The following is a 72,089-nucleotide window of genomic DNA, read 5'->3' as shown; positions in this document are numbered from 1 at the left end:
GCATCTGGTCACCAGGGCCTTGGCCCCAGCCAACCTCAGTGCAGACTCTGGTTATCTGCCCAGTGCCCTGCAGGAGCCTCTGACCGGGTTGGCAGAGGGAGAGGATCCTGGATGCCAGCATAGAACCTGCGCACCAGATTATGTACCAAACAAAAATCTGTTGGACTTTTGGGGCTAACCATAATGGTGAGAGACTCATACAGCGGTACTGTTTAGATCATGGGTGGGCAACTAGCGGCCCGGGGACCACATGCGGCCCCCACCTTCACTTAATGTGGCTCTCTAGGTTAATGTCAGAATACTGATATAATATTGGTTTCAGCTGTTACAATTCCACAACATGCAAACATGACCCGCTTTAATTACTTCAGTCTAAATTATTAGCTCAATGCTCAACACACGTATAATTGAAATTAGATAAAAATGTAAATTTTCAGGATTCCAATTCAAAAATAGCAAAAATAGCCGATCTACAAACTCAAAACGCGCCGCGCTGCGACGCGTTTTGAGCTTGTAGATCGGCTATTTTTGCTTCGACAGTAATATTTGGCCCTAGGGAGTGAGTGTGGAAATATAGTGGCCCTCTCCATCGTCAAAGTTGCCCACCCCTGGTTTAGATACAGTAGGGGAACCAGGCATGCATATGCATGTTCTCCATACGCTCGAAGAAATCATGCAATAAAATCATTTGATGTAATTTCAGAACAGTATGGGTGCCCTGAATAGGACACATCATTCAACACAGTATTTAAAGTCTTTTTTTTATAAACAGCCCAAAGTTGAGAATTATGTCAGTGTTATTAGTGGAAAATCTCCAAAATGATATGGTGAAATACCGGGGTATAGTTTGAGACATTTATAAGAATTATATGTTGATTACTTGGATTTTCTGGATTGACAGTGAAACGCTGTTCTGGCATTTCTGACAGGGAAAGGCAAAATATAGTCTACACATAATGAGCTTTGGGTTGACTTTAACTTGCATTTTCGTACAAATGGGACAGTAACAAAGACTAGATCCAGAATGGAATTAGATGGGACTACTTGCGGTAGTGGAGGAGGGTCACCATGGATGCCATGTCTCTCCTTGGCCCACTCCTTTTCTCACTCTGTACCAAAATAGAATATAATCTCTTAGACAAAGGTAGCCAGTGAACCATTAGATTGGCTAAACTGAAAGGTCACATATTAGACTGAGCACCGAAGAGTAGACTGATGTAATTTATTTATACATCCTACCTGGTTCAGGTTTTTTATCCCCGTTCCGAATTCCCATAGACTGTTTTATATTGCGTAAAATAAGAATAAGAAATGTCTACATGACATGCTATAAGTCTGTTTCAAATGCTATATAAGTCTAAGAAGTGCTGTCTAAGGGGGGTAGGGTAAGTGCTATGGGCCATGATGGAGTCTGAAAAGGTGGGTTTTCAGACTACGGCGGAAGATCGGGAGTGATGCTGCAGTTCTGATTGCAACGGGAAGTGCATTCCACAGTTTTGGGGCCAGAAGGGAGAAGAGTTTGGGACGTGTGGAGCGTTGTCCCGGCGTTTTTAGTGAGGGTACTTCCAGCTTCCCTGCGTTGGCTGATCTGAGTGCGCGGGAGGGTTTGTAGGGTTCAATCATGCTGGCAAGATATGGGGGAGCCATACCTGCTTTACCATCAACAGAACAGACTGCATCAAACATGAGTGACTGACGATACAGTCACCTCCCTGGAAATATCGCCGGGACAGTTTGTTTATTTTTGGACCACTATATGAGACGATTCTAAGATGACTTAATGTTATTCTCCGCTTCCGCAAGCCAGGGGACGAACAAGTGATGCCAAGACTGCACTACTCTGTTATGTCATGCATAGAATAGGGATGCTAGGGTTCAAGCGGTTATTGCCATCACTTTAGTTCATAGGAATATACTGTGTAGCACATCTTTGACTGTCTTTGGTGGTTTGAAGGTGGTGTTGTGTTTCTTTTGCTGTTGCCAATTCAATTTCCCTCTCGATGGTAACTAAAGCAAACCTGAGCGGTGATTCAATTTAATGAACGGAGTTCACCCTCTGAGCACAGATTATGTTAAAGCACTGAGCCTATTGAATTGAATAAGATCATGAAGAGAAAAGAAAAGGTTTGGAATGGAAAGGTGATTTTATACACAGTCAAATATTCTTGAATGTATCCTTTTGTAAGAGTGCACACTGCACACATGTAACCAAAAGCACCATTTAAATGGCTGATTTCACTGTGTGCTTAGCATGTGTGAAAGAGATTAGAATTAGGCTAAACAGTAAAGCGGCACTATTCAACTTTCCTCTTCTACCCTGGATTTGAACCTGGTTTAGTGCTTATGTGCTGAAATGTTTTACCATTGTGCTAATCGAGCCGGCCTGCTTGCTCAGAGAATACATTTTATCTTGACCATCAGGTCAAAATGTGTGTCAGATCCTGTGTCCAGGTGAGACATGACCTTTGACACAATCTAAATTAAGTTATATTGTATTAACATGCTCTATACCATACAGACCGACTGTGTTTTGCTCGTGTCTGTTGTAATTCATAGGGTGGGACGGGAGATCAGAACAAGAGAGGTAAATTGAGAAACATGGTGAGAGAGAGATAAAGAAATGGCGACAAAGAGCGACTGGGGGACAGTGAGACACGAGATCGACGTGAGATAGCCATGTAGGGGGTTGAGCCCCGAGGCCATTCCTCTGAAAGCTGAAGACTTGTCCCACTTTAAACAGTTTCACCTGACAAATGAGTCACTCGTCCTGGTCAGAAAACAACTCATCACTTCCCGTGTTACCTCCAGGAAGACAAACAAAGACAAGAGGCAAACAAAGAGGCAAACAAAGACAAAAGCAAACAGAAGACAAAGGCACCATAGGGCCTCTCAGTGCGATTAACAAAAGCAACGGCCTCATTTGTCGGAGCACAAAAGCGCCGGGCGGCTTTAATTAAAACTTGTCCCAGGTGCACAATAAAACAGGATATTGCTCATAGTCGTCTTTTGTGGTGTACATTCAGAGGGGTCTCCCTGCCACGATGAGAGGCACGGTGTCAAATGAACTCCTCGCGGGAGTCGGCGTGTTGTTCACCTTACGGAAAATGACAAGGGCAACCTTATCAGCACCACTCATGCGTATGACTCAGCCGCACAGGTAAAAGAGACATAGAAGGCTTCAGGGAAGGGCACTGCGTGTGACAAATGGTATTGGACTGCTAATAAGATCCCAGCTCAATAATCAATAGGGTTTAGCTCCAATGAGTAATCCGTGCAGTGCGGTGAGTCGCAATATAGACTTTACAGTCAAGGACGTGCGACTCCAGTCCTGTAGTAGGCAACGTATAACATGCATGTTGTTCTGTCTCCTTTACTGTCGGATCATAGGATGATGATACAGCCTAGGACTTGTTTGATTTCATTAGATCTCTCACCGCAACCCCGTCGTGTCTCGTCTGTGCACGTGAGGTTTTCACCACTTAGTAGGGGGCGTGTGCGGTGCCTGACTAGGAATTCAATGTCCCTTTTCCTTTTTGTGATGGAATTTGGCAAGGCAAAACATTACCACATGTCTATCTCTCTTCTGAAATTGCTGCCGTAAAGTTCTCAGAGTCAGGCCACCCATGGGCTACATTTGGTCTTCCCTTCAGGCTGAGAATGAAACTACACCCGGGGTGACCATGACCAAAGTTATTGTTGTTTCTGCCAGCTCATTTTTGAGGTGTCGCATTAAGCCACAACCACAATGAGCCAAAGGTTAGAACTGAAACTATGAGCTGAGCCTGTGCTCATTGAACTGTTGGTTTCTTGCACATTCTTGGCACTTCATTTATTCTTTATTTCTCTCTCAAAACAGCAAAGGTGTATGTGGCCTGCAGCATTAGCTTATTACATGTGTCTGATTATTTTGTTTTTGTGGTTACACTAGTCACAACCATCACACATTTGGCAAAGTACATAATTACAAACCATAAATCATTGCCAACTACAGAGAAAGTGGTTAGCTACACAAAAACAAACCTCTGTCAATGAGGGTTAACAGTGAAAACGAGCTGTAGATTGAGAAACCCCAGACTATTTTAAACTGCACATAAAATATAGGCCATCTGAACATTTTATTTCCGATTTACATAATTTTTCAATGCAATATGAAATGAAATTAACACATCAAAATGGGTTAAAAACCTCAATACTGAAGGGTGTTCAGATGTGTGGGCTTAATTCTCATAAAAGTGTTACTTACACCAAAACTTAAACTGTTTGTGACAGGCAGTGGTTGCTGCCGTTCAATATTGCACAATTCTCCACTGACAGGTCGACTCTCCACTGACATATCCGACGAGCCTGGACCTGCCTGTTGTTTACGAGGGAAATGAACATCTAGTCTCACGCATGAACATGCTTCTAGTCTCACGCACATGCCGTGTTTGAGCAGACCCTGTGATTCATCTGTCAAAAGTAGCCCATATTGTCAGAAGCTTTAAGAATTTGTATCTGCAAATGTCAGCCAGGGTCACGTGTCAATTCACCTGTATATTTGCTCCCGGCTTTACATCTCATTGACATTTATTTACACACTTTGCTTTAAATGTCATGCAAGTCATGTTCAAACACAAACAGGACCATAAATGGTAGACCCATCCCGTCCCTGTTTCACTCACTCCACTCGTAAGGTATTTCTGTCTGATTTTCCCTCTCTCTCTCTCTCTCGTTCCTCTTGTTTACATTCTTAATCCAATAGGTAGGACCGTAAAGTACCTTCGTTGAACAAATAAGGAAAAGGGCAGCTATAGTAATGGTGGCAGGCTACCGTAAGAGATCAATGGGATTAATGAGCACTCAGAGAGGCTGCTGAGATTCAGCCTAGACTGCGGGGCACCCCGGTGACTCACCTGGTAAGAGTGTGTATCTTCGCTGGCGGGCAGAGACCTTGTATCTCCATACTTTCACTTTTTGTGTGTTTCCCCCTGCCCCCCAAAAGCTCCAATTTCATCCTACAACAGTAAAAGTAGCAGAAGTAGCAGATCAACAAGCTCAGAACACGTCACATTGTGATGCGTTGTGATATTGTAGATCCGCTATGTTTGAAACATGTTTAAAGTGAAAGCGGTTAAGTGTCTGTGGTGCATTTTATAAATATTGAACAAATGAAAAGTATATTGTGACTAAATAATGACTAGAATGGACACATTGTGTACGCATAATCCTTTCTGCAGCTGTCCCACGTTCGAATATGACGTGAATCTCTTTTCTTCATGTCATCGACTACTTACCTGTCTCCCTGTTCACTGCCACTATCAAAAGCATAATAATTCTAATCTTCGTGGATCCTGAACTATATTTATCGTGTCGCAAATGGTTTACAGACTTTCCGAGGTGTGTCGATTGGATCAGAGAGAGTAGTATTACTTTTGAATGAGCCTGGTGCACAGAGCAAGATTACATTTACTCAATTTAAGGCCTGCGAAGAACAATTTCAAGCATCCCTGCAGTGGATGCTGAGAATCTTATCTGACACCTCCCTGACTGAAGTACATAAACGATGCTGTGGGTAAGCCTTCACTTTGGGCCTGTACTGACACAAACAAACGCACACTGATGTGCCCACGCCCACCCGCGCACGCACGCACGCACGCACGCACGTGCTGTTATGGGTGTGTTTGAATAAAAGATTCCCCAAGTAGATGAGGAAAAACACACAGCCTTGTCCTTTGAATCTCATCAGCCGGTACCGCTCTTCTCCTATAGCTGCCATTGGCTGTGCAGTACCTCCATGAAGATGACTGATAGTGACATTGAAGACAGGAAGAGAGCAGTGCCACTGTGGGTGCGCTGTTCACAATACCATATACCACGGAGAGCAGGCTGACAAATGATTCTTAAAGGTCCTAAAAGGAAGACAGTGCTTCCTCAGTCATACATATAAGACAAGTCATTTGCCTCCCAGAGTGCAGGCGAGGACGTGACCTTTCTGCGGGGCAATATGAATAATAAGCAAGGCGGGTTCTAATGGCGCCGCGGCTTCCATGTGGATCTCTGATGTCATGTGCATCATGTCATAATTGATAACACCAGTCTTGCCCTTATGATCTGATGTTATGAACTCAAATACATTATGAAATACAAATATTCACGTCTGGCAGTGTGCGTGAGAAATGTCATCAGTCAGTCAAATTGATAACAACAGTCTTGTCCTTATATGATCTAATGTTATGAACTCAAAGACATTATGAAATACAAATATCCACAATGCCTGATAAGACAGACAGACAGACAGACAGACAGACAGACAGACAGACAGACAGGACCCCCTTCTCTCCTTCTAGCTGTGGTTTGCTCTGATGATATTTTTGCATATTGTGACTGTCATTATGAAAAATATGAAGCTTATTTGTTCAGGAAAGGTTGTGACAGAACACATAAGTGTAAATAATAAGTTGAATAAGTGTCAACATTGCGGGAAAAAATACAAAATAAATATACTTAATAATAAAACATTGCAGAAGAAAGTCGAGTTGATCGTATACTAAATCACAAACAATTATGAATAAAAACACATAAAATTGTCAGTTTCACAAGAAAATATTAGGTAATTAAAGCACATTTCCTTTGCTGATAATATATTCTATTTTATGGTCATTGGTATTAGAAGCAGGAGGTGCTGCACACACTCGCATAATAATTCTATTTCAAATTAAAAAAAGGCTCTCAGTTAGGTCAGCTCCAACCTAATTAATTTCTTCCAGTGCTGTCCTGTCCTGCTGCTGGAACGTCTCCATGGTCCCTTCGGCTCAAACAGCTCCTTGTTATTACTTCATCATTGGAGTGGAGACTCAGGCATGGTGTTTGTCTCGTTGAAATAGCCCAGTGGTTCTCAAAACCTTTTTCATGTCAAGGACCCTGAAATTTATGTATGTATTTGGCCGCAGACCCCCACTTGAAAACAGTTTGTGCCAGGGACCCCCCCCCCATAAGAGAAGGTAGATGGTATCAAGATTTCTCAAAAGAATTATAAAATGTGCTTAAATTATGTTTTTGTGTCCTACTGTTTACACTTGGTCAAATATGTATGGTTGTTTGATTGGACTGGATTATTTTTGTTCTTGTTATTGTTGTTTTTGTATGTCTGTACTCAATTATTGTTTTTTTTAATATATTGTTTTAATTGTTTTAATAATGACGATAACTGTGGGGGGAGGGATGGGGTGAGGGAGAAAATGGGAAAAAAATGGTATGTTCAAACTAAACTTAAATTGTTGAAACCCGCTACCAATAAACATATATTTAAAAAAAAAGAAAGAATTATAAAATAATTAGCCAAAACGTAAAATAGGAACTGGAACCTTCTGAAGGACCCCTGGGGTCCCCAGACCCCACTTTGAGAACCAGTGAAATACCCCCACAAGGTCACCTTTAAAGATAGACATAGCACACGTGGTACCTCATTAATAACGGTTCTGCAGTAGGTTGTTTTATTTAGGTGCCCAATATATTTCATATTCCTATGTATACAGTTCAGAGACGAATATAACAAAAGAATAAATAAACATATGGTGGATTTGTTGGAACAGTTGAACGGGGGTTCTCCTTTGTGAGTATCACTCTTGCTTTTTGCACATCAGTTTTCCCTGCATTAACATCGCTGTGCGGCGGTACACAATACAATTATGTTGGGCCCAGATGCTTGACTCAGTCACACATGGCTGGACAGAACATTCATCTTCTATACTACATAATATGGACTATGGGGGCACACTGTAAACTCTTGAGTGTTAATGAGTGTTAATTTTTACTGCTTCATTTAACTGTGAGTCCTGGCCCTGGTTACACCCAACCAGACATTTTGGCCTGAGGTTAGTGCTAGAATAACGGTCATAGGGTCACTCACTCAATTAGTTAGGATTCATCTTCCAGAGCGCATGAATGAACAGTAGGTTTAACTCATTGACTGCCAGAATTAATACCGGTCTGTCCAGTCACTGCATTCAAGGGGCAAAAATACCCCGGGTCTTGAACCGGAAGTTGACGAAAAGCTAAGGGATTCTCTTTAGAAGACATTTTGATTTTATTGGCGGCAGGAAAGAAGGCTATCACAAGGAAATGGGGACAGAAGGAGCCTCCAACACAGGGACAATGGGAGGAGTTGATTCAGGAGATACAGCTCATGGAGAAACTGACACATCGCCTGAGACTGCAGGAGGAACAAATGGAGGACAAATGGTCCAAATGGACAATATTCAATGACCTGATCATGAACAATGAGGGCATGGGGGAATGAGGAACACCAGAATATGTCTAGGAATATGTGATGTAATGGGCAAGGTTTGATACGCATTGTCGACTTTATTGTATTTTTATTTTTTTGTTTTTCATGTTTGTTTGTGCTGTGTTTGTCCTTTGCTATTGTGTGTTTGTTCAAAAAATAAATAAAAATCTAAGTGATAAAAAAAGAAGACATTTTGAAGCTCTTGCTACTGAGATGATCGATTATTTCTATGGAAAAATCCCACCCTTTAACATGTTTATAAATGGGTGAGAAGCGCAGCTTGCCAGACCTTTGTCTGACAGAGTGTAGTGGGTGGGGCTTAGTGAAGGGTCCATTGAATCTGCTGGAACCTTCTGATTTCCAGGTGGGCTCTAGGACCATTCAGCTTCACTCGAACTACACGGAGCCTATCCATCCAGACATTATTTGTTGAAATATGTTGTTTGGGGCCAAGGTCGTGGACGGGTGAATGGTCCTGCCACTAGCATGGCTAAAATGAGTAGGTTCAGTGAGTGGCCAGCACATGATGACTGGTGGATGACTGTGTTCACTAACTTCAGCTTCGCACACGCGTGCAATCAAGTATGAACAAGTAAGCCTGACACAAAGGTCACATGAAGTTTTTCAGAAGATTACTCACACTATAGCGTCCCTATTCTGGGGTGTACCGTCGGCGAGGTGAAGAGATTTGGTCTAAACAGAGCTTGTATATCTCCCATTTTTGGAAAGATCTTTCAATATTTAACTCAACTCTTTGCCTTATGGAGGTGCCTGGAACAAAATATTTTGAGATGGGGCCCCACGGACAAATACGTAATCATTTTGGGGGTCCTTGACATGAAATCGTTTGAGTTTGTCAGAAAACTGTTAGGATTTAGAAGACATAATAGTGTAAAATCGGTCTCAGGTCTTAATGGTTTAAGTGGTTAAAACGATCCCTAGCTAATAAGACAAATATGCCTTATACATTTTAACTAGATCCAAAAATATAAACACCTTAAATATTCTATTTATTTTATGAATCGATAATCTTTCACTCCATAGCATAGGGACTGCTTCTGTCGCAGGTTGATGATGTCATATGCCCATGTGTGGTCTAGCTCTATATGTATGGAATGCATATAAAAAACAACTTAATACTTCCTAAGGATAATATGATATTTTAAATACTTTTTATTAGCACATTTTGTCCACTATGGTGTAAGGAACCTTAATTCATATTTTAAGCTTTGGACTGGAGCTTATTTCAGTGTGCGTTTAGTTAGTGGATGTGCATCCTAAGGATAATATGAGCATCAAAGCGATATATTAAATACTTTTTATTAGCACATTTTGTCCACTATGGTGTAAGGAACCTTAATTCATATTTTAAGCTTTGGACTGGAGCTTATTTCAGTGTGCGTTTAGTTAGTGGATGTGCATTCTGTATTGTATCTTTCTGCATATTTGTCTTATTAGCCAGGGATCCTTTTAACCCATTTTGGGGGCGGGAACCCCTTTTGGTGTTAGCATTATGTTATGCTTTAGCTATTGAAAAATAGCAGATCTACAAGCTCATAGCGCGCCACCGAGTGGCGCGCTACGAGCTTGTAGGTCTGCTATTTTTGAAAGATCGAAGAACGACTGACATAGCTTTTTCAGAAAACTGTCAGGATGTAGAAGACATTTTTAGAATCTGATCTCAGGTCAGAATGGGTTAAACCATGATGTTAGAAAGCCAACAGCACACAATACTTTTATTTTTTTTACTGCAGGGATATTATTATTGATAGGCGTGTCATTTTTACTGCTTCATTATTTATCTGTATCTGTATACGAGGTGAATATTACTCATCTCTAGCTCGCAGCAGCACGTTAGTTCCATTCAGAGAGAGAGCACAACAACAAACAGGAGTGGGAATTTAATTTCATGCTGTTGATCTGCGTTTACAACTCGAGCATCTGACTGACTTTGGGGAAATAATTTGATTGCAAAAAAAAGCGGTGTCTGTCCTGCATGCATGCACATCACAGACACAGAAATACTGTAAACAATCCACAAATCATAACTGTAAACTATTGCAGCAAGAGAAGGGTCTCGAGGACTTCATTATTGACTGTTACAGCACTTGGCAGCCACACCAAGGCAACCTCCTAAATGGTAAATGGTGCATTTATATAGCGCCTTTATCCAAGGCGCTTTACAGAGATTGTGCATTACATTCACCCATTCTCACACACATTCATACACCGATGGCGGCGGAAACCATGCAAGGCACCAACCAGCACATCGGGAGCAATTAGAGGTTCAGTGTCTCGCTCAAGGACACTTCGACACTAACTCTGGGGGAGCCCGGGTTCGAACTATGGCAACCTTGCTACTGTTTTTGCTCGACATCTTTCAACCCGACATCCCTATTTTTGGCACATCATTACAGGTGAAAACGTTCAAAATGCAAATAGCAAAAAAATTGCCCATCTACAAGCTACAAATGAGTTGCAGTGCACTGTGAGCTTTTTGTTCAGCTATTTTTGTTTAGCACGGTGACAAGGTATAAAATAGTGCTTCAGTAGTTACGTTAAAACAAAGTGAATGCAATCATTTGCTAAACAAAACACAATCCATCTTATTGTTTCACTTCTTCTATGCATTATGTCTGCTCAAACTTATATAGTTACATTATAGTCTTAATCCTAGAAACGCAGTAGGCCTAACTATACAGTATTCTGTACTGTCTTTAATAAAAACGTTGATAGGCTATACATGCCAATTGCATCATTCTTTTTTTTGTATGGCTTTCGCCTCTATTTTATATTTTCTATGGAGGGACAGACAGTAGGCTGACAGGAAATGGGGAGAGAGATGGGGGTAAGACATGCAGTAAAGGCCGTCGGGATCTGGAGTCGAGCCCGCGGCACACTGCCAGACTGGATCACCAGCCAAGGCGCCCGGACCGCTGAGCCACGGCCCAGGCCGCCAATTGCATAATTCTGAGTTGAATATTAACTCTGGATCATCCATTGACGGGAAATAGGCATTCCAGCTAAATAAAGACTATACATGGATGGACTTCATCTTCATTTCCGCAGTTGAAAAGCCACTGAGAGCTGCTAAACTGTCACTTTCATTGACGTCAGTGTGTCCAGTGTGATTATAGTACAACTTACATCAACAGCTGTGATGTGTACGGCCTCTAGTCTCTCAAGACATGAACGAACGACAACGTCCAACTCTCTGACAGACCCACTTAACCTGCAGGAGGCTGGTTGCGCCTGCATGGGAGAGAGAAAGAGAGATGGCATTCCAAGTCCATCTGATAGTGATCAGCCGTGCAGCTGAGGGAGAACTATAGCCACAAGGCAGAGTTGAAAGCCAGCTGGTTATCCCAAGATCATGTTCTTGGTTATTTCAAACACGTTTACTCCTTTTGGCAGCTCAACAATGGATACGACTTTGAAACCACATCTGCGACGTCGGCATAAAAAGCAGCTCTAACCTATATCACATTATTTCAACTGCTCTGTCAACAACTGTTTAGGGATTCATATTAGCATTCATTTTAATTGCCAGAATGAAAATGAATGACGGATGTGTTGTGCAGTGGTGTAAAGTAACTAAGTACATTTACTGTACTTAAGTAATTTATTTTAGGTATTTTTACTGGAGTATTTCCAATTATAAATAGGCTATTTTTCCTTCTAGCCCACTACATCTCAGAGCAGGCAAATATTGTACTTTTACTCCACTGCACATTTGAAAGCTTTAGTTTCTAGTTACTTTGCAGATATAAATTATTATTATGAAACATAGCCTACATTAACCAAAATTCAGCCCTATTTTATACATAGATTATTTGAAAATAGCAGATCTACAAGCTCACAACGACGTGATGTGAGCTTGTAGATCTTCAAACATTTTAGTACTTTTACTTTTGGTACTTTAAGTATATTTCGATGCCAATATTTTGTACGTTTACTCAAGTAGCATTTTGGACACATGCCAGGCCTTTTACTTGTAACAGAGTATTTAATGTATATTGTGGTATTGCTAGTTTTGCTTAAGTAAAATATCTGAGTAGGCCTACTTCTTTCACCACTGCATTTTCTTTCGTGGGGTCTATGTTGTTCTACCTGCAGACTCTCCCACCCCAGAACACTTGTATGTTCGCCCCTGACTGAGCTTGGCGCAGTAGCCAGCCCTATTTAAAGCCCATCAATGCATGTATTTGTTCCCTTCTTCCCAGAGCTTCCAATGGGAGGAGCTCTATACACTATGCAACTGCATGCGAAGCTTCCCCGAGTCCACCTCTAGAGCATGCAAATGACAGAGGAACTCCACTCCAATATATCACGGTTTGGAATCACTACACGGAGCGCACCGCACCGCACGGGCACAGCACACGATATGCGCTCCTCTCATATGGCAGGACTGCGAAAGATGACAGAAGTCAGTACCGGCTTTCCCCCCCACTCTTGTGTTCGATCTCGTGGCGTGACCCTGTTAATTAATTAAGTACACAGTGGAGGAAAGACAGAGGAGAATAATGAAGAACGTCCCAGGACCCGAATGAACAGCAAAATCAACGTGAGCGCTACTTTTTTTGAAAAATGGAATAACCGCGGCTCGAACATTCATTGTACAGATTGAAACGAGAGGAGGAAGAAACTGCGGATCGGAGTGAGGCAGAAGGGAGTAATAAGACTGCGCGTAAAGTTTCTGTGATCATCATTCCATCTTTTAAGGAGCACATATCGGACTCGAGAGAAAGTGTTGGCGAGGTTCAATGCGTCGCAGCCCCGCGCCTCCCGATGGAGCCAACACTGTAACATTTGGAGTACCAGGAGTAGCCACTCTTTTTCCTTTTAATCAATTGAGCCGGTAAGCCAAAGACGACTGTATTTGTATTGTCCCATTATTGTGTTTTGTATCTTATATTGTTCCCCTTTTATATTAATATTATGGACTAGCCTGCATATTAGGTAGACGATGTTTAATAGCTTTCAGGGTACCCAGGTGTCCACAAATGGACACGTTCCAACACGATGTTGTAACTACAAGTCGTTAATATTGCTCTCAGTTTAGGCTGTCATCATAATAAGTCGGTATTTACAAGTGCGCCGTGTCAGCATGAAGCATTTACGATGATGCATTAACATTTCTGAAGTGATTTGCTACTATACACCTCCATGACATATTCTATTTAAGCCTGCACCGAAGAGTTAGGCTGCTGTTTCACTCTCTCCTTGTTTAAATCAAGAAACGAAAAGTAATTTGAAAGTTGTGTATAGCCTATAATATATGTCACAGTAATAGTATCATGACAACTAGGCAGGCTATAGCTCCCACCTCTCTAGATCGATCGATAGATAGATAGATAGATAGATAGATAGATAGATAGATAGATAGATAGATAGATAGATAGATAGAGGTGGGAGCTATAGTCTAGTTGTCATGATACTGTAACATAACAAATCTTACAGATACAAAATAGAGGAGAAAAGAGAGAGACTTCATAGGGCTACTGTAACTCACCGTGCAGGACTCAGGAGGCTACTGTCCTATGGCGCTGCGCTGGCTGGCTGCATGCGCAGCGCTGATCTGCATAGTGCAGATTTACTGGCTCTGTTGCCTTTCATCTTTAAGCTTATTAGCAGTGGGCATGTAGGACATCTGCACACCGAACACAGCATTCTTTGGCCGCTCCGTCTTGTTCTCTCAAACATCTGCGGGTGATTTGGTTATGTTATCTTTTGGTCAATTAATTGCATTTCTTTGCTCGTGCTGTAGATGAAAACTGATATGGGCTAAAGCTTGTTTTGGGCATATTCTTTCCACCTCCCCTCCTTTGGTCTACTTTTTTCTTTCTTGTGGAGGCTAGCCTCTGCCATTTGGCACTTCAGGACAGGTCCAGGAGGGTGTGCAGAATGTGCACATTCGGCAAGCACAAGTGCACCTTGCTCAAGAAAAACAGTGTCTCCATTAGCTTCTTATTGTGTTTTCTTTAATTGGATTTGGATGCCAATTTTGGGGTTGACTGCTCCATTGTTTTAATAGCTTGTGTGCCTTTGTACCCACGTCATGCATCTGTTCACCCCAAATTGTGTATTTTAATGAAGAAATATTTAAACTGTTTATTTTATTTACAAGGCCTTACAATTAAGGCTATTGGATATATTCCAAACCAAGATGCACTTCAATATGTTTGAGTACAGTAAGAAGAGTCTCTTCTCTGCCTCTATACTGTAACTGCCAGCTCAAATTAATGGGCCAGCTTCAAAGATCAGTCAGCCACAGAACAATTGGGAAAATAATGGACTATAGTATAAACTCCCCAGAGGCAGGCTGGTGTGTTTTCTTGTGGTCATCAAGAAGCAGTTGGATTACCATGACGTGAAATTAAATGCTCAAACTGGCAATGAGGGAAAACATTTACTACCCTGCCTGCATAGGCTACTGTACATCCCACTACATCACATAATGTGGGTTTAGTCTCCTCGGCATTGCAGGTGGGCATGTAGTGCTGCGATTTTGTGAAATATCCCATGCAAATTGGGTTTATCATGCGCAAGCTGAACAGTCACAGGGGCCATTAGTGGGCGAGAATAAACCATATAAGGACAGGGGGGGGGGGGGGGGGGGTATAGATATAGTCGAACTCTGTTCAGCCGCAGTGTACTCTGAGACAGGAAAACCCTTCAGATAAATACAGCGAGGCTATTTCTCAAAAGACGCACAGAAAATAGGCTCCGCACACCCACGGAATATTGGATCAGCCGAGAAAAGACGAAACGAGGGGCAGGGGAGTTGAACTCTCTCTCTGGCGCCTCTTCAGTGGGCGGAAGTCACAATTATCATTCCCTGGGATTGCAGTGGAGAGCTGCGGGCCGCTAGTAGGCTCGATGCGGATGCAGTACGTGGGTGCAGGGTCGTGTCAAACCTGCAGGGCAAGCCACATCACTGCTAATACAGTGGGGGAAAAAAAGGACAAGTGCCACCATAATTGAGGACGGAAAACAAACAAACACACACGCGCACACACACACACACACACACACACACACACACACACACACACACACACACACACACACACACACACACACACACAGGTCATGCACATGCTCTATTAGTGCACGCACATACGCAGAGGTAATGGGAGCACCAGGGGCTCTAATCTTCCCTTCCGTGTCAAGCTGAAATGAAACTGGGCCTCGCTTGATGCAACAAGTCTCTCATTCTCAGCCCCCACAAACAGCCTCCAAGTCAGAACCAGAACACCTAGCACTTTAAAAAGAAGAAGAGGTGGGGGTGGTGATCTACTTTTCTTCTACTGCTCAACGTGACTGTATATTTATTGTCAATGCTAGTTTAAATGGGAGCGAGTTGGGTAAGGCCGGTATGGATGAAAGTCTTTTCTATAGCATGCAGCATCAGAATAGGTATTATTGAAGAATAGCTGCATGTGGCCTGCTGGGTGTATGCCACTCATTGCTGTGTTGCTGTTGCACGGGTCTTTTGTCACCAACACTGACAACAAAGTTGCCTTTTGTCACGAACACTGACAAGTCGCCTTGTGTAACTACTACAGTATAAACCCCTTTTTTATGACAAAGCCCTCTATCAGACATGGGGGAGTTCAGGTGAAGGCCAGTGGTTTCCAAAGTGAGTGCAGGTACAGAGTCCAATGAATCCTTGAGGATATTCTCCAGAAGATAAAGAGCATATTATGAAGTTTGTTTTCATTCACCTTTAAGAGAAAATATGTCTGTGCCTATATATCTATGTCTAAGCAAAGGTCCCTGTGGTTGGTTATGGAATGGAAAGCCAGTGTTATGACGAAATGTCCTGTGGACCAAGGCCATGCAGTGCAGTGCACTCAATTCACAGCCTTTGTATAAAGTCCAGCCTTTCTGTGTTGATGCCTGCTGACCACGCAGTTCTAGAGTTCAAGATTAACCCATTTTGACCTGAGATCAGATTCTAAAAAATGTCTTCTACATCCTGACAGTTTTCTGAAAAAGCTATGTTTCTATGTCAGTCGTTCTTTGATTTTTCAAAAATAGCAGACCTACAAGCTCGTAGCGCGCCACTTGGTGGCGCGCTACGAGCTTGTAGATCTGCTATTTTTCAATAGCTAAAGCATAACATCCTACATCCTGAGAGTTTTCTGAAAAAGCTATGTTTCTAATGTCAGTCGTTCTTCGATTTTTCAAAAATAGCAGACCTACAAGCTCGTAGCGCGCCACTCGGTGGCGCGCTATGAGCTTGTAGATCTGCTATTTTTCAATAGCTAAAAGCATAACATAATGCTAACACCAAAAGGGGTTCCCGCCCAAAATGAGTTAAAAACACGTGATTCTTGTTGTCTGTAAATGCATTCATCTAAATCCTCTATTATGAATTGATATATTATGATATCTGACACTGGCTCATAGGACAAAAATGAAAGAACCTTGCAGGCCATGTTGAAAGCGGTAAAGTGGCAGCAACATGATGGGGTGATGGGGTCGTGCTTTCAGAAATGTTTTTGGCCTTTTTCAACTGTACTCTCTGCAGTATTCACTTTTAATTGGTCTTGAAAAACCTCGTCCAAGTAACGCCAGGAAGGTCATCACAAGGCTCAGCTGCTTAGGCCATTAAGCATACAATTAACGTACTTGCCTGAAAACATTCATTTTTTTTATAGCTTTGAAAGAAGAGCTACTGATGCTAATCAGGCAGATTCTTGTAATCTGACTAATTCTGATTACATCATTTACTTTCCTAATTTTCCCAGGCCATGCACTTGGCAAAGAGGTCCATATAATACCATCCTATGTGAGATTACCCTCTAGAGCTGTATGATGGCCATTGGCAGAACCACTGTATACAGTTCTGTGCACAGTGGACAAGTCCAGGTACAGAAAAGCACTATACTGTTGCATTATGGTGCTAAATGACCCATTAAAGCTTAACCTTACATTGCAACAAACAAGCACAGGCCAGCATCCGCAGGGCTTCCAAGCCTTTGCTCTAAACATTGGATTCCAAACATCACAAAACATATAGGCCATTTAGATAAGAGAATGTTTAATTTGATGTACTTTGAATAGTTAAAATGGACAAACACACACAGGGAAAATAAATAACACTACAATGCATGCCTGCCTGCACAGCCCCTAAATCGTGCACAACAGCACCCACATGCACGCAGACTAAGAGTTCAGCACCACGGACAGCGATCCTGTCATTTTGGAACCCACTTCAACTAAAGCAAATGATGTTGGACGTGTATTTCCTATGATGGGCCCGCTCGACATTCCACCCCTGGGGCACTACATTCCTAATGCTTAACATACAGTAAAGTTGGATGTGATGGGCCTTCGGGGGGCGTCCTGGGCCCGAGGACAGCCGTACTTTCCCCCTGAATTTCTGTCCCAGGGATGATCATAGCTATAATAAGAACAAAGTGACAAAGGCTACATTGTTGAGAACAGCCCATAAAGTATGTGATTTGCAATAGCTTGGCTTTGGCCATGTGTGCTTTAGACAGATTAAAAAACAAGAACACATTTGACGTGTGCAAGTTTTTCTCTCTTTTTTTTTTGTACGGCCATTGTTGCATCGTGCTTACCTTGTCACGTAGCTTCCAGCTGGAATGCAATGCCTCTATGGCATCTCTCCAAGCCTCAAACAGAAATCATGTTCATCAATCTGGTGTTCTAAGTGACAAAGGCTACTTTGTGTGCATAGCCCATAAAGTATATATGACATGGCTGCAGCTGTGTCTGCATATGACAGATTAGAAAAATAAAAAATAAAACATATTTGACTTACCCCATTTTTGAAGAGGAAGGCCATTGTTGCCTCGTGCTTACCTACGTTGTCATGTAGCTTCCTGCCGGAATTTACAAGTATCCGTGGCAGGTCTCCAAGCCTAAACAGAAATCTTGATAGTCAAAAGCATTCATCATTGGTGTTCCATTTCCCCAAAAGAACAGTTTGTTTTTAGATGCTCTGTTCCCTGGCAGGGTGACCAAATAGCCCACCCAGTTGTAGCCTCACAGAGTAATATTAAATTGCTAGGTCCACTCTTACTTTGCAAGCTTTATGCCGTACACACTTCTCCAAGTCTTGTGTGAGTCTCCAAACTGCTTATTTTTAGTGTGTTGCTGTTGATTACTATTAATGTGTAATTGCAATCTAGGAACAAAACAAAATAGGAACACAAGTTCCCCAATGTGTTCCCCACATGGATTTCCCCTGACCCATAAAAACACAGTACCTGGAATGCTGTAGTACACGCATGCACGTGTCTGTGTGTGCGTGCACACACACGGAACCAAGTGGCCATATGGGTCCATTTGGTTCCATTTGTGCACTCTCAGAGTTCTTGAAAATGCTTGAAATAAAATGTAAAAGTTTGAGAACCACTGGTCTAAGGGCTGTGGTTAACATGATCATAAGAGAGCTTCACATTTTGTTCTACGGCATAACTTACACCTATTAATATCTCAACTGTGAATTTTGAAGCTGTCGTGTGCATTTCCAAACTGAAATGTGTGTGGTTCGTAAAAGGTGAAATGTGTTGATTTGGATTGTTAGCTAGATTATTAGCAGCTAACACAGGATGATGGGGTTGTGCTTTTCAAAGAGACATTTGCAATGTTGTTGTTTGCCTATTTTAACTGTCCTGAGTGTCCTCTGCAGTATTCACTTTTAATTGGTCTTGAAACACCTCCTCCAATGAGACCAGGAGGGTCAGCACAAGTCTCAGCTGTTTAGGTCATCAGGCACTTAATTAGCGTACCTGCCCTGGAAAACAAAGCTGTTAGCTTTGAAAGAAAAAAGACCAGCTAATCAAACAGATCGTTGTACTCTGACACATTCTTATGACTTCATTTACTTTCCTAATCTGCCCAGGTCGTGCACTAAGAAGAAGAGGTTTACACAATGCATTATGCTAGATTATGCTTTAGTGCTGGATAGCCATCTGCTGTGACACAAGTTACAAAGGCGACAGCCCATAAAGTACAGTGCAATAGCTTGGCTGTGTGTGTGTGTGTGTGTGTGTGTGTGTGTGTGTGTGTGTGTGTGTGTGTGTGTGTGTGTGTGTGTGTGTGTGTGTGTGTGTGTGTGTGTGTGTGTGTGTGTGTGTGTGTGTGTGTGTGTGTGTGTGTGTGTGTGTGTGTGTGTGTGTTGTTTCAAATACACACACAGACACAGCCAAGCTATTGCACTGTACTTGTGTGTGTGTGTTTCAAATACACACACGCACACGCACACACACACACACACACACACACACACACACACACACACACATACACAGGAAAAACACTGACTTTCATCGTTTGTAGAGGAAGGCCATTAAATGTCTTTCGCTTGCGTATGACAGATTGAAAAAAATAAAATAAAAACATTCCTTACCACATTTGAAAAGGAAGGCCTTTGTTGCCTTGTGCTTACCTTGTCATGCAGCTTCCAGCTGGCATTCAGGCTCCATGGCAAGTCTCCAAGCCTAAACGGAAATCATGTTCTTCAATCTAGTGGTACACCTTCCCAAAAGAACAGCCTATCTTCATATTTCCCATGCCCTCTGTGTTTCCTGAACAGGGTGACGATGAGTAATGAGTAATGAAGGAACAGATGTCTTGATCAAATTGTAATTTACTAGATTTTCATTCTTTATTTGCCTCTGGGGTCGGTCTCCCAACTTTATTTTAGACTGTTGACTAATATTGATTCGTAATTCGTTCTCCGAATAATAATAATAATACAATAACACAAAAAAACCCACAATGCACTCGTACATGCAGGCTTTCCTGTAACTCGTGAAAACCACAGTACCCTGCAGACTTCTCTAGTAACCTTTAAGGACCACAAAGCTATATTATTAAATGTCTGGAGAGGGCACAGAGTTGTTCACCCATGCAGCTCATATTCCCCTAGGGACACCCCCCCTTCCGTGTATTCGGAAGGTGAGTGTCACAGCTTGAAATAACAGGAATGGCCGACCTTGGATGCATGCGTATCGATGGTGACGGTCCATTGTGTCGATCTACTAAGTACTCTATAGGTGTCTGAAGTATATTCTATAGAGTTGGATAACAGTGACTGATGGATCCATGAACCAATTCAATTACAGAGGTGAGGTTTGCAAGGTAAATGCATAATTATCCCATTTTGACCTGAGATCAGATTCTAAAAATGTCTTCTATATCCTGACAGTTTTCTGAAAAAGCTATGTTTCTATGTCAGTCGTTCTTCGATTTTACAAAAATAGCAGACCTACAAGCTCGTAGCGCGCCACTCGGTGGCGCGCTATGAGCTTGTAGATCTGCTATTTTTCAATAGCTAAAGCATAACATAATGCTAACACCAAAAGGGGTTCCCACCCAAAATGGGTTATGACAACATGAACGTTTCCCCATTATGCAAGTAAATAGAATACAATTTGATTTACAGAATGTTTTGGGTTAATAAATAGTCATAAAGAGGTTATGTCAATTAGTGATCGCTCGCGACTCAAGCACGTGCACGCTACATAGCCCCACTAGTTAAAAAATTCCACACATCCCTGCGTGTGTGCATGGCATGCATGTGTGCGTGCGTGCGTGCATGTGTGCATGCATGTGCACCAGCAATATATTGGTAGGCCTTTGTTTTGTTTCTATCTAATGTTTGTGGTTCATTTTGAAGCCGTCATGTGCATTTCGAAACTGAAATGTGTGTGTGTGGTCTGAAATGTGTGTGTGTGTGGTCCTTAGGGAGACGTGTTAACGTCACATAATGCCATCCTATGCTAGATTGCCCTCTAGTGCTGGATGGTCATAGCTCCAGTACCGTATGAAGAGTGACAAAGGCTACTTTGTGAGCACAGGCACAGCCCATAAAGTATCTGAAATAGTTTGGCCATGGCTGCGCCTATGACAGATTAAAACAGCAACAGACTTTACATTTGACTTTCCCTTTGTCACGTACCTTGTCACGTACACACAGCAGGAATTTAGGCTTCCAAGCCTAAACAAAAATCATGTTTATCGAAATTCCATCTTAGCAAAAAGTGACAATAGTTACTTTGTGAGCACGGCCTATAAAGTATCTGATATGCTTGACTGGCTGTGTGTGTATGACAAAATTAAAATAGAAACTAAAACACATGACGTATGGTGTAATCTTCATGTCATGTTCATCCTTCAAGATGGAACGTAGGTCTCCATGGCAGGTCTCCAAGCCTTAGGGCACACTCACACATCTGCGTCAGAAGTGTTGTAGTCAACGCATGCCGACGCCTCCTCCCATATTGTCTTGGGCAGTACTCTTAGTTTGACTTACGTTGGGAGTGGTTGGCTTATACTGAAAGATAACTGTGTGCGTTTATCGGCCAACAGATTTATTTTCTGTTGGCCGATAAACGTTCACCAGTGTTGAACACTACAGTTCATAGGAGTTGTGGTGCATCAAAGCACCACAACTGGATGGTTCACCCCTTGTATGTGTGACTGTGTGACTGATGGGGCCCGTATAGTTCATCTAGAAGAGGGCCTGTATACTGTATGTGTGGTAGTATTTTCATTAATTTACTTATTTTCATTTTGAGTGACGCTAGCGCCTCCAATGCATGGCTTTTGAAGATCATGATCATACGGCAGCCTATAAGTCTATGGGATTCTTTATGTTTGCTTAGAGCACTTTGACGTAAATCGTTTTCCAGCCAAGTCTATGCACTTTAACCCATTTTGGGCGGGAACCCCTTTTGGTGTTAGCATTATGTTATGCTTTTCTATGACTGACATAGAAACATAGCTTTTTCAGAAAACTGTCAGGATGTAGAAGACATTTCGTAGAATCGAGCTCAGGCCTAAATGGGTTAAGGACATTACAATGTTTGTTTAGAGCACTTATGACGTAGTCTTGTAGATTAGCTAGTTGTGGTGAGATATAGTCAGGCCTGAGGACCACCAGGGGGTTTGAATGGACCCTTATGGGTCTGTAAATCTGAGAGTTTATGTACTGTATGAGTGTATGATGTCAGTATCATGGTCATTATCATGTCAGTATCATGGTCAGTATCATATCAATATCATGGTCAGTATCATGATCAATGAGAGAAAGGAGGTCCCGCACACTGTCTTCACTTATATACCAGTAGTTTATTAGGCTACTGAGCGTTACAACGTCTCTGTCTCCTTCATCAGGTCAAGGACTATTTTCTACAACGTATCATGATCAGTATCATGTCAGTATAGTGTCAGTATCATAGTATCATGGTCAGTATCATGGATTCATGGTTAGTGTCAAGTCAATATCATGGATATAGTGTCATGTCAGTATCATGTCAGTATCATGGTTATAGTGTCATGTCAGTATCATGGTCAGTATCATGCCAGTATTGTGTCAGTATCATGGTCAGTATCATGCCAGTATAGTGTCAGTATCATGGTCAGTATAGTGTCAGTATCATGGTTAGTGTCATGTCAGTATTAGTCAGTTTCATGGTCAGTATCATGTCAGTATAGTGTCAGTATCACGGTCAGTATCATGTCAGTATCATGGTCAGTATCATGCCAGTATAGTGTCAGTATCATGGTTAGTGTCATGTCAGTATTAGTCAGTTTCATGGTCAGTATCATGTCAGTATAGTGTCAGTATCATGGTCAGTATCATGGTCAGTATCATGTCAGTATCATGTCATAACCTGTCAGTACCATTTGTGCACTCTCAGTGTTAAATTAACACAGAGGATTTTACAGTGTAGATTAAGGTCCCAATGTAAAAAAATAAATAGCAAAAGACCCCTGTGGGACCACAGTGAATAGTTAATAATGCCTCACGGTGCCCATGCAGCCCACAAGCTTACAAGGCACGTTATTTAGAGCACATTCAGAAAACAGGTGCGTCCATTACCGATATCAATGGCACGTCAGAGCTCATACAAACGATAAAACACAAACAAAAACAAACAAGCCATCAAATCATACAACTAAGCCTTGAAATAAACTGAATTAAGAACTCCTCATCCACTTTCTGTGCTTCACCTCTAAGGTTTGTCAACATAAAAGATTCCTGTCTAAGTAGCCATTCTACCATGTCTATAACCTTTAAACCATTTTTTCAAAAAGACTGCATGTCATATAAGTCGGAGCTATGAGAAAGATTCTGACAGTTGGAGGTCCATTCACATCGACTTTTCCATACCCTGAAGTTGGACATTTCTCATTTCCCCACTTGGTATGAACACCCAAAGTCCTCGAAGCTTATAGAATTGAGGACTGCTCTGTGGGATTTGGAGCAGACTAGATAACATCAAATTGCCACTAGTGGGGGCCCTCCTTTACCTATAGCCGGGGGCATGATTACTATGTTATTTTTAATTAGCGGGTCTACAAGCTAGTCTGTGAAGTTGTAGATATGCCATTTTTCTCTTTTTTTGCGTGACGCTGCCATATAGTTTTCTACCCGACAACCTGGCGGTGACGTTATCCCTTGGCTTACATGGTGACACAGGAGGCGGTACTTAAACATGCAAGGCAGATCTGACAGAGCATTATAAAATGACAGCGTCATTAATCATTTACAAGTGAGATATCGAAGCCAAGGAGAAACAATGATATCGGTAGTCACGTCATGCTTGCTGTTGTATATTATGCGGTGTATTTTATTGTATTCACTCATTCATTTCCGATTGTTACTCCCCTATTTAGGGCTAAACTTTATTTTCTGTATTTGCAATATTGAATGATGTATGCTTTAGTTCAAGTATAAATATATGCTTGAATGCCACATCAGTGTCCTCAAACCATTTCTTTCCCATGCCTTTACACAGTAAAAATGTATCCATGTGTGCAAATGGAACCAAATGGACCCTTACGGGTCCATTTGGTTCCATTTGCACACTCACAGAGTTAAGTTAACACCGAGGATTTTACTGCGTACCCCCCGTCACTGCTGGCATATGAGACCCGTTGTGTTGCAGCCAGGTTATTTTTGCGATCGATCCACCTCCACTTAAACCCAGCTAGCGGGGTTAATCTGGCATCTTTGCCTGTTGAGACGGCTGTTAACCCATTTTGGGCGGGGACCCCTTTCGGTGTTAGCATTATGTTATGCTTTAGCTATTGAAAATAGCAGATCTACAAGCTCATAGCGCGCCACCGAGTGGCGCGCTACGAGCTTGTAGGTCTGCTATTTTTGAAAAATCGAAGAACGACTGACATAGAAACATAGCTTTTTCAGAAAACTGTCATTTTCAAACAGACATTTTTAGAATCTGATCTCAGGTCAAAATGGGTTAAATGGTGTACAGACTCCACACCACAGGTGCAGGCTCGGCACGTTAACGCAGCACACCCAATTATGTAACGCCCGAGGCTTCTTCTACCTGTTGGATGCGTTTCGCAACGAACCACCACCGTCTAAAATATTGATTACAAGAGGAGCCTGTTTTATTCTCCTTTCTGTGTTTGATTTGCTCATTTATTACAGTTTGTTTATTGTTAAAAAGTAACTTCCAATGGATACTTCACAGAAGAGAACTTCTGATTTAGAAGGCCTCAGGTCTTAATGGGTTAAAATAATACTCCTAAAATAATACTCCTAAATGGTAAATGGTGCATTTATATAGCGCCTTTATCCAAGGCGCTATATAAATGCACCATTTACCATTCACCCATTCACACACACATTCATACACCGATTGCGGCGGAAGCCATGCAAGGTACCAACCAGCACATCGGGAGCAATTTGGGGTTCAGTGTCTTGCCCAAGGACACTTCGACATGTAGCCAGGAGGAACCGGGATTCGAACCGCCGACCCATGGATCATTGGACGACCTGCTCTACCTCTTGAGCCACAGTCGCCCTACATTAATTAATGATAGGCCTACAGTATACAAAGGCCTTATATACTTATATACTGTAGCTGTAGCATGACCTGTGGTTTTGCGTGTGTGCATGGGTCACAGTATACACTGACACAACGGCGCGTAATCAGCGTCTCAAACTGTGACTCCGCCCACAACCGGGGGAAGTTGTGATTTGCGCTCGTTCACTGCAATGCAATTTGCGGCATTTTCAAAACAATATTGAGCAGAGTAGCGATTATCAAACGTATTTGCAATGCCATACGTTGAAAGATATGTTGCCCGTGGACAAGGCACGCTACCTCCGCAAGTTAGATAGCATCGGCATAGATGTTTGTCCGTATGTGATTAAGGATTGGACCAAGTTGCATTGGCAGCCATAGAAAATTCTTAACCCAGGCTAAAACCGGATGTGACGTTTTTGGGCGTTCCTGTCTAGCGTGGTGTCAGTGTATACTGTCACTTCCATACCAGTGGCTCTCAAACATTTTTGGCTCAGGTCACCCCTGTAAATAACTTTTTTTTCCAACTTTTTTACGTAAATCTTTCCCCCAAAGATACAGCATGTCACGAGGAAAACTGGAGAGAATCTTTGTTTCCATTAGGACTGAAAATATCTTTTATACTTGGCGTTTAACCAACTCCTTTTTTGGTGAAGAGACTTGTTGTATAGAGAGGGTGCAAGTGGTTAAACTGAAGTGATATGGATGATATTGATGAATTCCAAATATTAGTATTCTTAGGCACCCCTAGTTTGAGAAGCTATGCTCTACCCACCGCCTGCAAAGCCACCCCTTTACACAAAAGTCTGTGAATATCTAGGGAAGCTTCAACTATATCTGATTTTTATTTAGGTATGCTGATTGGATGTGTGAGAGAGTATACATCATCACTGTTGGGCAGACACCTTGTATCTGTTTAAACAAATTAATGACCAATTTTATATGCGACAGTCACGCAAAAGTGTGGGAAAAAATCACACCTGTGTGAAGTGAGGGGCGCTAATATATTAAAGTCACCTAATCAACTTGATTAGGTGATGTAATGGTGATGTAAAACAAACGGTGTCAAAACAAACATTAAATTCTCTTTATTGTTAATGGCATTTAATGTTTGTGTCAGGGACAAGATGACGTACATTCTCCCTTCATTGTCAATGGCATTTTTAAAACAAACATTGAACTAAAGACAACCATTCAACCTGTATAGCGCCCCTCAAAAATAGCCAATCTACAAGCTCACAGAACATCACAATGTGACATGTTTTGAGCTTGTAGATCTGCTCTTTTGTTAAAACAAACAAACAAACACAAAAAACAACAGGTTGCAAATACTGTTTAAGGAAGCAGATGTACACCTATTCTTAGTCAATTATGAGGCTGCCATTACCCATTATCCTGTGAGCACCGTGGAATAGTCTAATCATTATATGGATAGAGGCTGAGCGAGCCATTGAAAAAGGAGCAGAGAGTAAGAATGCACTCAAGGCAGCCCGGGGAGAATCAGGTGGGAGATCTTCCTCCTGCCTTCACCTGCCATTCATAAGGGATCATGGAATAATGGCTCGTGGAGTATTTCTAAAGCTTTCATTCGATGTGTGCGCTCAACTTCTCAACCACACTCATTATCGCACTTTTTTTTTGACTAGTTATTCGCAGCGAGTAGTACATCTGTGGGATTCCGCACATCTAGTTATTATTCTCCAACAGAATCTGCATCGCTGCATGCCGCTGCCCCGGAGTCTGGACAGTGCTGCACTGGAATTCTTTCGCACGTCGGAATAGCTTCCTGAGAAGAATCTCCTTACATTTGAATAACTTCCTGAGAAGAATCTCCTTACATTTGAATAACTTCCTGAGAAAAAAAATGTCTCATTTAGAAAGAGGGTGTCACCTATGTGAATGTACCCAAAACTATTTCAGCCGTGGAAATGTAACTTTTTCTCTAATTTGAATGAGAACTGTGATCGGCGCATAGTAAGACACCCGCCCACTAGTCTTTGCTTCGTCGCCTGCAACCTCGCTGATAGAGTAGTTATAGGAGCTGGCAAGATTAGGCGAGATGACATCCAACCTCTACGAGAGTCTGCATTGTGTAAGGATGCCAGGGATGCAGCAGACTTACATTTTCACCCGGAGATGAAAAGTTCCATCTGCATAAAGTCAATGTAACAATGCTCCACTTCAAGCTGATTAATCTTACAGTGTCCTCGGTGCGACAGCCCGAGGTTTACGTGACAGTTTGCCTAACCAGTGAGGTAGTGCAATAGACAAGCTAAATGATATAACAAATTGTCATGGAAAGCCTAGGCCAAAATCACCCACCTCCCACACACACACACCGCGCCCCGCCAAGTGGAAATTGGTTTCACATTACTTATAGCTATAAAAAGTAAACTGTTTCCTTTTTTCGCTACATCCAGAGCACATTAATTTACAATTCATCCACTGTACAACAATGTCCCTGTTTAATGGAAGGAATAAGCATCCTATAAATACAATAAACCATTCTACACTGGAAAAATATTAATCATAGGTGCAGATGTCTTCTCCCTGAAATATACCGTCTTAATCTGCCCACCGATTTCCAGAGAACTAATTACTACACATTAGTTAAACAGACCATTCAAAGTGCAAGCCTGCTAAATCACGCTTGCCAAGGGAGCTGAGTGCCCCCCCATGCAGTACACCCCCCCCGCATGCCCACACACACACACACGTGCCCACACACGCACGCACGCACGCACGCACGCACGCACGCACACGCACGCACACACACACATACATGCACGCTCACACACACACACGGTACATCTATAATTAGTTGTATCATGCTTTTGCTTTTTATCTAACGGCAGGGCCCACTGGCTCAGAACAGCAGTGTGTCTGCATGGTTTACGAGGAGGATTATGCGCTGTTGTTAGGTGCAATGATGCAGTGTGTGTGTGTGTGTGTGTTGTGTGTTGTGTGTTGTGTGTTGTGTGTGTGTGAGAGAGAGAGAGAGAGACAAATAGACAGACAGACAGAGAGAGAGAAACTGTACGTTATGTGACAGACTGTGTGTGTGTGTGTGTGTGTGTGTGTGTGTGTGTGTGTGTGTGTGTGTGTGTGTGTGTGTGCGCGTGCGTGTGTGAGAGAGAGAGAGAGACAAATAGACAGACAGACAGAGAGAGAGAAACTGTACGTTATGTGACAGACTGTGTGTGTGTGTGTGTGTGTGTGTGTGTGTGTGTGTGTGTGTGTGTGTGTGTGTGTGTGTGTGTGTGTGTGTGTGTGTGTGTGTGTGTGTGTGTGTGTGTGTGTGTGTGTGTGTGTGTGTGTGTGTGTGTGTCTGCATGGTGAAGACACCTCCCTGTGTGTTCAGCTGCTGGCTGGCTGCTTTGAGAAGGAGTCTGTTCACTGAGGATCTCACCTCTGGCTGCAGGCCAGGCACAGTCTTTGATTCCACAGCACCCCGACAGGTGAACCCTGGTCACCCCACCGGTGGGCTTACATGGTTCTGCTTTTTCTCGTCGCTCATATATCTCTCTGTATCTCTGTATCTTTCTCTTTTTGTAAAACTATAGGGTTCGGATTGGTTGAGCGGAGTACCTCAGGGCTCTATGCTAGTGTTTTCTGTTATTGTGGGGAAGGTTTTTGCTGAAGATGGTTGCGTCGCGTAGTGAGCTTGTCGGATCTGCTATTTTCAGCGAAAGCTTTCCCCACAATACGGATGCTCATGGTTAAGCGATATATACTTGCGTACGACAAAAAACTAAAATTGCCGATCTACAAGCTCTTATGTCACTTTGGCACATTTGCACAATATAGGAACAGTATGTTTAATGTGCTTAACATAGTTTATTTGTAATAGTTCACTAGATTGTTCATTTTGTGATATTGTCAAATGCAATGCATTTTGTAATTAATGTATTTATAATCATAATTGCGACCGAAGGTCGCAGACTCACAGTTAACTATGGAGTCATTTCCCGTCAGTTGGTGTGTCGGGCACCATATATGGTGCCTATGCAGGTCTCGTGACATCATGTGACATCATCAGGGATATGGATGTGGAGACCCTGATGTCATAGTAAAGTCCATATATGGAGATACCTGATGTCATCCCTTAGATCTCCATTTATGGATATATGTCAGAACCGGTTCTGACATTCCATATGTTGATCCTTCCCCGTCCATCCTTCCTCTTTGATATCTCCATTTTGACGTATACCTGTCCATTCAAATTTCAAACTCTAGACGGGCCTGCCCCAAAGTTATTAGTACAACCACGCCCGGCAGCCGGCGAAAACTAGAGTTTTCAACAGGCCCGAAGATTAAGGTCCAGCCCTACCTAGGCCCTCATCAAACCCCAAGAGAATGTCCCCTCTATCTCCATATACTGTATGGAGCTGACCTGTTCTGACATTCCATATGTTGATCTGACCTCATCAAACCCTGTACACTCAAGACATGCTCCTTATATGGCCAGTACAGAATTCATTCCATGTTGATCAATTTACAATTTAGGCATTTAGCAGACGCTCTTAATCCAGAGCGTGATCTGACCCCCCCATGCCAAAGCGCCAGCGCTCACCCAGCATGCCGTTGCTTTTGAATATTTTTGAAAAATCTTAAAAGAGCTCCTGGTTTAGAAAGCAATTGTAGAATTGGCCTCAGTTCTTATTGGGTTAAAGGGGGAGTCTTGTAAGTAAAAAAAATACATGTATACTGTAGGAAAGACTGACCGGGGGGGACACACAGTCACACACCATTCCAGAACTTCCACACTGGGCCTGCTAGGCATTCCGAAAGCATCACAGCCACCCACGTGGACGGCCCGGAGAAGCCCCCGCCTGCCACGGCTTGCTAACCGACATGCACCCACCCTGTGGCTCACTGTATCTCGGCAGAAGCGGCCGAGTTTATTTTGCAGCCAAGTCCCTTCAGTGACTCTGGAAGCAGCAGCAACCATTTCCTTCCTGCTGGCTCACACTGTATCAAAGAATTACACTTGGCAAATGAGGGCCTGTGGCATACTGGCTGCAGATGTTTTAGACAGTTTGGCTGACTTATACCCAGCCAAATGCGGAGTGCTCAAATAAAGACGCAGTGCCACGATTTTGGTACTTGATTCTGTTCATTTGGAGGAGTCTGCATTAGTCCTAATTGTGTCGCTCGCACCCAATGCATCTCAACAACCACTAATGGAGAGAATGTGGAACATCTTGATAATCTATGTAATCCATGCATGTTCTTTTTTTTCTTTTTCTCAGTCTTAGTTGTACTGCAGTATTATTGTTGTGAAACTTTTTTTCCCCTTCTTCTTTGGTGCTAATAGAAGTGTTTTAAAAGATTGCAATTTCCATTTGGCAAAGGATGCGCAGACAAGATGGGAGAGAAGTGGGTGGTGACGAAGTCAGACTGAGCCATGTTTTGTTTTATAATTAATGAGCTGTTGGATGTGTCCACACAGAAAAACTGTTTTTGGACAGACAGAGAGAGAGAGAGAGAGAGAGAGAGAGAGAGAGAGATCCAGAGTCACAATTACCCAATGAACATTATCTACATTATCTTCTACATTATCTACCCGGGCCACTAGAAGTTAAAGGCTTAATTTGTGCAAAGAGCAATGTTCTGAGTGATGGCTGAGAGGGAGGAAGACACATTACTGTAATGCAGTAGAGTTGTCTCTTGACTGAAGAGACACGATGGTTTCACCAGTTTGGAGGGGAGAACAGGTGTTGTTGTACGTATAGTGGCCTCATGCAGGTACAAGAGCAGGAATGGGCCTTCTATTCATAACCCATTAAGACTGGGGCCGATTCCACAAAATAATGTCAGTTTTCCCGAAAATCGTATCAGTGGTTCAACGTTTTCAAATTGTATGTGGCCGCCGACCCCACCGCAAAATAGTTTGTTCCAGAGACCTCCGGAAGCAAAGATTTGAGTTAAGAACTTTCGCTTTAAAAAATATACACAAATATTTGCACACGTTTTCAAGATAAAAAAAAAGCTCTACCAGCGCAGTGACGTGCTGTGAGCTATTTTTAAATAGCCAAAGTGTGGATAAAGTGGTTAACATTTTAAACGACACAGATGCCTTCCCGGTTTTAATGGGTTATGGGCTATTCGTGACTCTTATACTTGTAAGCTTTACTTAGTGTGACAGTGACGGGGATAGAACGTGACTAGGGATGTTGCCCTCCCTGTTATATAAAAGAGAGAGGCTCTCGCCCAACTGGTGTATATACACGACACTTATGCCACGGGCTGGCACAAGCGAGCTGGCACAAGCCCAAAGTTAACATTACGCTGTTGCATCTAGATCTCGCGAATAACTGAATCTGACAATCTGCTCGTTGCCCTACAACACCTTTTGTACAATGTTGAATGTCATTGATGCTTCAGTAGACAATACAGGGATGCTAGACACGGATTGCTGCTCAACATAAGTCCGGGTGGGATTTGCGTCCATGTTATTATCGCAGTCAGGTCTGTGACTGTGTGTGTATTAGGAGGAGAGATTAATTGAATGTTACAAAGCCAGAACTTGTTTCAAATTGTGGCTAATGTCGCATGCTGTTCAACGCTGTTAATAGCATTTTGGCTCATTACAAGCAGTCTGGTGACTAATTCCCATTAAAAAGGCCACTGGTGATCCCTGGTGTTTAGTTAATCTAAAGTATTTAACTAAATTGATTGGATAAAATAGGTCAGCCTTAAACTGGTATTTAATCTCCATGAGGAGCGTGAACAGTCTACTCACTTTAGAGTAGTCTTTTTTTACGACAAGACAGTGATAGAGAGAGAGAGCAGTCTCTCACTCTGTGCTGTAGAATTATATATATATATATATATATATATATATATATATATATATATTTTTTTTTTCATCCCTTTTCTGAGCAGCATAATAGATCAGCTGGTATGTTACTGCAAGGAGGTGTGATTGTTGTGAAGGAAAAAAAGGTTTATAGGTTTCCGGTGGTTAAATAAATTGCTGGCTGTGGTACATACAGCACCACTATGCCACGCACACATGGTGTAAAGCAGAGTTATATCTTGGACTATTCGTGTACATGTGACACATCTATGTTCATTTGCATCAGAGCATTGTAAAGCCTGAGGGAATCGACTTGGCAGTTGCATGCTATATCACCCTCAGGTATATGGCAGGGGAGTGTTGGATGAAAACAATTCTTTTGGATCTACTGCACTGGCGCGCAGACACAGTGATTGACGTCAGGGGCTGCTGGCTCGTGTTGGCTGCACGTTTTGTTTGTGGAATTGACTAATATCGGCACCATCTGTTTCTCTCGGGGTGCGTGGGGGGTGTCGCGCGCATCACTCAAGGCAAATCTGATCAATTTGTGCAGGCAAAACAGTTTAGAACGTGCCGTGCTGCACCGCCGGATTTGGCACGAGATCATTCCAAGCTTGATTAAATATCTGTGTGGCAACTGGAGGGCGTGCGTGCGTGTGCGTGTGTGTACGCGCTAGTGCATGTGTATCTTATAATGATGTGGTTCTCAAAGTGGGGTTCGGGGACCCCAAGCGGTCCTTCAGGGGGTTACTAGGGGGTTCCCCAGCGAAATTATTGATAGGAACCAAATGGACCGTTACAGTCTGGAACTCAGAGGGTGTACAAAAGGAACCCGCAAGGGTCCATTTGGAACACCCACCGAGTTTTTGACCTTTGGCATTTGTACACCCGCCGAGTCCATGGCCTAATGCGTAGCAAACCGGGGGTCCTTGAAATTAACACGTTTTAGAACAGCACTCAGGTCTGTGGCTGGTGTGCGTATCAGCACTACATGCAGAGTACAAGCATGAGATACACGCATGGGCGCGTTAGAAGAAATGCCATCCAGCTTTAACATGGTACTGTAGTCTGTGATGAATAAGCAATCCGGCGTGGGAGAGGTACTCCCTTTGATCCTGTGCATCGCCGCTACACCCCGGCACGACGCTATAGATAGCTGTTCCGAATCATCGGCGGCCTATTTGTGGGCCAGTAAATAGGGAAGGCCTATTGTGTGCATCATCGTGACACCTCAAGTGGGAGTCGCACGAGTGATACATAATTAATCTCCAGATGAGTTTCTTCTTATTGTCTTTCTTTCTTTCTTTCTTTCTTTCTTTCTTTCTTTCTTTCTTTAATTCTTTCTTTCTTTAATTATTTCTTTCTTTCTTTCTTTCTTTGACTTATTTATCACCAGACTTCAATTTCATTTCATTCCATTTCACATTTTCTTAACAACACATTTCCTGCTGGCATGTTCTTTGGCACCTCTGTAAACCTTGCCACGCGAAAACAAAAAAAACCTACATATTCAGGACCACGTGACGCGGCTGTTGAACCGGAAGTATTAGCCGATGCTATACAGCGGGTCGCTCTACCATGGAACTAGCATGGAGGACGCTAATCTGCTAACTGGAGCAACGTGCAAGGTTTTTATTGACATCCTAAGATCATACTAAAGATCACGGCCATTATGGGACTCTATGGGATGATCGTTATACAACCTTTTTTGTTTTCTCTTGTCCGTTCCAAGATGGATGCCGTTTCAGGCGATACACGCTGTATCCAAGAGGCCGTATATTTACGACATTGGCACAAAAGTGAAAAGGTTTGTAAACCGTATATAGACGGTTATGGCGCGAAATGTGTTAACTTAAGCCCTATATAATTCTTCATAAGACAAATAGTGAAAAGTCAAAAGCATCGGGATGGACTCACATCCTCACCATGCTTGCTGATGCGTTGCTCTCACTGCCATTGCACGAGGAGAGATCATCGACAGAGCTTCACTTGATGTGGTGTCTGGACGTGCACATGAACAGAGAGAGAGAGAGAGAGAGAGAGAGAGAGAGAGGGAGTTCTGTCTATGCAGTGTTGGGAGACATACAGTGCATGAACATTACATGAAATATATTGATTAAACTTTCTCTTTTCGAAGTACTGTATATCTTGTATATACTACTGCTGAGGAAGTATGAATATAATACAAAATAAAAGAGGAAATGTATCTATGTATGTATCTAATCTAAGGAAAGGCCTTGGTATACAAATACGTCTTCAGGAGTGATTTAAACGATTAGACTGATTTAGCTAGCCTTACGAGGCGAGTCTTGGGAACTTCCAAGTAGTAGAACCTTACCTGAGGATCTAAGGCTGTGCACCGGCTTATGCGGTTCCAGCATAATCAGAGATATACCCTAGCTGGGAGTCAGGCCTCGCAAGGCTTTAAAAGTCATCAGTAATATCTTAAAATCATCCCTGGAACTCACCGGCAGCCAGTGAAGGGCAGCTATCTAGCTTCAGAATTTTACACCAGTTGAGGACAGGACACTAGAGAACCTTTTTGCTTTTAAAGCCTAAAGTATAAGGACTTTCTAAAGTCTAGGCGGGATGAGATGGAGGCTGTGAGAATGGTGTTGGTTTCATTGTGTTGGATAAGCTTCAGAATATGAAGTGGGTGGGTGGCCAAGTATCTGGTTACCAAAGGCTACTTACTGTAGAGCAATAAAAAAAAGGGGGGAAAAAGAAAAGTAAAACATAATAAGAATGCTCAACTTTTCAGAGGCCTGTTTTTGTAGCATTTTTGCAAACCCTGGCCTGTCACCGTTGCACTGTCACCGAGCAATGTGGGGAGTTTGTTTGGCAATATTCCCTTACAAGTAGGCGTACACATGTAAAATATGTGACCAGGTCTAGCAAAATGGTCCTCATCTCGCCTATAATGAAAAGGCAGAAAATCTAAAATAAACTTGATTTTCTTTTTTTGTGATTTTCGTTTTTTTTCATATTAACACAGCTTGAATGTTGAAGAAGGTTTTCATTCCAACAGATTATTGATTTGGGCAAATTAAATGTATACATTTATAAGTCAAAGTAGGCTAGCCTGCTCTAGGTGTTGAAATGTTGTGAACATTCAAAGGGGATTTTCTCAGCTTTGGGTAAAACGGCACAATCATTTTAAAATGGTCATATCTCCTTCAAATATTTTCCAATTTCATTGAATGATACATCATATGAAAGCTTACATTCTGTACTTTAATAATCTGTAAAAAACTGAAAAATTACTCTGGTCGAGATGAGGGCCTATTTGCCAGACCCGGTCACATATATGACATTTGTAAGTGTCTCAACAACTCATGCTATACCAGTATACCAGTTCCATATTATGATTCAAAATGAATAATCCCTCAGTCATACTATTTTCACAGAGGTCTACATAACTAACATTGCAAACTGTGAGATAGGCGAGGCAGTAAAGCAGAAGAAGATTTGCCTCGTCGTCTCCCAGCCCTGGCTGGGAGTCTTTGAAATTGATTTATGTTGGGGAAAGGGCTTGAGCAAGACATTATTCTATTATCAATATGCAAAGTAGCCCATCTGACATCGTTCACTGTTGTGGGAAAGCAGTACAACAGTGAGATATGTATTTGCATTAGCTGGGGGTGGGGCGAGCCATTGTAATATAGAATTGCTCTTGGGTCCAAGGGGGTCTTAATCCATTGAGACCTGGAACGCATCCATGTCACGTTAGCGTTTAACCACATTAACCATTAACCCATTTTGGGGCGGGAACCCCTTTTGGTGTTTTAAACATTGTTATAATTTAGCTATTGAAAAATAGCAGATCTACAAGCTCATAGCGCGCCACCGAGTGGCACGCTATGAACTTGTAGTCTGCCGTTAAAATGTGCCTCAAATCTTTCCGAAAATTGTCATGATTTAGAAAACTTTTTTTTTTAAATTTCGACGTCAGGCCTGAATGGGTTAATTTAGGTCTGTTATTAGAATTCTCAAGCTGATCGGAAAACAGTACAACAGTGAGATATGTATTTGCATTAGCTGGGGGTGGGGCGAGCCATTGTAATATAGAATTGCTCTTGGGTCCAAGGGGGTCTTAATTTAGGTCTGTTATTAGAATTCTCAAGCTGATCGGAAATTTCCAAGCTGAGTGCAGTGCATAGCCCCCCTGCTGCTCTTCATACTGCTGTCTTGGCCCCATGGGGTGCTGTCACGAAGGCACTTATTTTCTCCCCATTAGATGCTAAAAAATAACAGCAATGAAATGAAAAGTCTGCGTTCCAAATCTGTAACAAACTAATACGGGGGAATTATCATGGGAATACGTCTTGCTTTCTCATCTTCATTTTGTGTATTCACGGTGCCAGGCCTACACTTTGTCCTCATTCTTGTGTGCGTCAAGTCATGTTTTCAATAAATTTCCCACCAATTCCATGAGAATAATAAAAATGCCAAACAAGTCTTCCGGAGTCTGTCTGTGATGTAGCGTGGCTCGCCATAATCTAAATCACATTGCGGTGTTTCCGCTGTGCCTTCAAATACCCAGCATCCGTCTTGTTGTCTCCACATCTTGCATTTGCTTCATAACAGTCTGGCTGCGGCCTCGTTTGGACTACCATACTGTACATTCTCCACGTGCCAATGATTGCATGCTCTTGGAGAGACCTTGGCATTACGCTTCGGAAGAAAACTTTCAAAAACAATAGGCTGAACTAGAGGGGAATCAATGACGGAGGAGGGTTTTCAGATAGTGTATATGGGGTTTGTGCTGAATCTGATTAACGAATTTGGCCTTTTGCTTGTGGTCAGCCTACTGCCATTTGAGTCAAGTGTGTAAATGTTAATTGAAGGAAGAAGAAAAACACTTCTGAAGCAAGTATGGTCATTTAAAACCTTTATCAATATTGCCTTTTGCTGAAAACGTATCTTAAGTGGTTTTCTGAAATTGACAGAATTGACTACTAGTCTGTGGCATGACTCACTCTGACCGGGGTGGTGTGTGTGTGTGTGTGTGTGTGTGTGTGTGTGTGTGTGTGTGTGTGTGTGTGTGTGTGTGTGTGTGTGTGTGTGTGTGTGTGTGCGTGTGCGTGTGCGTGGGGGGGGGGGTTAGAACAACTTGGCTCAAATGAGCAATCTGCATAATAAGGCAGCGAATCCAGTGGAGCAAGAAATAAAAGGGCTCTCCCTGAATTGACCCGATCCCTGCTGTGAGTCACCAGAACAGGAAGAGGCGATGCAAGTAGGCATTCACTGCAGCATATAAATAGCAACACACATCCTGACTTCTCCTGTTGTATGGATGCCTTTCACCCATTTTGACCTGGGAACGATTCTACAAATCCTGACAGTTTTCTGAAAAATGTTCTCAAACATTTTCATTGTCAAGGACCCCCAAGATTATATGTAATTGGCCGCCGACCCCCATCTGACAATATGTTGTTCCAGGGACCTCACAGAAGCCAAGATTTGAGTTAAAAACTTTTGCTCTGAAAGAATATATATATTCAAAGATTTGCGGACCTACAAGCTCGTAGCGCGGTGCCGCGCGATGAGCTTGTAGATCTGCTATTTTTCAATAGCTAAAGTAAAACAATGCTTAAAACACCAAAAGGGGAGGGAGGGACAGGGAGGGGCGTCAGCTGCAGTGCCCATGTCCCAGATTCACAGGAGACACCGGTCAGAGTGGCACATGATGACAGATCATTGAGATTACTGAGACGAGACAGAATAATGAATAATGATGGATCATCATTAGGGATGTTGTCCGATGGCTGATCCGATACCATTTAGAGTCACAAATACTCTATACTAGTATGTGCTGACTACAAGAATAAGTTTGGTCAATCCAAAATCAGTAAAGCCCCGGAAGTGGCCATTGACAGAAGAAAAATAAAGTTGTGGCCTCAAATTAGTATTTTGTGGCCACTAAATACTAATTCGAGGCCACAAAATAGGACAGCGTCACACAAGTTATAATTATTTTCTGTCAATGGCCACTCCGCGGCTCCGTAGTAAGTCACCAATCCAAGGTAGAAAAAAAGGACAAAACATTCTCTACTGCCCCCTCCAGCATTGCATTCTTTACTCAGCTTTGTCATTAGCCTTTAGTATAAAAATGAATATTCCTCCATTACACTATTGTGTCAGCTATAGTCAATTACAGCATGCCTGCATGTGCCTTCGGGCCACAGCAGCATCTACACTGCGTGTGTGTAAATTATCACAATTCAGTGTGCGATCACAGCTTCAACATCGTGCAAACATCTAAACTACAAATGTTGTCTGTGATCCCGCTAATTGCTGACAGCTTTACCACGCAAGTGTCCACAATAACGCCGCAAGGCATCTCTGCAAATGACGTTGACGACGGCAGATACTGCAATGCTATACTTGGCTTCTTTGAATGTTGCGGCTCATTGCGATAATTTCATAGATGCATAGATGCATGGATTGAATATAAAGCATAATGATACTGATCTTGGGTATTGTCTTCTGGCATCCCTGGCCTCCATAATAAAATCAGATTTATTTACAGTAACTACTTTCAACCTGTCATTGCAGGTGGAATCGTCCAATGACTTCCGGTAATTTGCCTATTAGTCTAAAATCTACAATTTTGCAATGCATCGTAACACTTTATTTGCTTGTAGATCTACTAAGTATTTATAAAATAGGGCTGTAAAAACACAATGGTTATTGTTATATAATTTCACAGATATAGTTTGGATGTCGTGCAAACACTTTTCCTTTCCCTGAGGTCGTACAGTAAATGTTGTATGTTGTATCACTACAATATGAATGACATGCATAGTGTATGATGCAGTTATGATTGTCATTTCACGCCTTATTCAGTTCATGTGGGGTAGCATGTGAAACTTGCACGCAGTCAAGAGGTGGGTTCAAAGTTGATTCAAGGTTCAAAGTTCAAGGTTGTACTTTATTGTTACATCTTGTGTACAGGTACATAAGAGTAAAACTAATTTTTGTTTGGCGTCCCTCAGACAATGCAGCAGCATAGATAAGTCAAGATCAGTCAAAGCAAGCGCAGCAAACAAAGGGATAAAAAGTACAAGAAAGAGCAAACAACGTGTAAAAAAAGAAAGAGTACATGTGCATGTTTTTCGAAATTCAAGGCTATGTTCCATATACAACACATTTAGTTTAGAAAGGTGCAGTCCGAGCATAATAGTGCGAGAGGAGTGTGTGTGTGTGTGTGTGTGTGTGTGTGTGTGTGTGTGTGTGTGTGTGTGTGTGTGTGTGTGTGTGTGTGTGTGTGTGTGTGTGTGTGTGTGTGTGTGTGTGTGTGTGTGTGTGTGTGTGTGTGTGTGTGTGTGTGTGTGTGTGTGTGTGCGTGCGTGCGTGCGTGCGTGCGTGCGTGCGTGCGTGCGTGCGTGCGTGCGTGCGTGCGTGCGTGCGTGCGTGCGTGCGGTTGGGGGTGGGCTAGCGTTTTCCTTTGCCCTGTTTCGCTCTGGTTCTTATGAGTTTGTTCATGTATCTTTATTGTTTCATCGTGTGTACGGGTACATAAGTATAATTATTTTGTTCTGGTTCCTTGAGACACTAAATAAATTCAGGATCCTACACACTTACATTGGATGAATCACTGTCCGAAGCCACGCCTGTGTGTTAGGCAAATGAGGATTAAAAAAATAGGACAAAAGTCATCACTAATGCAAGCCTCCCTCTGTTGTTGCCTGCTGTGTTTTATGATTACTGCTCTGAAAGTCCTTCCACTGTATAATGAATTTACACTTAACCCCCCTCCCCTTCTTTTTATCTCCTTCTCCCCCTCCCCGCCTCTCCCTCTCTGTCCTTCCTCCCCAGATCCCTCTGACAGAAATGCTGCCGTCCATCGTTTTCCTGGGCTTGTTTCTCACTGCGGCCGGGTCCCAAGACACCCATCCCTTGGAGGCAGCATCCCCGATCACCCAGTCCTGTGACTCCTTGTGCACCTGCGAAGAAAAGGACGGCGTCCTCCACATCAACTGCGAGCAGAGGAACATCAGCAAAATCTCCCAGGTCAACGTCCCGACAGGCGTGCCCTTCCACCTGAACCTCTACAAGAATGACCTGGCGGAGCTCCGCCCCGAGGAAATGGAGGGCCTTAAGAACGCCCTTTCACTTCACCTTGGGGCTAACAGCATACAAGAGCTCGAACCGGGAGTGTTTAGTGCCCTCGGCTCTTTGAAGAAACTCCACATAAATAGCAATTTCCTGGTAACTCTGAAAGAAGACACTTTCCAAGGCCTGGTGAATTTAGAGTTTCTCCAAGCCGACACCAATTTTATCCAGTTGGTCGAGCCGGGAGCCTTCAACAAACTGATCCGCCTTAAGGTCCTGATTCTCAATGATAATGCCATTGAGTTTTTGCCTGGCAATATCTTCCGTTTTTTGCCCCTCACCCACTTGGACTTGCGTGGTAACAAGCTCCAGACGCTGCCTTATGTTGGGTTCTTGGAGCACATTGGACGGATCATGGAACTTCTCTTGGAAGACAACAACTGGCATTGTAACTGTGATATCTTACATCTAAAGATTTGGATGGAGAACATGAGGGCCCAGTCGGCTATCGGCGAGGTGGTCTGTAGCGAACCGCCCCAACTAAAAGGCACAATCCTGGCCAAAGTGAAGCGGGACGTGCTTTGTAAATCACATGCCGACATCAACCTGGAGGAGCCTTCCAAGTCACTCGATATGGTTGTTACTCCATCATCCAAAGCTGCTCAGATTCCCAGGCTGATGGATGCAAAAGATGACGGCAGAATTCCGACGCCGTCTCACGTTCCTGGGAGCCCGTGTGTGGAGCACTGCTCTTGTCACAATCACCCCGTGGCAGGCTTTTTGATGCATTGTCAGGACCGAGGGATTCAAAGGGTCTCGGATATCGGAATACTGGAGCAGAGCCCCACCAAGCTGGTCATGACAGGGAATATGATCCAGAGACTTTTGAAGTACGATTTCGTCACGTATGATAGTCTCGAGTTGCTGAACCTGGCGAACAACAGAATCGATTACATCGACAATGAAACATTCCTCAGCCTGAGCAGCTTGAGAAAACTTTACCTGAACGGCAACCGGATCGAAAAGCTTGTCTCCACGATGTTCGTGGGCCTGCACAACCTGGAGTACCTATACTTGGAATACAACCTCATTAAAGACATTGCTCCGGGCACATTTAATCCTTTGCCAAACCTCAAGCTGCTGTCGCTGAATAACAACCAGCTCACCTCTCTTCCCGCTCAGATATTTCGCAACGTGCCCCTCACCAAATTAAACCTGAGGAAAAATCTACTCATGCACCTGCCAGTGAGCAACGTGCTTGATCAGCTCGACGCACTCGAGCAGATTTATTTAGAGGAGAACCCGTGGGACTGCAGCTGTGATTTGCTCAGCCTCAAACAATGGGTAGAGAAACTGAGGAAGGACACTGTGGTGGGCTCCATTCTGTGCCACACGCCAAAGAAAGTCGTACAAACCGACCTGCGGAGCCTTCGCCACGACGCGCTGTGTCCCGGTTTGGTGACCTTTCACTCTCTGTCCCCGGCAGACGAGGAGAGTGTCACAGCCACGCTGGGGCCTGAAAGCCTCGGCGGGGGTTTCCTGAGCTCGCTCACCGACACCATCCCGCTCTCCGTGCTCATCCTCAGCCTCCTCGTCATCTTCCTCATGCTCATATTCTGCTCCGCGGGGGCCGTGGTGTTCGTGGTGCACCGGCGGCGGCGGCGGGCGAAGAGGAAGATCGCTGAGGAGCAGGGCCCGCGAGAGGGCAGCACGGGCAGCCCCATTCACCTGCACTACAGCATGTACGGTCAGAAGACCACGCACCACACGCTCACCCAGCGGGCCGGCTCGCCCACGCTGTACGAGGAGCGCTCGCACAGCCCCATAGTGCAGATCTGCCGCAACCCCACCTACTGCGCCCAGCACAAGGAGCACGAGTCCGCCGACATCGACTACGGCTTGGAGGGCACCCTCGGCGGCAAGCAACACGTCTGCCGGAGCATCATGGAGAAGGAGAACATCTCGCCGCTCACGGGACACCTCAAGTTCAGGTCCGTGAGCGGCGAGTGCCCCCCAGAGTTCCTGTCCCTCGGGGACCCCAGCGCCCTGTACAGAAACATTCTGGAGAAGGAGAAAGAGCTGCAGCAGCTCGGAATAACGGAGTACCTGAGGAAAAACATGCCCCAGCTCCAGTCGGCCGTGGAGATGCAGGTCCCGGGGCACCAGGAGGAACTCAAGCTCATGGAGACGCTCATGTACACGAGGCCGCGCAAGGTGATGCTCGAGCAAACTAAGAACGAGTACTTCGAACTGAAGGCTAATTTGCACACCGAGCCGGACTATTTGGAGGTGCTGGAACATCAAACTGCGTTTAACTGAGTTTAGCCGGGGAAAACACACAGCACTCAAACATGTTCTCCTCTGTCCTCGAAACAAGTGCCTTGTACGACCTGCCCTCTTGTACTTTTCACACTGAAATATATACCGTGGACACATTAAGTAGCAATTCATTTGTAGCACGCAGATTGTTGTTATTTTTCTTCCTGACAGCAGTGTTATGTAGCTGGTGACAGACATAATACGGTGGCCAAATGTAACTTTAATTAATGATTGCAGGGATTTGAGCAGTCCTGTGGCTGCGTGGGGAAGGGGGGGGGAAATCAATTCGAGCACCTGTGATTGATTAAACCCTCCTGGTGCAGTGCAGTCAGTTAAAATGTTCAGTAAAGCGTAAAACCTGCCCATCTGACACTCGGCGGGCTAAAACAGATGTTCCACAACAAGTGAACGGAATCGAGAGTCGCCACTCTGCACACATAATTGGCGTGCGGATGCGTGTATTTAGGATCAGTCGATTCCACTGTTAACGTATGTCAGTTATAGGTCATAATGCTATAACCAGCATGCTCATTGTGCCATAGCATCAGCAGAATGCCAACTGCACTGTACATTGGACCACACCGATGGGAGATTATGCATATATTCATGGTGCGTTTGTTGATATCCAGGGCTATGGTATTCTTCATGGTCAACCAGAGACACTGCGCAACCCTTCCCCGTCTTTGTTTTTATATTTATTTATTTTATACTCAAACTGATGGTATTTACAAAGACAATGTTGATATGAATTGAGTTATTCCGTTCAGTAAATAGAGCACTTAAATCCATTATCTTACACGACTGTAATATTGTACAAACGCATTGCACTAATCATCAGATGCCATAAGGTGGTGCATGACAATCAACACACAATGTCCTGCTGAAACATATTTGTTTGTTTATTTGCTTCCTCTCTGCCAGAAAAATAGAGCCAATATGGTGTGTGCGGTCCGTGTGTGTGTGTGTGTGTGTGTGTGTGTGTGTGTGCGTGTGTGTGTGTGTGCGTGTGTGTGTGCGTGTGTGCGTGTGTGCGTGTGTGCGTGCGTGCGCGAGAGAGAGAGGGAGAGAGGGTGTGTGCGCGGGAGAGAGGGAGAGAGGGAGAGAGGGAGAGAGGGAGAGAGAGAGAGAGAGAGAGAGAGGGAGGGAGAGGGAGAGAGGGAGAGAGAGAGATAGAGAGACGGAAAGAGATAGAGAGACGGAAAGAGATAGAGAGACGGACAGACAGACAGAAAGAGAAACTACATTATGTGACAGATTGTGTGTGAGGGAGAGACAGAGAGAGAGACAGAGAAACAGAATCTGTACATTATGTGACAGACTGCGTGCGTGCGTGCGTGCGTGCGTGCGTGCACGCAAGCCCGTGCATGGGGGTTGGGGTCAAGAATCGTCTGACGAAATCGGTCCTTCTCAGAAAGCAACCGCCAGCATCACTCATTCATACATCTTCCTTTTGGCCAATTTGGGTCAGCTGATTTGGAACAGCAGTCATAGACAGTGTTGGGGGGAGGAGGGAGTGGGCTGCAGTGTCAGCACTGCAGCCCAATCATGTGCCCCAAAAGTTAAAACACGTGCCTGCGTGTGTGCGGGTGTGGAGAGCCCTGGTGAACAACTCTGGTCATCTCGCCTCAATGCGAAAAACCAACAGGAAATGGGTGTAATGCTGGCAGTGTGGACACTGTCCTGGTTCCAGAACGGTACTGTATGCCTGATTTATACTCTGGTTGCGTGGCGTGTCACAAACTGGAAATGGCCCGACGTGCAAGATCACAACGCGTGGCGATGCGACACGTTGTGAGCTTGTAGATCTGCTATTCCCGGCGATGTGCAACACCGCCAACCAAGTGTAAATCAGTACTGTATGCGCACTCTCACTCATTCTCGGATTCGCGCTCAGCTCTGAAATGGTTTATGTAAGCACATACTTTATTGCTTTTATATTTAGATTTCATTATTTATTCTGTATATTTTGTATATATACTTATGTCTCATATATATTTTTTCTTTTACTTTCTTTTTTTGTGTGCCTTTCAGTGCTGTACAGGCTATAAACAGAAGTTGTAAGTGATGAACTGAAAATAAAGAAATGCAATACTGCAGAACCTTGGAATCCAACGTGCATACATGTCAATACTTTATTGCATTGCATTTATTTCCACGAAAGGCAGGGAAGGTGCCAGTAATGCGATGCATATATGAATCCGAACATGACATTGGTGTCGTTTCATAAAGTGTGGTCATAGCTTTTAATTACATCAAAATTATACATCAACCAATTAATCAGCACAATGTCAATCATTTGGAAATTCAGATTGGTACATTTGAACATTATAATGTCAAGATAAGGTTAAAAACGTCTTTAATAAATCTGCCACAGGGCGGTTTTGTTCATACTACACAAAGTAGTCTTTTCTTCTTTTGGAACTTGCGGTCAACCCAAACCCAATTTGCATAGGATTAATGTTACCCACCTCGCTGGGAAAGATTGTTGATGACTTTAAGCCCTGTGTAATATTTTGGGCAAGACAATCCGAAATGTTAGAACAATCTATCTAGTAGTTCTATACCCAAGCACTCCTTCCTGATTGAATGCTCAGTTAATGAATGATGGCACAGTGTGCGTCAGTAAGCAAATGTACCTAAGATTGCTTGGCAGCAAAATAGCTCCTGGAAGTGAAAAATGGTAATCCTGATGGCATATGAAACTAGAATGTATCATTTTTTTTAATAGATACACAGCTTTGGACTGATTTCTCTCCAGTCCTACACATTCTATAGGACTATACATTATATCACCTAATTGTCATGTCAAAGCCAACCCGTATTTGCTTGAGTCTGCAACACAGAAGCAATGGTTGTTTGTGCTACACTTGAATAAGGCATGTGTCTGTTTGTGTGTAAGCATGGCAAAGTATGGTTGCAAGCTATGTGCACATTTTCAGTTCATTTAATGTATTTATATAATAATTGACAGATAACTCCACAAAGATGATTTGCTGCTTCATTTGATTCGATTTGTTTATTCACTTCCAATTGCACCTGTTTATCCCGCATGAGTTGGTATCCCAACCTGGATATTTATTTTATGTTTATTGAACAGCTGAAGAGATGCGGAGACACCGACAGACACCGTCACGGCAGTGATCCAGGGACCCTCAGAGTTCCCTGAGGGGGTTCCAAATGGACCATTACAGGCCTGTAACTCTGAGAGTGTGCAAAATGCAAATGGATTCAACCCTTACAGTCCATTTGGTTCTATTTGTACACTAAGAGTTACGGGGGTCCTCGAAATTAAAAGGTTTGAGAACCACTGCTCTGTGGCAATTATTGCTCTCAGGATATAGATATTTCTACATATTATCACGTACACCATCTTTAAGTACATTTTACATGCACATTCTGTACATACACACAGCCACCAATTTACAATTTAGACATTTAGCAGACGCTAATCCAGAGCAATTTACAGTAAGTAAGTACCAAGTCAAACATGGTAATACATCATATACATAAAAATCATCATCATATGAATCATACGTAAGCAAAACACCTACAGTAACAGTGGGATATCTATATAATTCTAAAACTATTTTGCATATAACTTCCCAATCACAATCAATCACGATACCTACAGTATCAGTACACTCATGGTTGTTACTGAAAATGCTTTTGCAATGGTATACACAATATAATAACATGCATGCAAACTCATGCCTGTTACTAAGGTGCACACTAATCCTTGCAGGCTATTACACCACCATGCTTACTCCCACACACATGCACACAAACATACAAAGAAGAGAAGCGTAAAGATCCTCAGAGACTTGATCCCGAGGATCTTGAGAAGTGACCAATTCCTGCTCGTCTAGTCTAGTGCAGGGGTTCTCAACGTTTTTGGCCGGGGACCCCCGGAAATGCTTTGGCAATGTCTCGGGACCCCCGCCCCGCCCCCTCCCGACCCCAATATAAAATGACTGCTACAATAACCTTAAACCATTTTGGGCGGGAACCCCTTTTGGTGTTTTAAGCATTGTTATAATTTAGCTATTGAAAAATAGCAGATCTACAAGCTCATAGCGCGCCACCGAGTGGCGCGCTACGAGCTTGTAGGTCTGCTATTTTTGAAAAATCGTGAAAATAAAAAAATTTAAAAAACCTTTTTTTTTCTTTTTTTTTAATAATAATTTGGGGACCCCCTAAAATAATTTGGCGACCCCCCGAGGGGTCGCGACCCACGGGTTGAGAACGCCTGGTCTAGTGCATGCATTCAGCAGTACAGGCTATTTTATTTTATTTTATTTTTTTGCCACATGGGCAAAGTGAAGAAAACTAGGTCTGTATTACATAAATTGAAGTTCATAATCTATCATGAGCCGTAAGCAGAGTGGAACAGAACATCTGACCTGAAAGGAGGACAGCGTTCTGGATCTTGTGTGATACAAACAGCTGGATTCATGCCTGAGTCTCCTCCTGCATTGGAAGCAAATCTTCTGTTCCCTCATTCAAGGGACATCACGCTTCTGAGGTTCTGGCAGGATGGCTCTGCTACAGCACTCCTGATTCGGACGAGCACACAATGATAACCACCAAGTGGTGTAAAGTAACAACGTACATTTACTTAAGTGATGTACTTACTATAATGTTGCGGTATTTGTACTTTGCTTGAGTATTTCCAATTTCCAATAAATTTACTTCTACTCCACTACATGTCGGATCCACATACTTTTACTCCACTACATTTATTGGAAAACTTTTCTTGCTAGTTACTAGTTACTTTGATTATTATTACAAAACATACATTATCCACTTCATTCCTATATACATTTCGGCCATTTGAAAATAGCCGATCACAATGTGTCGCGATGCGAAGCATTGTGGATCTGCTATTTTTATACATTTGCCTTTTTTTACATTTGGTACATTTAGATTTTTATTGTTATTGTTATTGTTTACCTTTACTCAAGAAAATGTTGAATTCCAGACTTTTACTTCTAACATAGTATTTCTATATTGCAGTATTGATACTTTTACTTAAGTAAGAAAACAAAAAGAAAAGTGAGTACTTTTTTTACACCACTGTAGACCACCTTGATTCTGACGTGCGATTCTGGGTGTCGGACATGGCTACTCTGCTGCATAAAAGCTGGTAGTCAAACAAGGCTTGCTTTCGTTCCAAGCCCTAAACTGGCACCAATAGTTGACACGTGTTCACAATATTAGCACACCTTGTGTGTTAATATTGAAGCAAGGCTGTGGTCCAAACTGAAATCTGTTTTCCACCCCTGTGTCAATTATCTAATGTGATCCTGGGCTCTACACACCCTCTGCCAACCTAGTCCCCAATCTCCCCATATATGGGGGACATGGGGAGAGTAACGGACTTGAACTCATGCTTCCTTCATGCCTGAGTGTCCAAGCTGCTCCTTTACACCTGACAGGGGGGAGTTTCCCTTTCCCCTCCATCAGGCACCCCGGCTGGCCAGGGGGAGGCAGTTTAGAGACCAGGATTACTGCATGTTTTTTGTGAGGGTACCTACCCTAGGGGACACTGGGAGAACATGCAAACTCCGCAAAGAACGGCCCTTTCGCCAACCCCGCATCGGGTATGGGCACTGATGACGCAGAGGAGGAGGCACGCCGCCAGCGCCCACAGCGTCCCGAGCGGGAATCGAACCCAGGACCTTCTAGCTGTGAGGCGACAGCACTACCAACTGTGCCACCGTGCCCCCCACCCCCGTTTTACTGTCGTTATCCTCGTTTTACTGTCGTTATCCTCCTTGTAGGTTGAAGAGGCCATGAAACGACTCTGCGAATGATAATTCTTCTGCAAATGGCCTTTTGTTTTCTCCATGCCACGCTGTTTAAATTGAGGTAGCAGTTGTTCATTGTTCTTTATATGAGCCGCAGTACGCAGGTCATTCAAATTGCCCATGGGGATTCATGTTGACTGCACTGTGATACACATCAATGTTAAATATTTGATTTGTGGTGGCACCATCACATAGGCATGTAATTGGAAGTAAATGAGAGCTACTATAATGAACTGAAAATGACTAACAATACCCACCGATTCGTATGGCCCTAGGAGGTGAAAGTGTACACAAATTGCAAGCCCACAAAAGCATTTGCATAGGCATGTGTGTGTGTACACACATTTGTTTACACACGCCCGTGCTTACCACGCTGCACTTTCGTCACATGCCACATCTGCAACAAATGCAAATAAATGCAGGCCATAACTCATTTCCAGTCAGCTAAAAGCACCTTCAAAGCCTTCAGAACAAACACTTTCACCGGCCCATAAACAAAGTTACCGACTATTTACAATTCACGCCCAAACACTGCCCCTGTTTCATTTGCATTCGAGCCAAGCACGCATATGAAATGTGTGACCTCAAATGTGATTATGCCGTTTTAGAAATAAATAAATGGACGTTAAAAGTGTATCAAAGCACAAGGTGCTATTTCTTGTTACCTCCATAATTAGTGATGTGGTTGAGGGGTATTGTGGGTCTATGAATAACGCATCACTTTAATCTGTAATAGGCTCAGCAGAATGGATCTGTAAGAATCTAGTCCACCCTGCTGCAAATTATTTAACAAGCCAAACTGTCTCTATGCACCCTTGTCTCTACATCTGAGCTATTAGTATTCACGTCTCAGGCAAAACAACTGAGCATCTCCACGGGATTAACATTATTGATCTTTCACTTTAGCGGCTGTTGCAGTGCGGGCCTGTCAGGGAGCGTAGTCCACACAATGTTCTTCTGTGCATTAAATTATGCAGATTTCACAAAGATTTATGTAGTTATCCCCCCCCTCGCTCCCTCCCTCAATGCCTTGTGTGATGCTGGAGGCATACAAGATCAAATCCATTTAAAAAAGTAAAAAGTAAACTCCAAAGCGTTCAGTGCATTGTGAAGTAGCACACAGTAAGGTGTTGGCATAGTAGCTTGTTCCATAATACTGTACTGGGCCAGTTTTACTCTACAGACACCCAAACGATGCTAATTAGCAGCCAATCATCAACCAAAGCAACAGTAGACGTACAGTCAACACCTGTTCCAGGCACAAATCAGCAGGGAGCAATGAGGGGATGTTATTTTTCAACTCCCCCCCACCCCCCCACCCCCCACTATGTATAACAAATACTATTAACACAGTGATGCGTTGAAAACAAAAGTAGGCTACAATTATGCAGCAGCACCAACAACACACACACACACACACACACACACACACACACACACACACACACACACAAAACATAGAAACATGTACAAGCGCAGGTAGGGAGGCTTGAGGTAGGGAGCTGGTTTGTTTATACTAAGCTCCACTCCGCTCAGCCTGAGTTCCACACCCAGGCACGCACGCACGCACGCATGCACACACACACACACACACACACACACAGTCACACACACACACACACACACACACACACACACACACACACACACACACACACACACACACACACACACTCCAATCCACTGACAATGAGTTGTGGAAGAAGTTAACTCGTTTTAAGGTGCAGTCCATGTGGACAATGCAGATGCCCAGTCTGTAAGAATCCTGTTTTTGCACCAAGCTGTCAGGTGTTTCTGTTACCTGCCTGCTGCTGGTCTACAGCTTTCTCTATGGAGAAACAGATATGTCTATGTCTGATTACGGCACACACATAAATAGCTGCACAAGCTACACTGCATGTATAGGAAGAAACTGAATTGGATGCACAATGCACACATATTATGTGTAAACAAGCCCAAAATGACATAGTCATATTTTTCCACGCACGCACGCACGCACGCACGCACGCACGCACGCACGCACGCACGCACACACACACACACACACACACACACACACACACACTACACTACACTAGTGGGTTGTTGCTGGCTGCAATGCTATCCCATTGGCTGAGAGGTCAGTCGGCTATAGAGGCAAAAAGTGTCTGGTTGCCTAGAGATGAGGCAGCCAATCAGTACGATAGGTAGTCAATACAGCAGCCAATGAGAAAGATAGGTCGAGTGGGTGACCAGCTGTGCTTACACAGCAGCTGGTAAAAAAAACACGGTCTAGTTAAGCAGTTTTGTAGCAAAGGCTTGCCACATATAACGTGGGAAATCACATTGGGAAGCCCTTTATTTGTACGATTTGTGGAAAAAGCTTTAAACTTTAAGTAATTTTTTCCTGCCCTACACTTGGTAGAGTATGTATGCTCAGTCAGACACACACACACACACACACATATGTTCCCATGAGCCATGCGTATAGCTACTTAGAATCAGAATCACACACACTTACACACACACTTAACTTAACTTAAAAGAACAGCACACACCACTGCAACAGTGCCAAATTCTCAGAGCAGAATACAGAAACCTTTGTTCGCTTTTGCTGAGTGAAACTACACTCCTCTGCATAATTTGTAAAGACGGTCACCACCACGTACCCGCTGCTCTACTCTACTGTATGTCCTCTGGCTGCGGAAAGCCCTTGAGGGCTGGTGTTTTCATGACACAGTGGTCCTATTCTTTGAACTGCTTCTGGAGGAAGGGAGACTTGTATATCTGCCATGCCAGACACCCACATCAAGAACAACACACCCACGGCAACGCAATGCAGAATGCTTGGAAATCTCGTCACTGATGGGATATTTTGTTGATTTTTGTTCAGTGAAACTGGGTATAGTTATCGGCTGAGTGCACCGGTTTGCTAGCCTCATATGCTTGTGTGTGTTTTCCCGCACTGAAAATAGCCAATCTATACAAGCTCACAATGTGTTGGCACTTATGAGCTCGTAGATAGTGTGAAAGTAATCATAAATCCAGCTTTATTGTGTGTGTTGGATCTTACTGCTACTAACTTCCACTTTGGGGTACTGACCTGACTTGACTTGTATTGAAAGTTGGCCCATTAGAATGCAAATCATTACACTATATAAATATAAAATTAGCACTAGTGTATGTGCAGCAGAGATATTACTTTTATATGTCAAAATATGTAAATCGGCCAGCTTCAAAAGCAGTGCGTTCAGTTATTATCCTAGGGCGTTGTAGAATAGAGCAACAACATTGTTTGGCTGTGTTTAATGTTTGTCCCTATAGACATGGAGAACTTTGAAATAATAATTATGTAATTGAGACAAAAATGAAAAGTGAAAGTAGGGGCAGCTAAAAGCTGGCCAACTCATGTTTTTTAGCACTTTTCTACTTCTAAGCAACCCAAAACTTAGTATGCAGTGTTACATATGCGGTATTAGCAAATATGAACATCATATATTTCAGTACGCTTAAAAAAAAAAAGCTTAACCAATTCTAGGCGGGAACCCCTTTTGGTGTTAGCATTATGTTATGCTTTAGCTATTGAAAAATAGCAGATCTACAAGCTCATAGCGCGCCACCGAGTGGCGCGCTACGAGCTTGTAGGTCTGCTATTTTTGAAAAATCGAAGAACCACTGACATAGAAACATAGCTTTTTCAGAAAACTGTCATTTTCAAACAGACATTTTTAGAATCTGATTTCAGGTAAAAAAAAAGCTTAAGATAGACATAGAATAGTGTTTTGTGTTGTAAGGTTATGTTGTCATTGTGCATTTGACAGCTTTGGATTGATTTGATGAGTCAAGAAGTTGGTTTCCAAAAGCGCTAGAATTAGCAGCCAGAGAAGCAGATGATTCTAAGGTGTGGTCATCGCTCCAATACATTTTTGTTCCCCAAATCTCACCGATAACGTAAGGTTGGCAAAAATGCCAATTATACTGTGAGTCATATTATTGCATGGTCCCTTAAAGCAGGGGTTCTCAACGTTTTTGGCTGGGGACCCCCGGAAATGCTTTGGCCATGCCTCGCGACCCCCGCCCCGCCCCCCTCCCCACCCCAATACAAATTTACCGCTACAATAGCTACAATAACCTTAACCCATTTTGACCTGAGATCAGGTTCTAAGAATGTCTTCTACATCCTGACAGTTTTCTGAAAAAGCTATGTTTCTATGTCAGTGGTTCTTCGATTTTTCAAAAATAGCAGACCGAGAGCTTGTAGATCTGCTATTTTTCAATAGCTAAAGCATAACATAATGCTAACACCAAAAGGGGTTCCCGCCCAAAATGGGTTAATAATAGAGAAAATACATCATATATATGGAAAGTTTATGCATATGTGTACTATATGTAAACTCTCAATTTCCATTTTCCAGCCATTCAGTTGCAAAAAAAACAAAAAAAGTTGTATCATTATTATTATTATTATTGAATCATCTGGAGACCCCCCAAAATAATTTTGGGACCCCCTGAGGGGTCGCTACCCACAGGTTGAGAACCTCTGCCTTAAAGCAAGGCACGTGCTTTACACAAACCATTAAACTGATTAAGACAGTGCAAGTGCAAAGGTAATACATTATTAAGGCGCATTTAAGTGCAATTGAAGAGTTAACAGAATAGGAAATAATAAAATAATAAGAAATGCATCAAAAGCCTCAATAAAAGGCAGCCGCAAACAGAACTGTTTTCCGCTTTAATTGTAACATAATAACTAAACGTTGTAGCACTAGCAGACTGCTGTTTTCTGGGCGTGAAATTGTTCAATATTTACCAGATTTAGTTTTGACTCTGGGGACAGAAAGCACACCTCTTATCCTCCCTTAATTAGCTCTCTGAGTTTCATAACTCATAAACAAAAAAATTCTAAATGAGAATTCTTATGATCTCTCTGCATCTTTGGTGTTGTGTGACATTGGAGCTGTAAATGAGCCACAATTGTCGGGATGAACCCGACAAGCCCCTCGGGCCGATCCTATGATGTTAGTTGCCAACTACAGCAGCCATGGAATCAATCCATGGGTAGGGTACTGAAGCCCCCCTTAGTCTCTTGTTTACAGGGCAGGGCTTAATGGATTCTGAGCGTAAAGCCACTGACCCAATTTCACATCCTGAGCAATCAGAGGTATTTACTTATTGAATGTATTGTTTACGCACAGCTGTGTCTCAGGTGGAGCAACGCGCATTACTTTCTGGAATAAATTACAGATGTGAGTGAGTTTTAAAAAAAAGAAAAAGAAGAATGTGCTCGCTCGATCATGTTTAGCTTATGCAGTCAAATTGCATTGAGTCGCAATCCCATGTTAAACATGCAGGGCTTGCGGGGGGCGCCACATATATAATCTATAATTATGATGGAACACAATGCACAATCAACTGGAGCACAAACTCACAGAGTAGCTGAGGTTTCAATCCCTCTTGTTGGGGCAAATGATCTCTGCCCACAGAGCCTGCTGGCCCCAAACACAAGTGTTTAGTTGATGAATGCAACGCTTGTTTCTAACCACCTCTCAGGTGATATCATTATTACAGCAGCTTTGTGGTATCACTTTGTGCTCTCCCCCTCCCCCTCTCTCTCTCTGTGTGTGTGTTTGTGTGTGTGTGTGTGTGTGCGTGCGTGCGTACGTGCGTGCGTGCGTGCATGCGTGCGTGCGTGTGCGTGCGTGCATGGGGGGGCATGCAGGTCTACAGTCCACCCTTATACACTAATGTATCCATTAACAGATACTGTAATGCAGTTCATATGGATGGGGACAAAGACAAGAGTTTCGCCGATGGAGACAGCAAAATAAAGGCCAAGGCGAAGGTTTAGTCAACTCTGTCAATGGAAAAACAACACGCATGGAAGACTAGATTGTTTTGGCATAATTTAACAGATGATCTGGCATGTTTATCCCATTGTTACTGGCGGACTCCGGGCAAGCAAGTGTTCAGGGTTTAAGTGGTTAAGTAAATTGCACGACAACTGCAAGAAGGTGCTTAAAGAAGATTCCAAGATTCCAAGTGTTTATTTGGCATGGTCCTAGTATACTGTAGCCTGGGTGCCATGCAACGTCTGCCAGAGGTCCCTGAATGAAGTTAGCTGCACACTACGGCTAGTTGGAAAAAAGTAGATTTTCCTTTTTTTTCTTCTTCTTCTCTTTTTTTAACACAATGTATCATTCATGAATGCATAGCAGTACTATTTAACCTGGTTGTGTGTAGTCCATTGCCAGCCAGATTCAACCATTGCCGCCTGGTATTCTCGCCACAGTTGTAGCATAACGGGGGAGTTTCCATCAAATTTCTTCTGGTTAGGATGGCATCCTGGCAAAAAAAAACCCAAAAATGGTCCTCTGCATAATTATGTATGACGGTCAGCACCCACTCTATGTCCCCAGGCTGCAGAAAGCACTTGTGGGTTCTAGTGTTGCTGTTCAGTAGCCTACTGAGCACGCCACTGGTCCATGTTCTTTGAACTGCTTCTGGAGGAAGGGAGAGTATGGTGTCATGCAAAAAAATATTTTTCCATGTTTGCACATCATAGATGTATTATTATTGTGAAAAAGTTAGGTAATCATTACAAACTAATGGCTCAGTGAACGAGGTACACGCCTAGATAATTCATATTTCAGCTCAGCGCCATGTGCACATGTCAACCCAACTGGAGCATGAACTGAACATGGTTCAGCTACACCACATCAACTGACACGGCTCCAACATGAGATGTGACCCTGCTGCCCATGTATGACAGTGCTGCGTGTGCACTAATATCTGTGACAATGAGCCAACAACTGCAGATCTCTACGCATTCAATGAATATGACCATCATAGTATGCAATGTAAAACCTGGTCATGCGCGGCAACATGGATGTACGTCCCAGAAGAGGCTATATCCGGAAATTAAGTCCGGAAAGCACAGTTATGTTCAGCATGTTTGGTATAAAGCCTGCTCGTGTGTGATGGGGCCTTCTGCTTGGACTCTGAGAGGGCAAAGGCAAGGAGATGGAGAGAGTAACGAAAAGTTCAAGAAACGGAAGGGAATGCAGGCGCACACACAAGAAGTCACACTTGTGCGGCTGACTTCAGAACAAATTCCTCTCATATGACCGCATGGCAGAAATTATGACCTTATAGCCCAAAGTGTTTCTAATAATATTATGGGCTAACGATGACCCACTTTGAGAGGCCATGCCAGCCCGTCCGTCCGGCCAGCTTGGATCATTCAAATGATCATTGATGGGCTTTCTCGGCTGCAGAAAGAGCTGCAGATGACGTGACACAGTCCATCCATTTCTTCTCTGAGTGATGATGTAATTAAATGTTTCATGGAACGCCAACATATTACCACTGCAGTGCCTCCAGGCTATCATGTTCTTTCTCAAGGGGCTGTCACACAGAGATGGGATCCATCGCCTATCTCCTCTCTCTCTCTCTCTCTCTTCCCCCATTCATTTATTTCTCTCTCGTTCCATGCACTGTTCTCTCTTCTTCTTTGTTGCCCGGTTTCGTCTCTATATCTGTATTCTTTCTTCCCTTTCCTTTACTTTTACCAAAGTACAGCTAAGTCGCACCAATTAGAGGTGTAAACTTTGAACTGCGGCAACCAAAATTATCTCCGTAGCGACAATGCACACATACTGACTCTCTCTCACTGTCATTCTTTGCTTTGTTCCCGCTGAGATCCAGAGAATAGAGTATGGGACTATCCATTATCCCGTGGAGTGAAAGGAGTTTCTGCAGGCCATTTGGTACTTTGAAGTTTCTTTTTGTCGCTCGGAAGAACATCTTTGAACTATTTCATAATAACGGTGAAAAACGAAATCATCTTTTCAGGAACTGAGGAAGATTTGCTGATTTATTCACTGGTAATGATGTATTATTGATCATTTACAAGGGGCTTCAATTGGTTTGGCTTGGTGGGTCAGTCGCAAGGTAGGTAAGGTAAGGTCAATAATGTCTATTCACAGCTTTGGCCTTCTTGCATATAATAGTTGAGTCAAAACATTGTGTAGTTAAAAGGTCACAGATATTTAAATTCCATTTGTAAATCAATCTTCTCCAAAGATTATTTTTGTATAGCTTTTCAATCCACGCTTCGGCAGCTTAACTTTGACAAAAACGTATGGCACAATGGAATTGTGTGTTTTGGATTACCTACAGTATCTCAAGAAGCTTTCAAGTCTCTGCAGTGCACCATACAGAATTGAATGGAAACAAATGGCTTCTTTGAATATTAAACAAACTACGGAGTGCTGTGTAAAGTTGTCAGCAAGCATGTCAAGTATACAGTGAGTTGTAAGATCATCGGCATGGCCCTTTAAATCTGTGCTGATGAGAACAGGCAGACGTCAACCTCAACATTCATTTTCTTTCAACACCCCACCTCCATCCTCATCTCCCAGCATTATATGCTTTTTAATGAGAAATACACTTTTCAATATGTTTAGCCCGAGGATATTTATGTTTATCCTCTATTGACGATGAGAGTTCACAAGATCAACACTTTTGAGGCACAGCAGAAATCCAAAGACCAATTACAAGCCGTTGGAGAATAGTAATGTCAAGTATGTTGTATCATAGGCAATGGGTTGAGGTACTTTAAAAACAACATTTTATTAAAATTCTAAAGGGCAATGTTAGTACATACAGGATATTGACAGCCTCCTTGCTGCTTAAACCAAAATGCTATAGAGTAATGTAGGTGTGAAGTATTCAATAGAGTCAGCATTGTGAGTGCATTTAATTGTATACGCAACTGAATAAAGAACACTGGGTCAACACCTCTAATTAATGTTCAAAGTGTGACAAATGAAACATTCTATATCCACTACCTAGTTGGTAAATTGCTTGGTAAACAAGATACACAGAGCAAGTACAAAAGCATATGAATTCATGCATGAATAAATACAAGTGCATAAATATACATACATGCATACACAATGTATTGGAACACGTGGCTTGCTTTGTAGCATCTTTAAGGCTTTGTTTAGTTGAAACCATATACTGCCTGGGGCTCATATTTACTTTCTAGCCAAGCTATAATAAGTCTCATTAAAACTTAACCATAGCCAGGAAACTCATATGAACTTCAAGTGACTTACAGTAAGTGACTTCAGTGACTTAAGACATACATAAATATGGCAATGCTACCATAGATAAGATTACTGACTATCTTGAGCTCCAAAAGCCAGATCAAGAGTGTCGACATAGAACATAAGATCATAATGCATGTGACAAGAAGCCTCACAGGTCCTGAGTGACAAACCCATTTAGAATCCTGTTATATGTCATCTGATTAGTCACAGATTATCATGTTGACATAATCACCCACCTCGCGAATTTCTGAGCCTATTGCTTTTGAATACATTAAAAACGAATTGTGGGCTTTTGTTTTCCACTGACATGACTTACAGTGACCTCGGCAGTCAAACAAGCTGCTGAGCAGATTGTGTTATAGATGTTGCAACAGCAAAACCGGAGAATTTGCCAGCTGCTGATTGAGGGCATGTTAAAGCGTCCCTTAAAACGAGTTTACATGGCATAAAACTGGCAGCGTCAATGTATCAATACCAAATACCAACCCAGTCTCATCCAAACATGCTGAAATAACACGGATTGGCATCCATACACTACATACAGCAATCCCCCAAATCTGTGTATATTACATGGAAATCGTCCCTATTAACCCTATAGTTTTATACGGCTATGGAGGGGCGCCGTCTCAAGCCAACTTGAGAAATGAGAGCCACCACAGAGCGAGCTAAAGCGAGCGAGTTGCCATGGCGAACGTTGTGAAGTTCGATTGAGCCGAATCACCTCCGTCCGCATTGCAACCCGAAAGGCACAGAATAGTAAAATACTGAGATAATGGGGTGAAAGCCACGCCTCCGTTGCGGCAAAAACAGTAGTGGTGTAATATATGGATTTGGGGATTTTCTAGTAGTGTACTATAAATGCCAATCGGAGGGCACGGTGGCACAGTCGGTAGTGCTGTCGCCTCACAGCTAGAAGGTCCTGGGTTCGATTCCCGCTGGGGACGCTGTGGGTGCTGGCGGCGTGTTCTCTCCTCTCATCAGTGCCCATACCCGAGGCGGGGTTGGCGAAAGGGCCTTTCTGTGTGGAGTTTGCATGTTCTCCCCGTGCCCCCTAGGGTAGGTACCCTCACAAAAAACATGCAGTAATCCTGGTCTCTAAACTACCTCCCCCTGGCCAGCCGGGGCGCCTGATGGAGAATCATGGGATAAAAATAAATACAAATAAATGCCAATCCGTGTTATTTCACCGTGTTTGGGTGAGATCGGGCTCATCAATACCAATACCACCAATACCATCGACTGCATAGGGCCTATTGTGAATTCAGTGTGTTATATCCACCCATTGTGTTTATACCAGAAAAACACCATTCATGACTTTTCCTTTCAGGAACTGATGAAGATTTGTAGATTTAATTAATGGTGCTGATGTATTATTGATAATTTACAAAGGGCGCCTTTAATTGGTTTGGCTTGGTGGCAAGTCACAAGACATCGAGTTCAATACATAATGTCAACGTCTATTCTATTCACAGCTTTGGCAATATTGTGCATGAATATTAATATATTTTTCCTGTGAATGGCTTTATTTTTGGTTTGTATACTGTATGTTTACACCATTTTTTTATTACACTTGCCATGGTAACAATATCAAAACCTGTGTGCTCCCCAACAAGAGGTGATATGTTGTTGTTGTTGTTGTTGTTGTTGTGCATGCACACTCTTACAAAGTACAGCAGTGATGATGCTGTAGCCATGCATTTATCTAAAAACAATGCACATGCACCACCACCAGCCCAATCAGAGTATAGTATTGTCTGTGACTAGTAGAATTCAAACATCTTACATTATGCATGTGTTGCAGTATGCCAGGGGTGAGAGGTTTAGATACTGCTGCCTGCAGACCAAATAGATAAAACATTTTAAAGCAAAAAAACTCAAACAAAAAGGGAGAATGGTCAATATACAACTTTAACTGACAACTCAAACGTGTTGATGGGCTATCGTGGTTGATATGTCTTTTCAATATTGCGTGGAAGTCTGGGACAGTGCAGAGGGAGTGGCAGGGGTGTTGATCCCACTTTTTAAGAAGGCAGATCAGAGGGTGTGTGCCAATTACAGTTTTACATTACCCTCTCCCTGGGAAAGTTTACGTCAACTTGCCAAGGTACTGGAAAGGAGGGTCCGGCGGCTCCGGCCGATAGTCAAACTTCAGATTTAAGAGAGCAATGTGGATTCCGTCTTGGCCATGGAACAACTGACCAGATCTATACTCTTGCAGGGATCCTGGAGAAGGCCTGGGAGTATGCATATCCGGTCTACATGTGTTTTGTGGATTTGGAGAAGGCATGACCTGGGAGGTCCTGTGGAAGGTGCTGCGGGAGTATGGGGTGAGGGGGACCTTGTTGAGGGCCATCCAATCTCTGTACACTCAGATCGAGAGCTGTGCCCGTGTGCTCGGTAGTAAGTCGGATTTGTTTCCGTTGGGGGGTGGCCTCTGCCACTGCATTGTCACCTATCCTGTGCATTTTCATGAACAGGATCTTGAGGTAAAGTCGTGGTGGAGAGGGTATACGGCTCGGTGAGCTAAGGGTTGCTTCACTGCTATTTGCAGATAATGTGGCACCATCATGTGCACCATCATGTGCCATCATGTGGCACCTTCATCTCTCATTGGACCGGTTTGCAGTCGAGTGGGATGAGGATCAGCATCTCCAAATCTGAGGCCATGGTTCTCAGCAGGAATCCGCAGGATTGTGCAGTCCAAGTAGGGAATGAGCCATTACCCCAGGTGAAGGAGTTTAAGTACCTCAGGGTCTTGTTCATGAGTGAGAGGAGGACGGAGAAGGAGATCAGCCGGAGAATCGGAGTGACAGGGGCGGTATTGCAGTCGCTGTACCGCACTGTTGTGACAAAAAGAGAGCTGAGCCAGAAGGCAAAGCTCTCTGTCTATCGAGCAATCTTCGTTCCTACTCTCACCTATGGTCTTGAAGTGAGAATCATGACCGAAAGAATAAAGTCGCGGATACAAGCGGCAGAAATGAGTATGAATGGCATCTCCCTTAGAGATAGGGTGAGAAGTTCAGTCACGCGGGAGAGACTCGGAGTAGAGTCGCTGCTTATTCGACCGGAAAGGAACCAGCTTAGGTGGTTCGGGCATCTGGTTATAGGATGCCTCTCGAGCGTCTCCCTATGGGACTGCCTATAGGGATCCCAGAGAATTAACTTACTAATGTTGCTCTGGAAAGGGAAGTCTGGAGCACTCTGGTGGAGCTGTTGCCCCCGCGACCCAACTACGGATAAGCGGTTGTAGATGGATGGATGGACTTACTAACCCAGAAAGCATCAATACACCCTGAAAATACATGTGTAATTTATAATGTAGATATATAATACAGTATACATAAATAGACAATACGTAAATGAGAGTATAGTAGGCAGGTAGAGTAAGAATGGAAAGAGAGAATATTCCATCAGAGATATTCTTTTTCAGATGCCAGAAAGTAATCATTTAAAAAAGTATTCATATTATACCTATAAACTCCATTGACCAAAACTTTGTGAAAAGGCGAAATAAATATTGGAAGCTTGTTTTAGTGTGTGCAGATCTTTATTCCAGTTGCAGTTATCCTTTTATCTTTAATCATGTTTTGTCTTCAAGTCGTGCTGCATTGTGGTTATGCAAGGAAATAACACTATATTAACATTATTTGTATGATTATTTTGTTTAGCTTTTGATTAGATACGATATGTCCTCATATAGAATTTCCAGTACACGATAAGGGTTGTTTTCATTTCCCTACTTTCCTCTTCTGTTCCATCCCACATACCACTGACAATATGGATGCATAGCGCCCTTGCTATTTGAATTGGTACATTGTGTGTGATGATGATGTGATTACAATGCAAGGTTATAGTAAATGAGTCACATAAATGAGTGCCAAACCTTAACCCATTCTGGGCGGGAACCCCTTTTGGTGTTTTAAGCATATATGTTTGCTATTTTTGAAAATCGTGAAAATGTGGCACAAATCTTTGAAAATATATTCTTTCAGAGTGAACGTTTTTAACTCAAATCTTTGCTTCTGAAGGGGGGGGGGGGGTCCTGGAACAACATATTTTCAGATGTTGGTCGGCGGCCTATTACATATAATTTCTGGGGTCCTTGACATGAAATATTGAGCACCAGTGATATAGAAACATAGGTATTTGAGAAAACTGTCATGATTTAGAAGACATTTTTTAAATTTCAGGTCTACGTACAGTAAACCTTGTCTAATTTGTTGACGGGGAGTCACATTGTGATGCATTGTGAGCTTGTAAGTGGCAATATAAATTTTGGTCTATTTTTGCCAACATAGGAATGCTATAGGATTCAGGTTGTTAAAGTATAGTAGATATGCCACATTGTTCATTATGTCTCAATAATGCCCTGGAACTAGAATGAATGACTATGAAAAATGTTGTACGATGCAGTTTTAAACCTGTTTCTTTCCATTTTCCATTTTGCTTAAACAGCCAAAAACAATTAAGGTCTTATGACTTGAGTATATGCATTATGTGAATGACAGGCTATGAATCAAACCCATTATGTCTACTCTTGAAGTGTTGTTAATGTGAGCAAATTAATTAAAATGGGATGGGTTAGTTTCAAAATCAATGTTTGATCTATTAAAAATGTAAAAATGCTATGTCGTAGCTTTCAAAACTGCTTCAATTTCCCAAGTGTCACACACTTCAAGCGAACAATTTAAACTGATTTGAAGTTATCTCGCACAATGCAGCAGTCCTGTCCCAAAGAGTCTCCATCAGACTCACATTAATCAGAGGTGACTCATAGGTCATCTTCTGAATGTCTGGACTTTCCCCCATGTCTCCCAGCCCGAGGCTGCTAACTCTGCAAGGACTTTGGGCTGTCCCACAGCGGGACCGCTAAAACCACCACGGGTGTTATGTGGGCTTTCAGAGCCTTTCATTTCGACTGATAGTCAGTTCCAAATCCCCCGGACCCAGGGAAAAGGCATCCCACAATATCGCACAATCCCGTTTCAGACAAAAAATATTCGTATGATAGGGCTTGACTTAGACATTTTGTCCACTGGCCCAAAAGTGTTTTGTCAGAGTAACTACAGTTCCCTTTTTTTGCTCTTCTCTTACTTTTTTCTTTTTTTTTGTCACTGCAAAATTTCCGGCTGTGAAATAAATGATGACTATCTTTTTGGGAAATGCCTCCCTCATTGAGATTAATCATGAATCATGAATGCTGACCGTTGCACGAGACAAGATAATTTGTGTGCAGCTATCTCTATCTTGCAGGGTGGCTCTCAAGGCGAGCAGGCCCAATGCACAAATTGCTGCCGGGTCATTTATAACAGCATGCCGTGCTTGTCTAATGTACGTGTTGTGGGAGGGAACAGAAAGGATAGCTAGTTATGCATGTGATTGTTATCTATTGTAGCAGCAGTAGATTTAGCTCTAAATCTACTCTGGCTTCTGGCCAGGTACCTGGGGGAGGAAAAGTAATCAAAGCCAGAGAGAAAAAGACATCAGAGGAAGAAACGAGGGACAGGCATTCGTTCCAGCTTCACTGGCCAGAACGAATCAACGATGGCCATTGGTGATGCGGAATTAAGCAAAACAAATAATAGAACTTCCATTGATGAAACAATTACATCGAGAGAGCTACTGCCACAGCGTGTCTGTGACCGGCCCCAATCATGTCGTTGTCAGGTGTCTGGCAAATTGTTAATGTCAGATGGCTTCCAATGTGGGACCTCCTTGTGCATGTGTGTGTGTCTTTCTTTCCATTTCAACGTCTGTGTGTGTGTGTGTGTGTGTGTGTGTGTGTGTGTGTGTGTGTGTGTGTGTGTGTGTGTGTGTGTGGTGTCATGTGTGTGCGCATGCGTGCGTGCGTGCATGCAGGCATGCGCCCTTGCGGATAACGCTACATGTGCGCGCGTGCGTCTAAAGCAAACAAAGGGCACATACATTTGGTGAACCAGACTTACTCAACTAATACAGGTTATATAAGCCTATGGTCTCTTTCAATGGAGCATAATAGTCGAAGTGGAAAATTGTCCTGATTGTCAACCCCTGATAAGTGAGAATGAGGTGACTGAATAATGCTATAGTTTATCTACGGACTATTCTTAGAGAGTCACATGATGTTGTTAAAGGGTAAACCCACAGTATAGCTACAATGTTTATCAAGTGCTATTTGCAGATAAATGTATTACCAACCCCACTGTGAATTATTCAGTAATACTGGCAAGCCTTTGAATAATTTCCTGCCATTCGTTAAAATTTGTATTTTTACTGCAATGTACAAGACGTATAGTGGATGTACAGACATAAATAACAAAACATGAAAGAAGGTTTGCACACCGTAGCTCTAAGTGCAATGTATTGGCACATTCCCTTGTGGCTGTGCCAATAAAGTGCACTTAACGAAGCTGTGGTGTGAAAACCTTATTTTATGTTTTTATTGCTGCCTTCCACCGGTCCAGCACCTGTTTTGCACGGTATTTGGATGTGCGTGACTACTATGCATTGTCAGACAGACATAATCCAACATGCCATCGTTGTTAATGCATGTTGTCGGTCCTCTTTTAAGGTCGTGATTATGCATGTGACTTGGCTGCGACACTGTCTTGTGCAACTCTTCACACGTCAAGTGACAGCGTAATAGTATCTTGATGAAGATTCATGTTGTATGTCTGTGTGTGTTTCTACAAGCACACAACACAACCACATTCATGTGATGTCACTGCACATGCACATTATAGCCAACAGTCATTCTGCTGATTTACTGACAAATACATTATAATCATTGTGACATCTTTGCCTGAAGAGGCAGCGTGGGTGAAGTCAGTCCGTGACTCACGGCGGGCCCAAACGGAACACCAAATGTATGCCTGAAACCTGTAACAAAACTTTAAACCAAACACTGACCCAAGGTAGAGAGTATATAGAGACACCCCTTTTGTATTCTGGAGCGTCTTCAGTGCAACGAACTTTAAATGTACGAGGGAAGAATTTATAGGTGATAATTTACGGGGACTCTGTGTTCCTTCTTGAAGTCAAAACAATTACTGTTCACCCAGTAGGCCAGCTTTGTTTTGTCGCCCCCCGAGTTAAACGCAGTGCAGCTTCTCCATTCACAGTGTGCAGTGCATTGTCAGAAAGAAAAAAAGAAAAGAAAAAAACAACAACACGTAATTAGCAGAACTTATATGCAGCACACGCCGTAGCAGCATGAATGCTAAAGCCACAGCGTGAGCTGGATGTTATCCATGCGGGCGCAACGCACGTGCACTCTCGCAGTGGTAAAGGTTTTGTTTAGCGATTACGCCCCAGGAGTCCAAGATGCAATCAGGGCCGTTCTTACCTCTGTAATTTACCACAGTGTACCTGTAATGGGGGCCAATCTCTGCCTGGGGAGCTGAAGGAATATTGATGATGGTGTTAGTGTACACGCCGTTATGCACATCTCATGTACACACGCACGCACGCACGCACGCACGCGCACGCGCACACGCACACGCACACGCACACGCACACGCATACACATATACACACTTTTCATCTGCATTTAGGTACTGCATGTACAACATTATGCACAACAAATAGCAACAAGCTTGTGAGGCATTGTGAGCTTGTAGATCAGCTATTCTAAAAATGTTAAATAAGAAAAAATAAATGTTAGCGTGTGGTTGACTCTAACACTTCTACATGCCTATAACCTGCAGGACCACTAATCTATCCTTAATCTAATCCTACTGTTTACATACAACCACCTTTGTGAATGGGGTCCATTAACTTTGAATTTGTGTGCCGTCTCCCACTTTTGTGAGGTTTGAACCAACATCATGTCATGCTGTAAAGCTAGCCGTAGCCCTGCCTATACAACAAAGCCCTCCTGGTGGAAAAACAGCACATTCAAAAGTGAGGACAGGCACTTTCCAGCTTCTTACTTCCCACATGTTCCTCACATCTACTGTATGCTTGTGAGGACATTTGTGGTTTAAACAAAGCTCAAAGTTATGATGCACACACGCACGCACGCACGCACGCACGCACACAACATAGAAACATGCACAAGGGCAGCTGGATGTAGGGAGCCGGTTTAGTTTATACTAAGCCCCACTCCGCTCAGCCTGAGTTCCACATGCACCCATTGATACTGTACACATGCACGTATGAAAGCACTAAAACCTGCACATGTGCATAAGAGTGCACCCACACACACCCACACGTTTGTATTACTACTGTATACTTGTGAGGACATCAACATTTTCGGTCAGCAATTTTATGAGTGCCATTTAATAACTGTTACCCTAACCCCAATCGACAAGCTCAAGAGTTTGTAGATGCAGCCATAAGTCCTTTCCGTGAGTACGAGGGGAACGGTCACAATGTCTATTTCTCAAATTCTTCTATACTCGTGGGGGCATTTGGCCCTCACAGAGTGTATATGAATTCACAAACACACGCGGAACTCGGTTAAACAGACAAAGTGGACAATAACGATAACAAAGGCGAATTAAAAGCACAGACACGCACGCGCATGTCTTGCCGCCAGTGTGTGAAGCCGTGCTCACTGGGCCGTGTAGCCCGGAATCACAGTTATCCTCCCCTAAACAAGCTGCGACTCGCGTGCGCGTGTGATGCGTGTAGGTAGGTGTTGCGTGTGCGCCGCAAGCGAGCTGCCTCCACTGGCTGGGCCCTCCCCCAAGAGTCTGCCATGATATGCAACGTGTGTGTCTCCTTGAACCACCTCCCACTGGAAAGCTCCTATCACCGTCTAATTTGTTCCTGATGGGGAGATCACACACTCCTCCAGACAGACAGACAGACAGACACACGTTAACCATTAGACCAGAGCTGCTAGTGATAGAGATGACTCCAGTGAGTGGGTGAGTCGTCATGCATTCTGCATGATAGCACTGCATACACTATACTGTACGATGGCAGTTCTCACGACCTATCCATACATCTGTGATCTGTCTCTGAGAGTGTGTGTGTGTGTGTGTGTGCGTGCGTGAGTATGTGTGTGCGTGCGTGCGTGTGTGTGTGTTGCAGCCTACGTATGATCCAAAGATGGAACAAGATATAAGGCCTGCCATGCCGTCACCCCAGATATACAGTATCTGTACATCCACTCTATAACAGGCCTGCAGCACTACATAATACATTGCGTGCGTGCGTGCGTGCGTGCGTGCGTGCGTGCGTGCGTGCGTGCGTGCGTGCGTGCGTGCGTGCGTGCGTGCGAGAGAGAGAGAGAGAGAGAGAGAGAGAGTAAGCATTCAGAGGTATTATCACCTCAGCTAAAGGACAAAACCTTTGACTGCAGCTCTTGCAAATCAACAGTATGTGAAAGGACAAAGGAGTGTTGAGCAAACAACCCTACCCCTGCTTGCCTGCCACCACAGGCACACACACACACACACACACACACACACACACACACACACACACACACACACACACACACACACACACACGCACACTTAACCACCTCTTGTTCGACACAGTGACATGACTAAATCCTCCTTTTGGCGGCTTGTTTTTCTTTGTGTTGTTTTTAGGGGAGGGGGTTCGGAGCCTGCTGGGTGTGAGCTATGAGGGTGATGAGGGCAGAGCTGTTGACTCCACGCTGTCATCCAGCCAGGAGCAAGTGGAAGGCCCAGGCTGCTCCTCACCGTGCCTTGTTATCCACTATATGAGCTAAGCCGCATGGCTCTGGACAACTGTCACACACACACACACACACACACACACACACACACACACACACACACACACACACACACACACACACACACACACACACACACACTTTAAGCCTCACCTCCGCAGGATATAAGATTGCTGTCAGCTTGGTGAAAGCTGCATTGCCTTGCCCGTTGCTTGCCTCTCTCTCTCTCTCTCTCTCTGTGTTTGTGTTTACGCACCCTCGCTTTCTCACAGAGTGAATGTCTCTTTTTTTCTAGGTTCTATCTCCAGGTCTCTCCCTGTCTTTTCTATGTCAACCATGCATTCGCTCACTCACATACTTTCTTCCGGTCTCTACCTCTTCTTTTTTTTTTTACATGTTTTTTTTTTTGTGGCTTTCGCCTTTATTTTATATATTTTATGGAGGGACAGACAGTAGGCTGACAGGAAATGGGGAGAGAGATGGGGGGGAAGACATGCAGTAAAGGCCGTCGGGATCGGGAGTCGAACCTGCGGCACACTGCCAGACTGGATTACCAGCCAAGGTGCCTGGACCACTGCGCCATGGCCCAGGCCGTCTCTACCTCTTCTTGTCCATTTTTCATGCACACACACACACACACACACACACACATTTTCACAAATGTCCTACAATGGAAATAAGCCTTTTGGTATTTGTTGTGTCTTAATGACATACATTATGTAATTGTGCATTAGTGTGTTATGCCTTGCTCAATAAAAAAAATCAATCAATCAATCAATCAATCAATCAAAAAACCTGCAATGCAACACCGACAAATCAGATCATCATCTCCACACTGGGAAAGCTACACGAGAACATCTCTCACAAAGGTGCCAGCTTTGTTGCAAAATGTTTTAAGCCGCCCAAGTCACAAATGGCCAATGTGACCGTGACAGCAGTTCTTTTGTGTCTCTCCGAGCCCCAGCACGCCTCCCATTTGATAGAGCTGGTTGGACGGCGTCTCTTCGTTGGTGCCACTCCACGCTCAGATTATCTAGGAATCTGTGGTATGTCCCCCCGAGCGTTAAGGTGTCAGGCAGAGAGAAAGAGCATAACCGTGAGTTTGAACTCCCCTCCAGGGCCATGTTTTTGTTTTTGTCCTCTTTTGGGTTTCCTCTGTGAAGCTTTAAGCCCAGCTGCGTGCGAGTGTCGCACTTGAAAATAGCCGATCTACAAGCTCACAATGGGATTTTTGTGGATCGGCTATTTTCAAGTGCGACCCTGTGGCTTCGTCATCTAAGAATAAGTCAGGCTTTACAGCCACATTATTAGATGCTGTGTGATGAGGTTGTGTTTTGAGGGAGTGCCGTATGCCTCGCCTGAGTGCAGGAATGAGTGGCTGACCTTTGCTGCTTGTCTCCCTTACATTTCATTTGTCTGCATGACTGCAAGGCATAGTGGATGTATTTTTGGATTATGCTTTCTCTGTTCTTTCTCTCTTTCTGTCCCCCCCTCCAACCCTCCCCCCCCCCCCCTCTCTCTCTCTCTCTCTCTCTCTCTCACAGAACAATATCAATGTCACATCCAAGAAGGACCCCTTTGCATGGCCTCCAGAATAGATAGAGTGAGCTTCGAACGGCGAACTGTTACCGAGCAGATGGCCTGGAGCGTGCAGTACTCCCTGCTTCAGCACTGTGGCTCCTGAAGAGAAACGGTTAGTCATTTTTAATGGAGAATTACAATGAATGACCCTAATGTCCCATTGGCCAAATGTAATGTGGATACAATACTCTATAGTATAGTATAGAATATTATAGTATAGTATAGTATAGTATAGTATAGTATAGTATAGTATAGTATAGTATAGTATAGTATAGTATAGTATAGTTGCGAACGCAGTGATTGCGAACGCAGTGATTGCGAACGCAGTGAGCATTTACTATGAGACCCAGCAGATCACGTCTGTGTGTGTGTGTGTCTGTGTGTGTGTCTGTGTGTGTGTCACGCTGTAACACCACCCGCCCACCACCAGAGGGCGCAGCTGTATCACACACAAAAACACACACACACACATGCACGCACGCACACACACACACACGCACGCACGCACGCACGCACACACACACAAAAAACTTAACTTAAAAAAAAACTTAACTTAAAAAAAAACTTAACTTAAAAAAAAAACTTAAAAAGGAAAAACGCACACACACAAAAAACTTAACTTAAAAAAAACTTAACTTAAAAAAAAAACTTAACTTAAAAAAAAAACTTAAAAAGGAAAAACGCACATACACAAAAAACTTCACTTAAAAAAAACTTAACTTAAAAAAAAACTTAACTTAAAAAAAAAACGTAAAAAGGAAAAACGCACACACAAAAAACTTAACTTAAAAAAAAACTTAACTTAAAAAAAAAACTTAACTTAAAAAAAAAACTTAAAAAGGAAAAACGCACACACAAAAAACTTAACTTAAAAAAAAACTTAACTTAAAAAAAAACTTAACTTAAAAAAAAAACTTAAAGGAAAAACGCACACACACAAAAAACTTAACTTAAAAAAAAACTTAACTTAAAAAAAAAACTTAAAAAGGAAAAACGCACACACAAAAAACTTAACTTAAAAAAAACTTAACTTAAAAAAAAAACTTAACTTAAAAAAAAAACTTAAAAAGGAAAAACGCACACACACAACTTCACTTAAAAAAAATTAACTTAAAAAAAAAATTTACTTAAAAAAAAAACTTAAAGGAAAAACGCACACACACAAAAAACGTAACTTAAAAAAAAAACCTTAAAAAGTACGTAATTTATTCTAATTGTTGTTATTGCAATTTACGAGCTGCGTTCGCTTCCCGCGTTTGCGCGTCTTACTTGTATAGTATAGTGCACACGCACACACACAATTCTAGACAGCTCAGCCCGAATCAACACTGTTTAAAAAAATATCACACTCGTGTGAAGTGAGGGCCGCTCTATGAAAAAACATGCTTCCGCCAAAATCAAAGCACTTGAAAATGCATATATGCTACCTGTGCCTCTGCATCAGTGCACGGGATCAAAAAAAATCTTCCAAAAACACGAGGATTAAGGGCTATGTCTTTTTTCAAAGGTGTGTTTGACAGGGGCCGGGCAATGGAGCATATAGCATTATTGAAAAACAGGCTCTGAGGGCAGCACTGTGTGCAGCGAGTGTCAGCTGTGATGGTTAGCTTAATTTATCGCAGGTGTGGCTCATATGACAGGGATGGCAGCTGCCCTTTTGGAGACGAATCACCCACAGGGAAAGAAGCCTCTCAAATAAAGCACACACACACGCGCATGCACACGCACGCACGCACGCACGCACGCACGCACGCACGCACGCACGCACGCACGCACGCACGCACGCACGCACGCACGCACACACACACACACACACACACACACACACACACACACACACACACACACACACACACACACACACACACACACACACACACACACACACACACACAGTGACAGTCCCCCAAAAAAGATAGGGAACAAACTAAATCCGGAAGCATATGGTGCATAAAGTAGAAAATGCTGATTCATTGAAGGAATAGGAATCATTGAAGGAATATGAGGCATCGCTTGAGATAGATTTAGACAATGAAGCTAAGAATAAGAGACCGCATTATTCACTTAAAATACCACCCCCGAAAGAACGTTTTTGCCTTTTGCCCTGAATTGTACTTCAAAGGAAGTTGTGTTCTCAAGATGTAGTTCTCTTGCAGTAGGCTAGCCTACTCACAACGTCTTTGCACGTAACACGTACGTTAGACAGTGAAAAACATGCATAGAAGTACTACACTACAGAATTTCCATGTACTCTCAAACCAAAGTCAGAGTAAGGCATGCAGCGTAGCTCATGGTCCATAGCGATACGAGTTAATCTTAACACTGTACAACTCTTTGGGCATTTTTGTCAATTCCGGAGGGAGGGGGAGGGGGGGGGGGGCTAAAACACAGTGGCAAGACCCATTCCAACCTTTGTGTCAGGATAATGGGACCAGCTGCGGTGCTCGGTGTGCAGATAGGATAACTTTGACAGCCCTCAAGGCATTCTCAAGGGAAAAAAGGTCTTCTAGTATTCAGGTATTCTCTGGATATTTCCACAGTAACCTTCTCCCATTTATGATATTACAGTTTGTCTCTGTGATGGAAAACATTTTGTGTCGCGTGTGCGACTATGTCAACTGTAAATTATTAACCTCTAAAAATGGATACGCGGCAGAAAAAACAAATCAAAGGATTAAAACCCTACTATAAAATCACTTGCTTTAGTTTGTTCAGTTTCTGTCACTTTCTACCTCTTACATGTGAGGCAACATGGTAGTGTAACGCCCGGGATTCGAACTCGTGAAAGTCCAACATCTTAACCACTAGACCAAAGGGATATCCCTATGGACCGGGGGAGATATTAGACTATTGAGGCCATCAGGCAGAGGCTCTGAGCCACTTTGCTACAGTAGCTCAGCCAAAAGATAATCTAGTTCAGGCCATAATGTTCTGCTCTAACTATGTGTTGCAACATGATGCTTGTGACTGTGAGCTTGTAGATCTGCTATTTTCGCTGAATGTTTGCCTTCAGATTAGGGACGCTTACGCGGTTCAAGTGGTTGAATGAAGAAGCGGCGCTGGTCCCGGCACCCAAAACCCCGGCCCTATATCGCCACATGAGAGAGATTAGCCGCATCATTCACAGATTCACAACAAGTGGCTGTTTGAAATGTTCCCGCAGTGGGCTTTTTCTCCCTCACTCCCAGTCTTGTTCGTTCGTTATCAGCTGATGGACAATCTATAGCTCATCGGCACCATGGTCTGCGAGACGCCCGGCTGCAGTGGGAGGGGGGAGGGGTTCTTCACTTTTTAACAAGATCTAATGAGATTACGGCCCAATAGAGACCCATTCAATTTGATTCACCACCCGGGAGTTCCAGTGGTTATTCAAGGAGAAAAAAAGGGGAAAAAAAGTCTGAAATAGTGTATTCTGAGCCGTTGACTCCGTCTCGGAATGGAGACGGAGTCAGATATCCTCCTCGTCTTTTTAATGTGGCATTCTGAAGCGCTGTGAGTGGGGATTCTCTTCCAGCACATTAACTCCAGCTGGAGTTTTCGACGAGATGAAAGTGTGATAACGTTGGATATAAGGCTAGCCACTTACTGTACACAGGCCTACACTTAAAAGAAAAACAAACAGCCATAATAGCCAGCCCTGTGAAAACAGCCCTGTTGCCATCAAGTAAGAAGACTGCATAAGAAAAGAAAGTAAGGGGTTGTTT

At 43.1% G+C, this 72,089-nt stretch overlaps 1 protein-coding gene across 1 annotated transcript; it reads left to right on the top strand.

Annotated features, from left to right (window-relative positions):
• Nucleotides 1–12,657: 12,657 nt before the first annotated feature.
• On the top strand, nucleotides 12,658–42,535 carry slitrk6 (SLIT and NTRK-like family, member 6). The gene is made up of 2 exons (XM_079495113.1): nucleotides 12,658–13,124; nucleotides 39,716–42,535. Exon 2 carries the CDS (start codon nucleotides 39,731–39,733, stop codon nucleotides 42,269–42,271), a length of 2,541 nt encoding a protein of 846 aa, XP_079351239.1. The 5' UTR covers nucleotides 12,658–13,124; nucleotides 39,716–39,730; the 3' UTR covers nucleotides 42,272–42,535.
• Nucleotides 42,536–72,089: the final 29,554 nt, after the last annotated feature.

This window comes from Electrona antarctica, assembly GCF_951216825.1.
Source record: "Electrona antarctica genome assembly, chromosome: 24".
Classification (NCBI taxonomy): domain Eukaryota; kingdom Metazoa; phylum Chordata; class Actinopteri; order Myctophiformes; family Myctophidae; genus Electrona; species Electrona antarctica.
Note: the sequence above shows the minus strand (reverse complement) of the source record. Positions and strands in the feature narration are given on the sequence as shown.

Coding starts and splice junctions, on each gene's coding strand:
- slitrk6 (XM_079495113.1), top strand. CDS start 39,731: ATGCTGCCGTCCATCGTTTTCCTGGGCTTGTTTCTCACTGCGGCCGGG.